Below are 72,089 nucleotides of genomic sequence, written 5' to 3'. Positions count from 1 at the left end.
ATTATCATTATTAGATACAGTATGCCTAGCAATCTCATTTTCTCAAGTTCAAGAGAAGTTCATTTGTAAAATAATTTAAAATACATTATTGATAGCTGATAACAATATATTAAAATTGCTTAATCTTCCTAAAGGAGTGAGTGATATGAAATTTTGACACCCTCTCACAAGTGAAAGAAAAGGACCTCTGAGAAGCAACAGACACTTCGCACCATAAACATCAGGAAATAGCCTTCTCTGGACCGTCATGTACTCAGTCCTGCCACTTAAACATCTCAATCCTCAGCCCATAATGATTTCTCCCTATCTCTCTCTCTTTTTAAAAGATTTTATTTGTGTATTTGTCAGAGAGAGAGCACAAGTGGGGGGAGCAGCAGGCAGAGGGAAAAGCCAGTTCCTTGCTGAGCAAGGGGGTCTGATGAGGGATTTGATCCCAGAACCCTGGAATCATGACCTGAGCTAAAGGCAGGCACTTAACTGACTGAGCCACCCATGCATCCCTCCCTGTCTCTCCTTTAAGAAAAAAGTATTTTTCAACTTTTCACGTTGATGAAAAGCATTCATCAACATGTTTCTTCACTGGAGTTTTGTTCTTTTTAAGAAAGATCAAATCAATTTTAAAGACTCTATTATCAGATAGCATCTATTAATGTTCCATAATTTTTTTTACAAACACTGAAACATTTCAATCAAAAGTATAACCCCTAAAGCAACTGTAGAGGAATATGTTGCTCTTACATTATGGAAAGAATGAGGGATTCAGATTGAAATATGGTATTTTATCACATAACACATAAGATCGCAGCATTAACTTTTGGTCCAAGTGGCCCTTGTCCAATGTGTGTGTTTATATTGGCATTTCTTTTTGAAATTTTTAATAAACAATTGACTTCTCACCATCACTTTTCTCTTAACATCTTTAAAAAGAACTATGAGCCATATTAACATAGCTTATAATATATATAAAAAACATTCTTTTTCCTGTAATTTGGTAAGAGTATTGGATTTACAAAAAATCTTCTAGTTTCAAGAATATAAACTGTACATATGATATAAGGTAAAAGCTACACCAGACATTCAAATACTTGTATTTTCTCTCTTGAAAAAGGATACATTTTTTAAAATGTTCTTAGAATGCCTTAAGTATCATGGCCCTTTAGATTTAAATTTATGCAACAAGCTACTCAGTTTCCACTTTCTATTTTACTTTGTTCTGGGTGTGTCACTGAAAAGGATAGTTTGGTACTTAACAGTAATGGGAATGCCAAAAGCTTGGTCAAACAATTTCAGGCTTTCTGATAGCAATTTCCAGTGATAGCACAGTCATGCATGAAATCATTCAGGGCACAGAAACTGAGAAACTAATTTATGTACCACAGCAACTGTTTATTATGCAGATCAGACCAGGTTAGACACATTGTTGTCTCTAATCTTCATAACAATTCTGAAGGGTAGGAATTCTTGCTTTGATTTTACAGAGGAAGGAAAAAACAGAGAAGTAAAGCAACTGATTTAAGGATCTAGAGTTCCCAAGTTTCAGATCAGGGATTTCAAGTTTAGTCTACTGGCTTCCAAATCCATGTTCTTGCAACTAAGCCAACTTGCCTCCTGAGGAGTAAGAAAAATGTGGCCCTGATGTAGTTTTTGGTTCTTCAAAAAATGGGATCTTCTTTAATTTTTATATGACATAATTTCTGGAATAAATGAAAAAATAATGGTATCTGGGATAATGTTCCAGAATCCCAGCAAAACATTTTTAAGTCTTTTCTTGGTGAAAGATATTAAAGTCCATAATAACTCAAATAATGATTCATCCACTTCTTTCCCCTTTTTCATATAGATTAATTTGTTTTCTCATCCATTTTGTGAGAATACAATACTAAAGTCTTCTGCGATTTCAGTAATAAAAAAAATCTGGGAGGAGAAGCACTTCTAGAGTGACATCAGGAGGAGCTCTGCTGACCCTCTCTTCAGTGAAACAACCATACCTGGTGAAAATCATAAAAAAGTCATTTAAAGTCTCTGGAATTTTTTCTAAGGGTACACAGCAAGTGGAGAAATACGCAGGAAAATATATTAACTCAGAAAAGTGAGAGTCTGTCATTTTATTCATGACCAACTCCCCTTCCACCCCCCAGCTCAGTGTGAAGGTAGCTCTATTCTGGGTTTGTGTAACCAAGAAGATGGGGACTCCCTCTTCCCCCAGCTTGTAGTCTATGATTACATTTCCTCTCAGTGAGGAATAGCTCACCAGTATTTCTTATCCTCCCTGGTTCTGTGTTGTAGATACTTTATTCAGGCAATGTAAAATAAGAGGTAGAGGGAATATAGCATTTATAGAAGTCATATTTTTATCTCTCACTGGAACTAAGTAGTATAAATCTAAGGTATATTCTGATAAATTAAAATTTATATTATGTCTTAGAATAATCACTAGAAAAGTAACTCAAAAATATAATGAACAAATATTACAGGAATTAAAATAAATACTTTTTTCTTTTCTCAACTTCTTAAAAGACATACAATTATATAAAGTAATAATTAAAATGGTGTATTATTGGGTAACATAGCCATACTATGTATAACAGAGCATGGAAAGAGGGAAATAGTACCGCAAAGGAGTACATTTCTGTATCTCACTAGAATTGTTAGTATACATCTGACATAGATTCTGTTGTCAGTATGTCTACTATAAGCCTAGAAAGCCACGAAGAAAGTAACTTAAAAATATGGTGAAATAACAAAAGATTTAAAATGATCCATCAAAATTATTAATGAAATATTAGTAAAATTAATGAAAAAATAAAGAAAGAACAGAAGAACAAAAAAGACATGAAACATATATAATGAAAAGTAAATTAGCAAATGTAAATTCAAGCATCAATACTAACATTAAGTGTGAAAAGATTAAACAATTCATTCAAGGTTCAAATATTGTGAGGCTGAATTTTTTTTTTTAATTTTTTAAAAATTTTTATTTAAATTTTAGTTAACATACAGTGCAATATTGGTTTCAGGAGTAGAAATCAGTGACTGTATTTATATATGACACCCAGTGCTCACATAACAAGTGCTCTGTGAGGCTGGATTTTAAAAGAAAGATCCAATTATATGTTGTCTACAAGAGGCACATTTAAGATTTAAAGATTTAATAATAGCTTTAAACCATTTGAAAGTAAAAGTTTGAAAAAAAATACTGTACAAAGACCAATAATAAGAGAGCTGGAGTAGCCATGTTGTTATTGGGCAAACAGACTTAAATACACACACACACACACACACACACACACACACACGTTACTAGAGATAAAAGACATTTTACAATGACAGAATTGTCAATCTGTCAGGTATTATATAATAATTACAACTTTTATATATATACTTAAAACAGTACCCTACAACATATGACATAAAATCTGGTAGAATTAAAGAGAGAAATAGAATATTGAATAGTAATAACTTGAGACTCTGATAATGGATAGAATAACTAGGCAGAAGATCCACAAAGATATAGAAGACTTACACAGCACTATAAATCAACTAGAGCTAATAGAAGTCTCTGGAAACAGCAGAATAAACATTCTTCTCAAACACACATGAAAATTTCCTAGGACAGATCATAGACTAGGTCACAAAGTGAGACTCAATACATTTAGAAGGATTATAATCATATAAAGTATGTTTCCAATGAAAATGGAATAAAATTACAAACCAATAATAGAAGTCAATTTGGAAAATTTACAATTGTGTTGAAGTTAAACGATATACTCCTAAATTACCAATGGGTCAAAGAAGAAATCAGAAGAGACATTAGAAAATACTGTAAAATGAATGAAAATGAAAACACAAACCTTTGGGATGCAGCTAAAGCAGGGTTTAGGGGGAAATTTGTAACTATAAATGCCTATGTTAGATAACAAAGATCTCAAATCAAGATCTAACTTCTACTTTAAGACACTGGAAAAGAAAGCAAACTAAACCTAATGCCAGCCAAAGGTGAGAAATAATAAATATTAGAGCAGAAATTAATTAAAGAATTAAAATAGAATAGAAAAAATACTAGTGAAACAAAACATTGTGCATTTTGCTGATCTTTTTAAAGAACCAAATCTTTAGGTAGACTGACCAAGAAAAAAAGAGAAATTAAAATTACCAAACTCAAGAATGAAAGAGGGCACATCCTTACTGACTTTACAGAAATAAAATATATTATAAGGGAATACTGTAAAGGACTGTACATCAATAAATTAGACAACTTAGATGAAATAGAAAAATTTTTAGAAAGACACAAACTGTTAATATGACTCAAGAAGAAATAGAAAACCTGAACAACTTATAACAAAGAGATTGGACTAGTAATTTTAAAACTTCCCACAAAGAAAAGCACAGACTGGGATGGCTTTATTGGTGAATTCCACTAAACATTTAAAGAAACAAAACTTATTCTTCATAAACTTTTCCAAAAAATAGAAGAGGAGGGAATATTTTCCAACTCCTTTGACATGGCCAGAATTTTTGTGATATATCTGATAAGGGATTTTTCATTCAGAATATATTTTAAAAACCCATACAATTTAATAATATATAAATAACCCAAATAAAAAATGAGAATGATCTGAATAGGCATTTCTGCCAAGAAAATATACCAATGACCCATTAGTGCATGAACAGGCATTCAACATCATTAGCCTTTATGCAAATCAAAATCTCAACAAGATACCACCTTACATCCACTATGATGACTAAAATAAAAAGGACCGTTTAAAGATGGTAGCAAGGGTGTTGAGAAATTGAAACTCTCATATATTGCTGGTGGAAATGTACAATGGTACAGGCTGCTTTGGAAAATATGCTTTGGAAAACAGTCTAGAACCCTCTCAAGGGTTAAATACAAAGTTAACATATGACTCAGCGTTTTCATTCCTAGGTGTATCCTCAAGAGAAATGAAAAAGATGTCCACACAAAATCTTCTACATGAATGTTCATAGAATCTTTGCTCATAATAGCCAATTAAAAAATTCATTCAGTTGATGAATGGATAATGTGGTTTGTTCACACAGTAGAATTATTATTTTCTAAAGAAATGTACTGAAGATATAACATGGATGAACATTATGCTCAGTGAAAGAAGTTAGTCACAAAAGACCACATATAGTATGATTCCACTTATATAAAACATCCAGAATTGACAAATCTGTAGAAACAGAAAATAATAGCTTGGTAGTTGCCTAAGCCTAGGGGAGGCAGGAGAAAATGGAACTGGGAGATTACTAATTGTACAGGAATTTTAGGAGAGGAGTGGTGAAATTTTCTGAAATTGATTATGATGATGTGGCATATGAAAAAGTGTTGAAATGTATATTTGAAATAGTTGAATTGTATAGTACGTGAATTATATCTCAAAACGGTTTTAAAAATCCTAAGCTAAAGCATAGCTTATATTTTGAAAAAGTGCATGACTATTTTCTGTTGAGCATACATTGCTAGAAATTCATCTTATGACTTATGTGCTGGACTAAAGTAGAAATGAGAAAAAACAGGGATCAAAAGAACCACATTTATGCTTCTTAGCTGGTAGTTTACATGATGAATTGTGGAATGTTGATGGTTTCTTTCTCTTATAGATTATGCAGACAGTAAAATGCTTGTGATTCAGAGGATCTTAACGATCATTGAGTGTAGCTCTGCCCCCACCCCCACCTTTTAAAGTAGTTATGGAAAAATACAAGGCATTCCTAGATAAAGTGGCTTATCTAAAATGCTCTGGTGTTTGAGTCTGAACTATAACCCAGGTCTTTTGCTTCCTAGATTGGGATTTTGTTAGTCCCAATTGTGATAACTCGTATTTAACTCCTCACTATTTGTTTGTGCTTGGCTCATCGACATTCAAAATACGTATGTCTAAGAATTATAGCTTCACTCCTAGCAACAAGATTTGGTCTTCACTCCTTTATTTTCTTATGCAAGATTTCCTATTTGTCAATGAAACCACAGCATTCATTCACATACATTCATTTTATTTATAAAGCATTGTTGAGCCCATACTATGTACTAATTTCTGTGCCCTGAAATTGCTATCTTTGCATGGGACAACAAATATGAATAAAATAGATACTTTGCATATAACCTGCACTACTAAGGTAAAAAAAAAAATACACAATAACAAATAATAAAAAATAGTAAAGTGGGAACATAGAAAGGAAGCAACATTGTTTAAAAGTAAGACTGTGGGGCTATAGGGTGGAAGAAGGCAGAAAATATGTTCTAAGGAAAGGAAACAGCACATCCTAAAGGACACAATCATGTTAGAAATATAGCCAAAAAGCAGTATGGGGAGAATGAGGAAGTACTTGCCTAGTTGGCTCAGTGGGTTAGGCTTCTGACTCTTGATTTGGGCTCAGGTCATGATCTCAGGATTCTGGGATTAAGTCCAGTGTTGGGCTCAGTGGGGAGTCTGTTTAAGATTTTCTCCTTCCCCCTTTGCCCCTCCCCTGCTCTCTTTTTCCTCCCTCTTTCAAAAGAAATCTTAAAAAAAAAAAAAAAAAAAAAAAAGATAAAATATAACATACAAAAAGTCACATAACTAAAGGAAATCCTTGGTGCATTTTCACAAAGAGGGCAGGCTTATATAGCAACAGACAGAATAAGAAACAATGTTTTCAACAGCCCAGAAATCCCCCTCCACCTCTCTACATACTACATTCCTACAATAGTAGCCACAATCAAATTAAAAGCCTTAAAAAGAGAATGAGACAATTAGTGTAGAAGATCAACCAAAATAGAAAGGGATTAATGGAGTAGAGAAAAAAAAAATTAGCAAGCTATTTGAATAGTCTAGGTAGGAGATAAGAATTACAAGTAATTCCAATAGGGATGAAGAGACCAAAAGAAATCAGAAATTTTTAGGACATGTTTCTCAAACCTGACTATACAAGAATTATCTGGGAGCTTTAAACAGAGTATAAATCTAATACCCACAAGTCTCTGGGTTTGGGTACCAGGAATAAGCATTTTCAGAGTCCTCTTCATATGATTTCTCATGTGCAAGAAATTTAAGAACTTCTAACTTCAGAGACAGAACTCACAGGCTATGGAGATTAATTAGCTGTAGGAAATGAGAAAGAGGGATAAGCCCATGGGACCATGGAATTTCTGTTTTGAGCAGCTGAGAGAACAAAAACAAGAAATTTGTGGAGTTTGGGGTGTCTTTGCAACATCAGAAGTTGCTAGGTAAAGCTACTGAAATTGTTACTCTCCAATTAAGAATGGACTGTGATTTGAAATGTATGTATGCATGTATGTGCTAGTTGATGCAGTTTCATTAGAGTGGATAATGGGAAAGTGACTACACTTTATCTTGAACTAAGGGTCTATTCCTGTTTTCCAAATGGGGTGTTAGGTGACTTAGACTAATTTAGAAAATGTGGATTTCTATGACGTCTTTGATCCTAATTAAGAACCATGGGTAATCTGAATTGATTTCCTCCTGCTGTAGCTGTCCCTAGTATTTTGTAATGAAGGGAGAGGTAATTGGAGAAAAATATCAATGTCACAGCAATATTATACACACAGATACATTTTAGCTTGAACAATTGGTGACCCTACATAATTAAGCAGTAGAATAAAACAGACAACAGGTGTAACTACTGCTCCTCCACATGCTGTGGATGGATAGTGACAACTCAATTTAAGGAAAAAATTTAAAGGGCAGTTGATTTCCTCAAAATATGAAAGACAGGAATTTCTTAGTCTCTTTGCTATATGACTTGGAAGGTCCTTTCAAATTTGCAAATGTGCTTTGTTTAACCACTTAGAATTAAACTAACTGAAATGAATACAATCACAAGAAAAAAATTGCAGTCCACTTCCAAATAATTTTTTTTATAGTTAAGATATGTGAAGAAGCTTGTAGGCCTAGTTCTAGAGTTCTGCATTTGTTGATTTATAACAAAAAATGCCCTAAACATTGGAGAACCCAATCGTGACTCCTATTTATTGCTAACCCAATAAAAACTCAAAAATCAGAAGACCTGCTCTACCAGGGAATCATAAATCAGATAAGGTGGGTCTGTGCTTTGTCTACAGAGAGTGGATTCTCCAATTTATGGTGTCCTTAGGTACTAAAGGGCGCAAAGGGCACCTATCTTTTTTTTTTTTCCCCACTCTTTCCCCCTCCCTTGATATTTACTGAGACGAAGAATAAATAAATAAAGGAATAATTTATGAACTGAGTGGAAATAGCTAGACTCTGACCAGTGGATATTAATCCTTCTCCCTTCTTGAGTCTGTTGAGTTCTGTTAATCTCAGCTGTTGGAATTCAAACTGCTATCACTCTCTTCAACTTTTAGTGAGTTTTCTTCCCACTTTAGCATGATGTAATAGTTTGTCTGTGGTCAAAGGGTTTTCAACTAAGAACAATCCCCTGAAATTACAATACAATGTCTATGAAAGTATAATTTGAATTTTTTCAAGAATTTTCTTTAAACAAAAATTTGTGGTTTTATTACTTGATAGAGATTTCCCATGTGTGTTAAACATAGATACAAAATGTGTGTTTAGTAATAATTTAATTAAGCCCAGCTGTGTTATATATATTAGGATAAATGTCACCATTCCTAAACTACATTATCAATATCCGTGTATTTCTCTGGGCTCATTAATTCCCTCTGTCCTATTAATGAAAGTAAAAAGCTCCAGGTAAAATCCATCATTTTCTGTCTCTCCTCTGTACTTCTCCAACACTCTGTGCTTATTCCTAGCCTGGTGCTTATCCCCAGGGCCTCTTTGCTGCCCAACTTAATGAGGCATTCACACTGAGGCCTTTTGAATAGCCTTGTGTTCAACTCTAGAAGGCATCATTCCCATAGGTCTCAATGCCATTGTACCTCTGGAGTTGTACAACATGGTGGCCCTACCTATGTCATTAAACTGTGACTATTAGCCTAGGTATCTGTTTGCCCCACTAGACAGAAAGTGATTTGAGGACAAGAATCATGTCATGTTCAATATTGCATCCCTGTCTCTAGCCAGCTGCCTGGCAAGTGGGTACGGCTGAATCAGTGTTTCTTGTGCAAGTGAATAGACAAATGCTTTTGATTCATGAAATAGTTCTCTAGATAGTCATCACGTTGTAAGTGTAGCATGTGATTCACATGATCCAATTGTCTTTTGTTGTTAGACTAAGAGTGAGTGGGTGAAAAGAAGAATGGTTTTATCATATCATGCAATTTTCCTGAGCTAGGAATTCAGGCAGGGTTCAGCTGGATGGTTTTTTAATTCTGCATGGCAGCCTCTGGGGCCTGGCTTTGCTGGTCTGGACGGGAACATCCCAGAAAACTTCACTGAGAGGCTTGGCTCCAGTGCGGAGGTGGCTGGAGTAGCTGGTGGCCAGGATTGCTTTCTTGTTCCTCATGGCTGACTTGGGCTTCCTCACAGCAGGGTGGTCTCAGCACAGTGGGATTTCTTCCTACACGGCAGTGCAGGGCTTTAAAAGCAAGTGCTACAAAAGATCAGAACAGAAGATGCAAGGCTCACTCTACTGCCTTTTTTGGTCGAGCAAGGAGCTAACGTTGGCTGACATTCCAGGGGAAGGGGATTAGACTTTAACTATCAGACTTCTCCTTGGAGGAAAAGCAAAGAATTTTTGACCATCTTTAATGTGCCAACATCTGTTTTTCAAGAAAGAAGTTAGGTAAATTGATAAGTAATTGATACTAACAAGGGGTATGTGTTTCATGATTTCGAAGAGTGTCACTCTTTCACCCAGTGTCCTAAATCATCTGCATCTATAGCTGTGCATTTGTAAATAAGGAAACAGAATCTTAAAATACAAATAAGGGAAGGAATCTGAGTAATTTTTGAGGTCATTTTCACCATTATAAATTTTCTTTACAAGTTTCCTAAAAATTAACTTAAAAGTTTAAAATATGTTTTATGTATTCTGTTGAATAATGCTGGAGACAGCACATTTCATAAGTATTTTCATTAAAATTCAAGAAGAAATGTCAAAGTTAATCTTCCACTGTCTGTACATAGGAATTTTAAGGTGTACTTTTAGGAATATCTGATTTTTTTCATATTTCCTGGCTAAAAGTATTATGGCCAGTACTTTATGGAGTTGTGTGTGCTCTTGTTAGTTCATTTGTCTCTGTTTGAAGGGTTCAAATATGACTTTCTGAGGTTAATCTTGCCCTGCATATTTATTCCTCTAACTCACTATAAAGTGGTCCTGTGGTGGTCTTCTAGGCAGGGGCTTAGGCTTGTTTGTTTTCTTAGTCTTCAGGGGAGAATATCAATCCTAGCCACAGCTCAGTTGCTAAAGCCTGAACTCTGCTGGCAATAGAATACAGCTGTTTCAGCTACTTGGAAGGAAGTGTAGATAATCCCTTACCACTGAATACCTTTAAGAGCTCAACTGAAAGAAATATTTGTGGATGACATCCTGGAACACATGTCCTATCATCTAGAAACTCACTGCTCTTCCCCTTGGTTAAGTCAAACAAGTTAGAATTACCTGTGTTAGAATAAATCATATTAAATCTGATAGATTTGCCTATCACAACAGACAATTTTATAAATTCCCTGCAACAAAATAAGAATGTTGAGTGCATTATACAAAGTTCTCACCACACATATCAAATGAAAAACTACTTTAGTTTCCCTATCAAGATTAGTTGTTTCCTCCTAACTGACTGGCTTGTTTTTGTATTGTGGACACCATGCATTATATCCTTGGTCAGATTTCTTTCTTCTGCTAGCTGACTGCAAGTTTAGAGTGGCTCGACTCTACCAATTGTAAGTGACTTCACGACATTAGGTGATCTGATCAGCTTTCAGGTCACTCCAGGTCTCACTAAACTCTTCTAACTTTATTTTTTTCCATTTGCCTTTTTTTTTTCTTAATTTTAAAAACATGGATTATCTTGCTGTGTTTTTTTTAAAAAAAGATTTTATTTATTTATTTTGCATGTGCACACATGCACACAATAGAGAGAGAAAGAGCACACAAGTGGGGGAGGAAGGAGCAGAGGGAGAAGCAGGCTCCTTGCTGAACAGGGAGCCCAATGCAGGACTTGATCCCAGAACCCTGAGATCATGACCTGAGCCAAAGGCAGACACTTAACGGATTGAGTGACCCAGGCGCCTCTATCTTGCTGTGTTTTAAATGAATCCATGACTTGATTTAAGCCATTTTGAGAAAACTAATGGGTTACAAATTAATAAAAATTAACTGGATGATGAGCACTAAGGAGGGCACATGATGTAATGAGAACTGGGTGTTATATGCAACAGATGAATCACTGACCTCTACCTCTGAAACTAGTAATATGCTGTATGTCAATTCATTGAATTTAAATAAAACAAAATTTAAAAACAAATTTTTAAAAATTAAAAAAAAAATAAATGAATAGGTCCTGGAGACTTGTTGGTCTATTTTTTACCTATACTAGGATAAGGTAGCTGCTTCTGGATTTGAATTTAAAACCTCTTGTAGAATAGCATTATTATTATTGTTACTATTTTTTTTAGATTTATTTATTTATTTATTTGACAGAGATCACAAGTAGGCAGAGAGAGAGGGGGAAGCAGGCTCCCTGCTGAGCAGAGAGCGTGATGCGGGGCTTGATCTCAGAACCTGAGATCATGACCTGAGATGAAGGCAGAGGCTTAACCCACTGAGCCACCCAGGTGCCCCTTGTTACTATTTTTTACTTATTGTAAATAGATACACTACTCCTATGGAGGACTCATGGAAAGAGATACCTAGTTCTATTACACAATTATGTAGTCACAGTGAGTTAACAACTTGGACAGTAGGGAAGACACCTCATCCCATTCTCCAACCACAAACCTTACTATGCTACTGCTGATCTAGCAGAGGGAGTGTCTAATGCTGCTGCCTGGGCCTGGGGGAAGGGATTCCTGGCACCCCAGCCTGGCACAAGGACTTTAACTCCCACAAAGACAATGTTCTAACTTGTAGTTGTATGTGGTAAAAATATTACTACCATTATATATAGTATATGCACACATAGAAATATCTATTTTAGACGCAGAAGTAAAATTTTTGAACTTATGTGAATATCTAGTCATAATCTTGCAACATTATTTCTACAAAAAATGTACTCCAAGTTTTAAATAGCCTTATTAGTAAATTTTCTGAGCAAAATTTATTTGTGAGCTGAGGACTTCTGTTGCTACATTTGTGCTTCTAATGAACAAATGTAGGTTAGAAAATGGGGAGGTTAGAAAATGAATTTAGGCCACAACTTCATTTAACAGATAGAGGAAAAATAATATTAAAAAAGGGTGCTTTTCAATGGAATTTCATTCAGCCATCAAAAACAATGAATACTCACCATTTGCATCAAGGTGGAAGGACCTGGAGGGGATTATGCTTAGTGAAGTAAGTCAAGCAGAGAAAGACAATATAATTAGACATACACTAATTGTATGGTTTCACTTACCTGTGGAACATAAGCAATAGCATGGATGACCATAGGGGAAGGAAGGGAAGTCCAGAGGGGGAGAAATCTGAGAGGGAGATGAACCATGAGAGACTATGGACCCTGAGAAACAATCTGGAGGTTTTGGAGGGGAGGGGGTAATAGGGTGATGAGTATTGAGGAAGGCACCAGCTCTGATGAGCTCTGGGTGTTATACTTAACTAATGAATCACTGAACACTGCATCAAGGACTAATTATGTACTATACGTATAATGGCTAACTGAACATAAAAAATGGGGTGCTTTTTATAATTAGTAAAGGACTTTTCCTCCTTGGTATTTTTCATGTGTGTTTCTTTACAAAACTATAAAATCTAAATCTTTATTTGTAAAGATTTTATTTATTTATTTTAGAAAAAGAAAGAGAGAGAGAGCACATGTGGGGGGGTAGGGGTAGAGGGAGATGAAACTCTTAAGCAGACTCCACGCTGAGCACAGACCCCAACCTAGGCTCAGTCCTTGGACTCTGAGATCACAACCTGAACTGAAACCAAGAGTCAGACACCTAACCCACCTGCGCCATCCAGGTGCCCCCTCTAAATCTTTACTTGTAATTTTCTTTGTACAGTATACCAAATAAATATATAGTAACTGAATTAGAGGGGAATTGAAAACATATTTAAATATCACTCATTTAACAAGTGTTCACAGAAACTGCTTAATAGTGAAGTTAATACTACATAAAATTACATTGGGGACTGTATTTAACCAAGTAAAAAAAGTAAGAAAATAAGAATGATTTTAAAAATTAAGATTCAAGGGAAAAGTAGAAATTTCCAGAGAAATGGCTCCCAGCTGTGTCTATTTTGAATATAGAATGAAATCAAATTAGCTTTTCTTCTTCATATGCCAACCCTACTTACCTTGTGACAACTTCTTTGACGCTCAAGGAATGAGAGTGGGTGTTCAGAAAGGTCCTTAATAGCCCCCCAAATGTAAGGATCTGAAGAAAAGAGGCAGCAGGGCATTGCAGTGAGCTTCTGGATATACTTGAGGAAGGAGTGTGTGTGTATGCCTGTGTGTGTGTGTGTGTGTGTGTGAGAGAGAGAGAGAGAGAGAGAGAGAGAGAGGAGAGAGGAGGCAGGGAGGTGAACAAACATTTATCTATTAATCCTATCCTGGCAAGGCATTATTCCAAGAAATCCAGAGTGAGAAAAAAGGCCAAGTGAGACAGAGAAGAAGGAGGGAAAATAAAAACCAGGAGGTCCATTACCAGTCTGACCACAGCGTCCCAAAAGGCACAGCTGATTGCTTTGTCTGATGAGACATCTGAGAGGCCATATGCTGCATCTCAAAACAATGCATTATAGGAGGACTAGGGGTAAACCATTTAACTGCGCGTACTTTCCAATTTCATATCTCTCATTGGTCAGCTCCATGGAGCACTATCACCCCTGAAACTTAGCCTTGTGTTACTGGGCAGCTCTTGGCATGTGACAGCTGCATGTGAAGAGCTTCTCAGTGGTGCCTGGGTGGGTCAGTGGGTTAAGCCTCTGTCTTCGGCTCAGGTCATGATCCCAGAGTCCTGCGATTGAGCCAAATGTCTTCCTTTTGATGATTTCATTGCAATGTAGTATCTCCTTCAGAAGAAAAAAAGGAAAAGAAAAGAAATTCAGTGGTCCTTCATGCAATATCAGATCCCCCAAAATGACTGAATGTAAAGAAGTGGTCTAAAGAAAATCCTCAGGAAATCTAGAGGTTTTTATTTAGTGACCATCTTCTATTGCCACAAATAATTTAGCATTGATGGCATAAAAGAGTACTTTAGTAGGATGAGCTTGAAATACTGAATGGAAAATCACTGCACTCTTATCATTCATTAGTGACTTTTCAAAGAATGGGCTACTGCGGATAACTTAGCAGCCAACTGAAAAAAAAAAATGCCATAAGCCAAGCTGATTATTTTACTGTCATTAGCTGATGAATAAAGTGGATGTGGGCTTGGTGTTATGATTAATAATAAGTCACTTGGTTACGTGTTATGTGCACAAAGAAAATTCCACATCTTGACCTTGGGAGAAAATAGGCTTGTAATTTGGGGGGTAGTCTTAATGTAATTATTACCATCTGGGCCTTTCACTGAATTTCCCCCCCATTTCTAACACTGTTAGCAGGAATATCCTTGATTCTGTTATTGAGGATCCCTTGGCCTAATAGTGACCTCACAGGAATGATTAATGACTCTTAATCAGAGAATGGGGGACAGGATTCCAAGCACCAGTTGAACACTGAATATAATTAGCATATTCACTTTTCAAGAAGACAGTCACTTTTTTGTTAGTTTGTGCTCTAGTGCTTTGACTGAAACGGGTAAGTAATGATTTCACATCCCTTTATTTATTGTAGTGACCTCTAATACGAAGCATGCTTTTAATTTTGGGAGAAGACTGCCTGTTGCGTGACTTCTTAGGGTCTACGCTTTTGATGTTGGATAGTTTGTCCTCGGTAATAGTCTACTTATCCTTCTGGAGGAGATGTTTTGTTTTCAAAGGGGATTTTTCATGGCTTAAATCGGATACCCCAAAGCTGCCAAGTAATAAAAGAGATGGTTAAAATTCTAAATCTTCTTGCCTAACTACTAACTAAAAGCCAAAAGTGTTGGTGTCATTTTGGTGACCACAGTATTGCATTCTTCTTGCAAAACTGCATAATTGAAGGGGTGGGGTCTGGTTTTCCTTCCATTGAAACTGACTTTTATAGCCCTTAGAAAGCTGGAAATCTGCTTCATGTTTAACATCTCTTTCCACAAAAGGTTTATCCTTTTTTCATGTTAAGTCATTGAAAAAAACATCGATGTTCAGGATTTTTCAAATCAAAGTGATGAATACCCTTAATATCTTTTTGTACTGGAATACGTTCCAATAGTATCTTCTGTTGTGGATCTGTTACTTTTTTGTTCAGTCTTCATGTGCCAAATAATTTAGTTCCGACTTTATCTCTTAATAAGTAATAAATAACATTTCATTGGTGAGCAAATGCATGTCTAACATCTGTTTTGAGGAGCTGGAGATTTCCCACCTTGTGGGAAGCATTTCAGAGCATTTATTTCTCCTCCCTATGTTGCACTTAGCCTGGAAGGAAGTTCTTAATGCCTGGATACAGTTTCTGTCCCTGCTCCCTTTCCCCCCACCTAGAATTGACAGAAGATGGAATCCAAAGAAAAAAAATCAAACAATGAATCTCAAAGGAAGACCCAGAAGTAAATATCTGAGCCAAAAAAAATTTGAGTCGGAGATAGCACAAAATAGTTACAGTTATGGAATGAGGAATTAAAGAGAAATGGCAAACATGACAAAGTCCCCTAGACTCTGCCATAGCCCTGTGACTGACAGTCCTGCCAGTTTCCAACTCTCTTCCCTAAACCATTCCATATGGATGTCTAGCTTGTGCTGGAAGGAGGCAGATTTTTGTACCTGCTTTAATAACATACCTGGGCCTCCCTTATCTCCCTGTTCATCCAAACTCAGAGCCCACTGCCACCACAGCAATTTCGTTAGTCTTCTTTTCCTCCAGGTGAAATAAACAGTAATCACTATTTATGAGAGAATAGTTCTTTACTATCCAGGTTAGTGACTTAATTATCCCTCAAATACTTTCCAGTCAGGGTCTACTAACTTGCAGATATAATATTGCTGGGCCATATGGGCTGGGTCTCTGTACAGCCAACGTAACTGTCATTGTGTGGCAAATTATAATGTAAAATTAATGTGACTTCCAGTTTTAGTCAAATACAGATAAAGATCCTTCAGGCTTTATGCCACCTTCCCCATTAGCAGTATCTTTTCATTTTTCCCCTTTATTCCTAAATGCAGGAAAATTCTTTCTTGCAGTTGTATGTCAAATGGCTCAGATATCCCTGCCCAAGTGAATAACTCTAGACTTATTTTCATTCCAAATTACCCCTCTTTAGTGCCCATTTGTTTCATTTTTTGCCTTGTTTCAGCTCATTTTTCATTGCCTTTTTTCCCTAAAACTATTTTTAAAAACTTGAATTTTTCTGCCCTTTTATGTCTTATTAAAGTCTAAACTGACTATAATCCCTTTCATGCCACTAAGCAGGGAATATTCCCTGAATTCTAAAAACAAAATCATTTTCCACTTCTAAATTCATATTTCATTCAAATTTTGGAAATATTTCTTTACCTTCTATTTATAAGTAGATAATTATCAATTCTTGGCTAAAAAGATAGGAAATTTTGTCTACATTAAAAAAATCTTCTATAGAATATAATTACTCTTTTAGTCTTACAAGTTATAGTGAAATTAACCAGTTCCCACCCAATTTATTGCCTCATACTGGAAAATGTCACAAATCAGGCATCTGACTTTTAAGAAGTGGTTACTGCCCAAATTCTGTGCCCAAGAGTGAGTATGGCTTTAAGAACAGTTGGCATGGGGATTCACAGACATGTACCCCTGGGGATAAAAATACATTATATGTTTTTTAAAAATTAAAAAATTAATAATAATAAAAAAAAACAGCTGGCAGATTTGGCTCTGTTCATGATCCCAGGGTCCTGGAATCAAGCCCCATGTAGGGCTCTCTGCTCAGCGGGGAGCCTGCTTCCTCCTCTCTCTCTCTCTCTCTCTGCCTGCCTCTCTGCCTACTTATGATCTCCATCTGTCAAATAAATAAATAAATAAATAAATAAGAACAGTTGGAAGAGCCTTGAGAATGAACAGGACAGACATAAATGCTTGTCTCTTAAGAGTTAACTCAAGGTCCACGTGTCCTATCACCTACCCATTATATGAAGTTACTTTGTGAATAACAGAATTATATAAGTACAAATTCTTTTCCTTTTTGGTAGTCTTTTTTAATGATAGTTATAATTGCTACAGTTACTGTTAACATTTCAGTGTAACAGAAGTAGTTTTGGAGCCAAACAGACTTGGGTTTGAACTCCAATTCCACCATTGTGTGGTCTTAGACAAGTGAGTTGGCTTCTGTAAGTCCTAGTGGCCTTATCTGTGAAACAGCACATAAGAAAACCTACTTAACTGTGTGGATATAATTATATATTTAAAGTACTTTTCTACTATTTGACACATAGTATTTCCAAGTTCTTTAATAAAATTATCATCAATACTTCATCTACTTCAAAAAGTGTTTTAAGACATAAAAGAAAGAAGTGATTTAGCAATATCAAATCAGAGTTCAAGCACGAGAAGAATATTGAAACCACTGATTATAAAGATTTCTTCAGTTTTATGAGCAACAGGAATTAACTTTGATGTCTTCAGAACCTTCAGATTACCAGGAAGACAAGATATCTGAGACATTTCTATAAGCCCAGAAACTGTGTAGAAGGTACCTCTCAGGGAGGGTTATGAGTGCTCTACAAGATGAATATCAGTCTCATTGGAAAGTCCTACCCACCCAATCTCCTTACTTTAGAGATATGAGGAATCTGGATTTCAGAGAGTTTATGACAGCCAACTGGTTGTATTGCTGAGAACGAAAAACTAGTTTGCTTCCCAAACTAGTTTGCATTGAATGATCTTTCCATATGTAGTTATTTTGAGTCAACTAGAAAATCTGCAAGAACATGAAAATAATGTTCTTTCTTCCTCTGGCCTCAGTAATGACTGGTTAAGAATGCTTTGGAGCAAATATCAAAGCAGTTGCAGATCCTCAGTGTTCCAGAATAGCTATTTTAAGTTCTCCAAGGAAAAATTCCTGATAAAGACCTTTTTTCACAGTAACTAAAAAGGCTTCTGGCTCTCTTGTTAGAAAGTGGCTATTGAGACCTCAAATACAAGATGATCTCCTTTGAAGTAGCAGGAGGGAATGAACAGAACTCTAGAATGGACATCAAAAAACTCCTTGATCCTAGTAATAACTCAAGTCTACCTTTTATGTGGCATAAAGTGAACTTTATATATCTCTGAATTTCAAGTTATTTTTGACTCTTCTTTTTTTCTCACACATACCATACTTGGTCAAGCAACAAAACGTGAGGGTGCTATCTTTAAAATATCTCCAGAATCTGACCACTACTCATCATTTCCACTGCTACCTCCTTCTTCTAAGCTGCTATCATTTCTTCTCTGGACAGTTAAAGAAATCTTCTAATGACTCTGTCTGCTTCTACCCTTTTCTGCTCAACACATTAATTAGTAAGGGTAACCTCAGAGTTTGTTAGCCAAACTTCCATAATGGATCTGTCCCTTGTTTAACAACCTTAATTTGTCCCTAAAAACCCTGCTACTAAGTGAAACCCTGGTCTTTTATAAAAGTATTTTCTTTAATTTAAATTTCTTTAATTATGATTAATTCCATTGCAGCCCCAAATACACAAAAACTATATACAGATAGGAACCTATTTTAATTGAACAATAAAAATATTGTTCAATTGTCATAACATTGTATAAGCAATTAACATCAAATTGAAGATAAATTGTGCATAAAATATAATGACATGAAGGTTTATTTTACTCAGCAAAGAGGAAAAGACTTCGTGGGTTCTCCTTGGTGGACATGTGTTGAAGGTCGTTGTTCTTTGTAGGCTATATTCTTCCTTCTGAGCAATTTTCTTTAGTAATGTTTTCAACAATTTGAAGGATCATGGTTATTTTATACTCAAAGTACACTTAAAGTTATGGTATAGAAGCATACCATAAAGTTGTGGTATAGAAGCATAGAAATATACCTTTAGTCAAAATAATAGCTAAAGATGAAAGCACTTGGAAAGATTAAATAGTCTATGTAGGACATATAGAATGAAAAGTGATAAAAATGTTATCTCTTCATCTTTCTGACTAAGCATACTTAGGCAAAATAAAACATCTTTAGTTTATCTGAACATGGTGCACAGTTCAAAATTTGTTCTGCTGTTTGATGACTAATAGCTGTTGAGTCACATAGAATAAATAGCATGTTTTCTTCAAAAATGGAAATGTCAAAATATATTTCTTATGCTTATTTGCTTTCTGTGCTTTAGGAAATAAAGATCACTATATCAATAGAAGAAAGAGTTGTTTAGAAAGTGGGACAGCTTTTCAAGAGTCATTATGGCAAAGAGTGGTTAACTGAATGGGCACTGTGTATGGTAAATCTGGGTTTACTGGTCTTTTACTAAGGTCCTCAGTACTTTGTATGGCACTGTAGAACAGTGGTGGCTCATTTATAACCCAAGAATCAGAATACAGGGAAGGGTGTTCACCTAACATATTTCACAAGTAATTAATTCAACATGTATTTTTAAAGTACCTGTTATATAACAGGTACCCTGATCGAACAGGTAAGCCAAAAAAGAAGAGGGTTATCCTTATTCTCAAGGATTCCTCAGACTTGGGGAAGGGGAGGGCAGATGTATAACCTCTGCTATAATAGTACAAGCACTATAATATGGAGCACTCTACACATCCTTGCCCGCACTTGTTGTTATGTCTTGTCTTTTTTTTTTTAAGCCATTCGAACAGGTGTGAGGTGATATCTCAAAACAGTTGTGATTTTCGTTTCCCTCTTGATGAGTGATGAGCATCTTTTCATGAGTTTCTTGGTCATTTGTAAGTCTTCTTCGGAAAAATGTCCATTCAGGTCCTCTGCCCATTTTTTAGATAAGATTTTATTCTCTTGTTTGAGAGAAAGAGAGATAGAGCATGGGGGGAGGGGAAAGGAGGAAAAGGGAGAAACAGATATCCTGCTGAGCAAGGAGCCCAACATGGGGCTTGATCCCCGGACCCTGTGACTAAGGCCTGAGCTAAAGGCAGATGCTTCACTGACTGAACCACACAGGTTCCCTGGTCCTCTACCCATTTTTAAGTGAGTTGGGTTTTTGTTTTTGTTTTTTTTGGTGTTGAGTTGTATTAATTCTTTATATATTTATTCCTAATCCCTTATCAGATATATCATTTATAAATATCTTCTTGCATTCAGGAGGTTATCTTATTGTTTTGTTTGTAGTTTATTTCACGGTGCAAAAGCTTTTTATTTTGGTGTAGTCCTAATAGTTTAATTTTGCTTTTGTTTCCCTTGCTTAAGGAGACATGTCTAGAAAAATGTTGTTATGGCTTATGTTAAAGAAATTACTGCTTATGTTTTCTTCTAGGGGTTATATGGTTTCAGGTCTTTAATCCATTTTGAGTTTATTTTTGTGTATGGTGTGAGAAAGTGGTCCAGTTTCATTCTTTTGCATGCAGCTGTCCAGTTTTTCTAGCATATTTGTTGAAGAGATTGTTTTTTTCCCATCGTATGTTCTTGTCTCCTTTGTCATAGATTAATTAACTGATATACATGGGTTTGTTTCTGGGCTCTCTGTTTTTTTCCATTGGTCTATGTGTCTGTTTTTGTGTCAGTGTCATACTACAGCTTTGTAGTACATCTTGAAATCTAGTATTGTGATACCTCCAGGTTTGTTCTTTCTCAAGATTGCTTTGGCTATTCAGGGTCTTTTATGGTTATATACAATTGTGGTATTATTTGTCCTAATTCTTTGAAAAACGGTTGGTGTTTGGATGGTTATTGCATTATATCTGTAGATTGCTTTGGGTTGTTCAGACACTTTAATAATATTGGTTCTTCCAGTCCCTGAGCATAGAATATCTTTGTATTTGTTAGTGTCATCTTCAATGTCTTTACTCAGCATTTTATAGTTTTTGGAGCACGGGTTTCTTTTTTGTTTTTGTTTTTGTTTTTTACCTCCTTGGTTAAGTTTATTCTTGTGTATTTTATTCTTGTTTGTACAATTGTAAAGGGGATTGTTTTCTTAATTTCTCTTTCTGTTACTTCATTATTAGCATAAATAAATATAACTGATTTCTGTATATTAATTTTATATCTATGACTTTATTGAGCTCACTTATTAGTTTTAGTAGTTTTTTGGTGGAATCATTAGGGTTTTCTACACATAATATTATGCCATCTGCAAATAGTAAAAGTTTTTTTCTTTGTTACCAATTTTAATGCCTTTTACTTCTTTTTCTTGTCTGATTACTGTAGCTAGGACTTCCAATACTATGTTGAATAGAAGTGATGAAAATGGACATCTTGTTTTTTTCCTGATTTTTGAAGAAAAGCTCTCTGTTTTTTTTGCCACTGAATATGATGTCAGCTGTGGGTTTTTTATATATGGCCTTTATTATGTTGAGGTATGTTCCCTGTAAACCTACCTTTTGAGTCTTGATCATGAATGGATGTTGTACTTTATCAGATGCTTTTTCTGCGTCTATTGAGTTGATCCTGTGATTTTTTATCCTTTCTTTTGTTAATGTAATGTAACACATTGTTGTTCTGTGAATATTGCACCACCCTTGCCTTCTTGAAATATAAATCCCACTTGATCATGGTGAATATTTTGTTAATGAGTTGTTGGATTCAGTTTGCTTATACTTTGTTGAGGATTTTTTATCTATGTTCATCAAAGATACTAGCCTGTAATTATCTTTTTGTTGTTGTTGTTAATTTGGCAGTATCTTTATTTGGTTTTGGTATCAGGAGAATGCTGGTCTCAATAAATTTGGAAGCTTTCCTTCCTCTTCTGTTTTTTGTAACAGTTTCCAATCGTTTTGGAAAAGGAATTCTTTTGCACTGTTAGCAGGGATACAAATGGGTGCAGTCACTGTGGAAAACAGTCTGGAAGTTCCTTGAGAAATTGAAAAATATAATTACCACATGATCCAGTAATTCTGCTACTGGATATTTACCTTAAGAAAAAAAAAAAAAAAACCAGTAACTTGAAAAGATATATGCACTATGTTTATTGCAGCATTATTTATAATAGCTAAGATATGAAGGAAACCAAGCATCCATCCATAAATTAATGGATAGAGATATGGCATGTGTACACACACACACATGCATGCACACACTGGAATATTACTCAACCATGAAAAAGAATGGGCTCTTGCCATTTGAAACAAGATGGATAGACTTAGAGGGTGTAAGGATAAATGAATTAAGTCAAAGAAAAATACCATATTATTTCACTCATATATGGAATTTAGGAAACAAAATGCATGAACAAACAAAAAAAAAGAGACCAGAAAAACAAACAAAAAAACAAAGCCAGACTCATAGAGAGAACAAACTGGTGGTTGCCAGAGTGAGATAGGTAAAGGGATGGGTGAAATAGATAAAGGGGATTAAGAGTACACATATGGTGATAAGCACCAACTAATGGATAGAATTGTTGCATTATTATATTATACTCCTGGAACTAATAACACTGTATGTTAGTTATACCTTAACAACAGCCAAAAAAAAAAAAAAAAAAAAAAAAAATACAGAGTGCTCTGGGAGCAGATAGGAGGGAGCCTCTAATTTTCCTGGAGTAGGGTGAAATTTTTAAGGAGCAACACAGAAAAAGAAAAACTTAAGATGAACTTTGAAAGGGCAAATAATCTGAAAATAGAGGTGAAATCGGGAACCTGGGTCATCCAGGTAGAAGGAGAGTATCTGAAATGGTATAGAGTCATTAAAAAAGAGTTTTTTCCTTGGAGTGCCAGGGAGTCTCAGTTGGTTAAGCGTCTGCCTTTGGCTCGGGTCATGATCCCAAGGGTCCTGGAATCAATCCCCATGTTGGGCTTCCTGCTTCTCATGTTAGGAGCCTGCTTCTCAGAACTTCTCCTTCCTGCTTGTGCTCTCTCTCTATCTCTGTCACTATCTGCCACTGTCTCTCAAATAAATAAATAAATAAATAAATAAATAAAATAAAATCTTTAAAAAAATGTTTTTTCCTTAAGGTGGCACCTTCCATTTATGAGCTTTCATCAGTGTTGATTGTGCTTTGTACGTATTTAGACAATGAAATCTACTGAAAGGCTAAATAAGGGGAAAAATGATCATGATTTCTACCTGTAAGGATGTTGTCGAAGTATCACTTACTGCTTGAGTTATCTATGGCAACAAAACAGTTCACCCAAAACTTGATGGCATAAAGCAATAGCCATTTGATTATGCTTATGAGTTATATAGGGCAGAAATTTGAAGAATAGCAAGGAGGGCTTGACTCAGCTTCATGATATCCCAGTACTCAACTGGGAATATTGGAAAGCTGGGCTAATTTAAATGGCTGGGAGTTGGAATCATCTGAAGTCTCCTTCACTCAGATGGGTAGCACCAAAGCTGAGATGATTTGAAAGATGTGTTCAATGCAGAACACCTATACATGAATTCTCTAGATTGCCTAGGCTTCTCCCAGCATAGATACTTGGTACAAAATTGGAGTGTCCTTAGAGGAAGCATCCCTAAAATCAGCATCCCAAAGAATCAAATGGAAGGTGTGTGGTTTTCACTGAAAGAGCCTCAAATGTCGCAGAATATCACTTTCTCTGTCTTTTATTGGTTGATGTATTCTCAACTGAAATAAAATGGTCATATACCCCATCTTTCCATGACAGGGGCATTAAGGAACTTGTAACCATTTACTTAAATCCCCACATTTGACACATTATAAAATGTTTAATAATTACACAGTGGTATTTTCTCTATAGATTATAATGGGAGAAATTTCTTTCTGGTTTAATTGTCAGGTAAAATCTTTCCTCTTTTGAGCAATTGGTAAATATTTTTTTAATTTTTCATTTTTTAAATTTCTTTTCAGTGTACAAGAATTCATTGTTTATGCACCACACCCAGTGCTCCATGCAATACGTGCCCTCAATAATAGCCACAACCAGGCTCACCCTACTTCCCACCCCCCACCCCTTCAAAACAATTGGTATATTTTTACTTTCTGATCACTTGAATCATATAATTGCATTTCCCTCTGAAGTTTGGTGACTTGGAATATTTTCGTGTTGTTATTTAAAATATTTCTAAAGAAGACACAGAGAAAACTGAAATCTGTTTGTAGGTGACTATAATTTGAGTTTTATATGCATATGGACTAGGGGCAGGGGATGAAGATGGGAAGATAGGGGCCAGGTCAGAAGGGGCATATATCTCCTGCTGAGGACTGATCTACTTTATGTTATCTCATTTAACCTTTATATTTATCCTGTGGTAGAGACATTGACATTTAAATTTTATAAAGAGAATTATCAGGATAAATTACCTTTTGACTTTTGACCTTTAAAGTTCAAGAGCAGCATGATGGAATTATAACTACAAATTTTGATTTTTCATTTCATTAAAACATTGTAATTTAAACACTAGCTTTTACAGAAGTTCCTACTGAAGTAAATTAGACCAGTGTGTCTAGAACTATATAAAGAACCCATTTTATTTTTTCACTTTTGATTTGCCTATCACTGACATTCCATAAAAAGAAATTTTAAGAAAAATAAGAAAAGAGCTATAAATTTAAGCCCCCCCCCTTTTTTTGGTTATTAGATTCAATAGGTATAAAATTGCTTTGTCAAATTGCTGTGAAGTTTCTAAACTCTTACCTTCAATTTCTGTACTTTACTTGGCAACAGTTTTTGGACCACCACCTATCTACAGACAACTTCGAGTAATATTGACCTAGAAGATTAGATTTATGCAGAAAGAACATTTTTTATGCCTTGATCTCTCACCCAAAACTTAGTTACTAGTCTGCGCTGAGTGGCCATCTCAGTCAGCTTTTTTAGCTTGGGTTGTTGTTTTTTTTTAAGAGTTGAATACAACTGTCTTTCAGTGATTTATGCAGAAGGGTCAGCTTACTCCCAACGCCTGGGGAATTGTCAGTGCCTTGCCCATTGTTTAGCCGCAGCCAGTGTTCAAAGACCAGAGTGATTAAGCAATGGCATATGCATGACATGCTTGTAATTTACAGGCAGCAGGGCCCTTCCCCCAGAGCTCTTGCTTGTGTTGAATGGTAAAGAGACACTGGATCTATTTGAATGCTGTCTGCATATGGGAAGTAGAAGGTGGCTCTATCTTGATGCTGTATTTGTGTTTGCCAAAAAAGTACTTTAAAAATATCATGTGTCTATAGAAAATGTGTGTGGATTAAGAATTTTTCTTTGCATAGCCTGGCTGAAATTTTGTTAGGATTTTGTGGTAGACTGTATGCTACATGAGTACTTTCTAAGCTTCTTTTCCAAGAAAGAGAAAGGAATGCAGTTTCAATTTAATATCAGAAGAATTTGCCAGTTTTGGATGCCTCATGAGGTTTGGCAACATCAGATTGGCATAACATTTTCCAAAGTGAATTTAAAGGGATTAGAGTTTGCTTGTCCTGATTCTTATCCTTCAGTAGATGATTTCTCAGAATAAGGCATTGTAAAGAAAACTATGGTAGACCAGCCCAGCTAACACAAGTAGACTGTCAACTTGTTTAATATATTAGTATCCCTAAGTGTAGTTGTCAACATTTATTGTACATTGAAAGCACTGGAGGAGCTTTTTTAAAAATGCTGATTCCTGGACCTCATCTAGATCTAAATTCATTATTCTGGATTAGCACCTACGCATGGATGCTTTTTAAAAGTTCACATAATAATTCTACTGGTCATCAAGTTTGGGAACCACTGCCCTCAACTAAAGGATACCATGATGGCTGAGTCAATATTACTGGGGTCAAATTCTGTTCTTATTATGTTACAGAAAAATTTTGCTTCAATAATTGATGAAAGTAATATATGTGCTTACTACCTTTATTGTTGTATGTAAAAACCCAATCAATTTGAGAAATAAATACATGACAAATAAATAACTAAAAATAATTTGTTGAGCACTGATATGGACTAATTATACAATCCCAGTTTATCCTCACAGTGTTAAAGAAGTTAGCTTATTATTTTGATTTTAGAATTACAAACAATTACAGAGGTACACATAGCTTATGAAAATTATCTACGGTCCTAACTGAAAAAAAAAAAAAAAAGATCCCTGGGCGTTTTGGTTTGAGATCTAGTATCGTTTTATTTATTGACCTCTTAGCATTTTAAAGTCAATATCTTCTCCCCACTGATACTTTTTTGGCCCAGTATATTTCTCCACTCTTCCACAGGCTACCTTTCCCCCAGTACCTCTAGATTCTAAATTAAAATTTAAGCTCAATTCCCTGCCAGGTTTTGGATTGTCCATAATCTGTTCCTGCTGTATTCTCTAACATTAGCTCTTTTTCCCACTATTTCCCATTTCAATTTGTCATCTTTGAGTTATCCTTGACTTAGAAATGCTACCAATTTCTGGATATTTATTTTGTATCCTACCCTTTACTAAATTCACATATTACTTCTAGTTTTTGGTTGAATTTTTAGGATTTTCTATGTATAGTATTATGCTATCTGCAAATAGTGAGTGTTTAACTTTTTCTGGTCTGATTGCTGTGACTAGGACTTCTGGTACTATATTGAGTGAAAGTGGTAAATAGACATCCTAGTCTTGTTTCTGACCTTAGAGGGAAAGCTCTCCATTTTTCACCATTCAGTATGATGTTGTTATCTGTGGTTGTTTTCTATATGGCCTTTATGATGTTGAGGGTCTGTGTGTGTGTGTGTGTGTAATATTAATGAGATATTTTCTGAAAGAAAATATTAAATAACAGAAGTTAAGTGCAAAAAACAACTTTCCCAAACCCCTATGTAGCTATTTAAGGCTGTTTCTAAAATGATGATTTGTTTGTTTTTTTTTTTTTTTTTTTGGTAGTTTAGTGACACTTTAAAGGTAATGCACACATAATAATTTTTAAAGTCTCAAACAATACCTAAAAAAATGAATGTATATTGTAAAGAGTCTTCCAACTCTGTCAGGTTCCCAGTACCCCAACCCAGTGGCAACCAAGCTTACCAATTTTTGCATTTTCTTTAAGACATATTTTTAAAATTAACATATAATGTATTATTTGTTTCAGGGGTACAGGTCTGTGATTCACCAGTCTTCCACACAACTCACAGCACTCACCATAGCACATACCCTCCTCAATGTCCAACACCTAGCCACCCCATCTCTCCCACCCTGCTCCCCTTCAGAAACCCTGTTTGTTTCCTATGATTAAGAGTCTCAAAAAAAAAAAAAAAATTTCTTATGGTTTGTCTTTCAAACCATTTAGTCTCTTTTTAATTGATGTTGAGCATTTTTTCATGTGTCTATTGGCCATCTGGATGTCTTCTTTGGAGAAAGAAAGACATTTCTCTTCTTTGGAGAAATGTCTGTTCATGTCTTCTGCCCATTTCTTTTCTGGATTATTTGTTCTTTGGGTGTTGAGTTGGAAGTTCTTTATAGATTGGATACTAACCCTTTATCTGGAAAAAACATTTGCAAATATCTTCTCCCATTCTGTACATTGTCTTGGTTTTGTTGACTGTTTCCTTTGATGTGCAAAAGCTTTTTATCTTGATGAAGTCCCGATAGTTCATTTTGCCTTTGTTTCCCTTGCCTTTGGAAACATGGCTAGCAAGAAGTTGCTGTAGCCAAGGTGAAAGAAGTTGCTGCCTATGTTCTTCTCTAGGATTTTGATGGATTCCTGTCTCACATTTAGGTCTTTCATCCATTTTGAGTCTATTTTGTATATGGTGTAAGGAAGTGGTCCAGTTTCATTCATCTGCATGTGGCTGCCCAACTATCTGTTGAGGAGACTCCTTTTTCCATTGGATATTCTTTCCTGTTGTGTCAAAGTTTAGTTGGCTATAGAGTTGAGAGTTCCATTGATTTATATCTGGTTTTGGGCCAGTATTACACTGTCTTGATGATTACAGTTTTGTAATAGAGCTTGAAGTCCGGAATTATGATGCTGCCTGCTTTGGTTTTCTTTTCAACATTCCTTTGGCTCTTCAGGGTCTTTTCTGATTCCATACAAATTTTAGAATCATTTGTTCCAGCTCTATGAAAAACTTGATGGTATTTTTATAGGTATTGCATTGAATATATAGATTGCTCTAGGTAGCATAGACATTTTAATGATATTTGTTCTTCCAATCCATGAGCATGGAATGTTTTGCCATTTCTTTGTATCTTCCTCATTTTCTTTTATGAGTGTTCCAGAGTTTTCCGAGTACAGATCCTTTGCCTCTTTGGTTAGGCTTATTCCTAGGTATGTGTACTGTTTTGGGTGCAATTGTAAAGGAGATTGACTCTTTAATTTCTCTTTTCTTCTGTCTCATTGTTAGTGTACAGAAATGTTGAGGTTTTGATGTGAGAATATATATCTTGCAAGTTGAACTTAAAATCTTCCATTAGTAATAATTTTGCAAGTCACAATTATTGTATTTTTTTAAATTATGTGTATTACTCTGAAGTCAGGTCTTTATGATGTCAATTGTGTGGTTATCTGAAAATATTTTCAATTACTTGATCAATACATACAAATAACCTGGACCAGAGAGAAAGCATAGATTTGAGAGTTTCAGCAATCTTCTACAAGTTCAAAATTAAAAAAAAAATAATTTCATACTTACACATTACATGGTGTCACAAGTTTTGTAGACAATGTGAAAAAACACTTCCCTAGAACTGTGATACTATTTAGACATTCATATCATTTCAATCCCAATTGTTATGAAAAGAACAGTTTCTATAGTTTGTGAAGTTTGAGCAAAAGTATAAAATAGGATGTAAAGATTTCACTAGGTTTTGTTGTTACTAACAAAATCAGATCTGAGTCTTGTAGGTAGTTAATACAACATATTGATGCAGCAGAAGGAGCCAGTATCATTTTTTAGCTAACCATTTTGGTCAATTTGTTAATAAATCGAACTCGTGAGTGTTTGTGAAACAGAAGAGATTGTCTTTTCATTTTCAACCAGATGATACTGACGGGATTAAACACAGGTGTGAATCAATTCAGACAAAAAAAAAATCAAGCAGATAAAATTAGAGAAAAATTCTATGAAGTTAATACCCTATTTAGAGAAGGACTAACTTGATATCTTTATAAGATATATATAGATATATATATATCTATATATATCTTTATAAGATATATATATATTCTTAGGAAGGAATATTTTTAATTTTAATAGATTATATGATGTAGTAACAAAATTAATTTCAAAGTCATTAGAAATACATATTTTTTATTTTGCATTTCCTAATTCATGTTCCCATATTCCCATCATAAAATATTTTTTCCCAAAATTGGTTTATTTGTGAAGATTTTTAAAACTATTCTTCATCTCCAAGGTTCATCCTGCGACTTATCATTCATTGTACCAGATAATGTTTAGTTTAAAGAACACATATTTCTTTACTAATATTCCATAATATATTTCTCAGGCTCATTGTTCAATAAATACTGTTTATTATATAGTATAGTACTTAGTGGTTTGTTAGTAATATTTGAGTTCAAATACTGCCTCAATTTCTTTTCCTAGCATTCACTTAAAACTAGACAGACTTCAATTTTTTATACCTATTCATCACAAAACTGCCTATTTTAGGTTTACCACAAGACAGATAATAATAATATTTTAAAAACAGAGAAGTACAACCAGGAATACAGAGGCCTCAAAATGTCTCTAATAGAAGATGCTGGCAGGATAGAAAATTAAGTTAACCAGATGCTTAGCTTTCCTCCACAAACAAATAAAAAAACGTAAGTAGAAGATTGAAATTAAAAACATTTTAATTACATAGGTTAACTCAAAAGAAAGAAACCAAATTAAAAAATCTAAGCCAAAAATGTAAGTACATTTATATTTTACCTCCTTCAGATCTTCCTCTAGGTCTTGGGCACTGGAGTTTTAGTATTCAAAGGGACATAGGAAATGGCTCTCAGAGCATGTGGAGGCAGAAGCTGGCACTGAGTCCCCTACAGAAAACCTATAGCCTTCCCCAGCTGTCCTGGCCCTAATAGGAGAGTAGGAAAATGTCACACAGCAATCTGGATACGAAGAAATACAGCTCATCTCTGTCAAAAGCTTTTTGCAAAAAGAGAAAAAACAAGACTCCTAGGAGAAATAAAAATTTCAGTTAAGGTGTGAGTGTAGGATTGTCTTAATCCAAAGCTCTTGTTCTTTGCTTTGGTTTATGCTGACTTTCCTTTCTTTGAATTGTCTTGATATTTATCTAGACTAGAGTTTTTCTTTTGAATCCAGAGCCAAAACTTTGGATCCTCTATGTACAGACTGTTCTTATAACATATTTATGCATGTCACCCTACCAGCCTTGTTGGTAAAATAGGCTATATCTCCTATTTTTTTCCTGCAATTATTTTCTAGCATAGATCTCAAGGTTCTACAAACTAGTGAACATCATACTAAAGCAGTGACAATTTCAGCCTCCTGCCTCAAAGCTAAATTAAGCCAGAAACTGAATCTCATCAGGTCACAGTGTATGCTCCAGAGGAGAATTTCATTGATTCTCCCTAGAACTGCACTTGGGCTGAAAGGTATCATTGTAACCACAAAGCTTCCTGGCCTGGAGAAAGCCACAATTTGAGAAAGGATGTAGGTAGATATGAATATTGGATTTTGGTTACAAACTTAAGAATAATCTAGATGTTACCCTTGTGTTTTTAAAAAATGGGAAGTTGGAGACCAACTTGTTGCTCATGGAACCCTGAAATACTTCTTGATTGACCAATACTGTACCACATAAGGAGAGTCACCTCCAGAACTGTGCATTCAAACATGTATTAAAAGTAACAAGATTATTTATTCTTCTGTTGTGCAAACATTTTCATGAACTGCAAAGATAAGAATGTGATGAATGCCATAATACAACCACCAAATTTGTGGTTGAAGAGGTAAAGTTTGTGGAAGATGGGCACTGGAAATGATCTTTTTTATTATTATTATTACTGTGTCATGTTAGTCACCATACAGTACAACATTAGTTTTTGATGTAGTGTTCCGTGATTCATTGTTTGTGTATAACACCCAGTGCTCCATGCAATATGTGCCCTCCTTAATACCCATCACCAGGTTCACCCATACCCCCACGCCCTTCCCCTCTAAAACCCTCAGTTTGTCTCTAGGCTAAAATCTGTAAGTAGATGTAAGCATTATAGACATCTTTTTATTTCATCTCTAGTAACCAGCCCCTTACCACCAAGCATTATCATGAAGTTGATGATTGAAATATGTATCCCCAAGTATAACATAAATATTAAATTTATCTGATAGATTGAGATATAACAGAGTTAATGGGTAATTTATAAGCTAAGGAACCTTAATGTAGCAATCCTGATCAGAAAGAAGTATGGAATAGAATAGTGTATTCTAATTGTAGTCATTAGAGTCATATTTTCATGATTTTCCATATTTAAATAAATCCTGAGCAATTGTTTCTTTAATATTTTCCTTTAAATCTACTCATTTAAGAGATATAATCAATGTCTTTTTCTCCTCAAAATTTTTATTGAAAAGCAAAAAAAAAAAAAAAAAGGAAAAAGGAAACAAAATACTGGAAACTTAATGGTTCTAGTAGGAAGAAGGGAGTGGAGCATGGAGCTAAGGCTCCAAGTCTCTCCAGAGACAGTCCTTATTCTTGAAGTGTCCTCTTTGAGGAGGAGAGTCGAGCCAGGGACAGTCCCTCAGCCCCAATGCCCAGCCTCCAGCTGGAGAATATAAATATTCTCCATATATATTCTTTCTATATATTCAGACCACCACAGTGGTCTGAGGGCCAGAGGAGCTGGAGGAGCCAGAGGATCACTAGAAGTAGTTGGCTACAAGCTTCTTGGAGAGGACTCCCCATGTCTCTTGTGAGACCGCCTAGAAGATGATGTAATCTTTCTAGAGATGCTCATCTAGCTCCCAGATGGCTGCCACATTCCCACAATGATAGAAAAAGCACAGGGAGCACAGTTTCATTGACGTACCACCTGTAACTTCCCCTCACCAGTTAGTGGGCATACCAGATCATGCCAGTGTTGTTGGCTGCATGTTACTGCCAAATAGGCAGTCAGTCCTATGGGCTGTCTTCAGGATTAGACTAGAGCAGATCACACAGGGCCCTGTCGTGAGGCACTCCTTGCTTTTAATCAAATCATCGGAATCTGGTCTAGGATCTGGATGGAGGAGAGAGCACACATGTATGCAAAAGACCGACAGGCTAAGCTCGTCAAAGATCTCAGGTCAGCAGCATCACATGGTCACCAAACCATATTTGTGCAGGCACTCATCATAGAAGCCATATGCCCAGGGGATCTGGTGGCTCTAGTGTTTCTCCAGGATCTTGGTGACGTGGTCAGCCTATTGAACATTAAGTACCAGCAGCAGGAGGAATGTTTCAATGTCCAGAAACTATAAATCATAAATCTCCTATGAAAAGGTCATTGGTCTCAGGGACTCACCACCCACACTGAACAGCTCCTTGAAGTCACAGAATTGTCCAGGGATATCACCACATACTGTGACTGGTGACTCCACCCCCTGCACATTGCCCTCTTCCACCACAGTCTCTCATGCCTGAGTGCACAGGCTCTTGACTTCACTCCCCTGGATGATTTTAGGGATGTGCCCATCAGAGTCCAGTGATCTTCACCCTGGTTCCAGAACTAGGACCCTTACCCCTACGCAGGTTAGAGCCACCACACCCCATCACAGGCAACTTGGACTCTGGCTCTCGGGCTCTCTGCCTTCCTTCCTAGCTTCCTTGCCAAGTTGCTTAACCTTCCATCCTGTATCTTTTTGTAGTTTTTCTTCCTTCTTACCTCTAGTCATCCTCACGCTGCTTCTCTTGATTTCTGTTCATCTCTTCTTCAGATTTTGTTTAACTGTTTTTTCTTGCTTCTTTTTTTAGGTGGGTTTTGTTATTAGTCCACATTCAATGTCCTACATTCTATCTCTTGTTCATCAATTCATTTCCCCTTAAAAGCCAGTTAACGCTCTAAAAACTATTCACAGATGTCTACCTACATGCGAATATTATATTTAATGAAAATATAAGTGATACATAATATAGTAATTTAGTAGAAGTGATAGGAACATATATTATGCATTCTATCAAAGCCATTACAATGGGGAATTATATTCCTTGGAAAATGGTTTCCTGTAAGAAAAAGGAAAACAAAAAAATGTGTAGACAATCCTAAGTGGGTAATTAGGCAATAAATTAACAAATATGAATATAAAGGATGAAACTTTGTTTTACTTTATTGTCTTTTGAATTTAAATGAGTTCTTCTGAAAATAAACAACAGCATGGAACAATTTTCCTTTCAATTGAATTAATGAGTTTGGCCATATTTTTCAATGAATGTTAAAAATAGAAAGTATGATACATTGTATATACATTCTTCTTTTCCTTAATTACTAATTTGCAGAGGAAGAGGGTTTAATAGGTAATTCAGAATTTCAGAGAATTGAAATTAATACTGGAAAGTAATTTTGTATTGTTATGATTAACTTTTTCAATAGGGTCTGTATGTGTATGTGTGCGTGTCTATCATTTGTAATCCTCTGGACCAGAAAGGGGCACCTACCGTTTGTCTAGGATGGTCTACACTCAGTATCAATAACTGTTGACAAAATTTACGGTAGTCAAATGCAGACAAAACAACTCTAAATTCTGATAGTAACATGTTTCATGCAATTTGACTCGCAAATTGGATAGACAGGTTCCTGAAGGAGTATTTTTAAAATGACAAAATCATCTATGCAGCCTCTAGAAAAGGTGTTAAAAAGCTGAGTTAAGGGAGGGAAAAGGTGAGAACAATTATCCATCTTTAGAACATAACAAATAATCATGATGTAAATTAGGTTCTTTACATAGGGAATAAATTAGCACTCAACTTTACAAAAGAGCAAGCTACCCTCATAACATCAGAAGTAAGAGAAGATGACCGCATCTCTTTGCTTTGCTGTCTTGGCCAGATCAGAGTGTACAATGATGAAAAAGATTGGTGGTGGTTATACCCCCAGTTTGTTTTTCCATCTTCCTTTTGTGTACTGTCTTCATGGGAGAGTGTCAATATGTATTGATCTATCTTCATTACTGTGTTTTCTCCTTACCGCTCTGCCGTGAGAGGCGGAATTCAATACGTTAGCCCACTCCAACAAAAGAACAGCCTAACCAAAGTCTAATAATTCTGCAGTGTGTTGGAAAGTATGTTTGTTTTAAGGGATTCTTCCTAATCTGCCAGAAAACATTTCTCACACAAGACAGTGTTGTTTCTATCAGAGCGAGCGTATGAGTTTTTGTCTTACTTTTCTAGACACTTAATACAAATTTAAGGAACTTTTTGGAGTTTGGAAGTCCCTGAATATGTGTGATTCAGGCACATAAACAAGATTTGTCTGGTTCTGATGTGGATATGTGATTAATTTCAGAGACTTGGTGACATTTTCAATATGCACATCAAGGATTAGGAGATATATGAGATAGAAAGCAAATGCCAAGGAGAGAACAATTATGGTTTACTAAACACTGAATAAAAACATAGGTTTTTATGCTGTTTATATATCTCTAACTGCTAGGGTTTGGGATCATATGAAGTCATAAAATGTCCCGAGCTGTATTAGTAAGTGTTTTGTGTGGGTTGAAGAACGTCCTTTGAAAAGTATCATCTTGCAAGAGACTTAAGATTTTAATTATCAGTGATGAGAAAGTATAGTGACAAAATTACTCACTTGCCATTAGGGAAGACTGCATTTTAACAAATTTGAAATATTTGCATTTGACATCTAAAGCCAGACTAGATGGCAGACATCTATGTACGGGGATTAGAGTCAAAGGCAGAGACATCTGTATTTTCAGCACTGGAATGTTAAAGTACCCAAATTTAAGCTGATTTTATAATACTGAATATGTATTACATGCCTGGCAGTGAACACTGAGTAATTTAATAAAGTGTCATTTCATTATAGAAACCCCATTACTGGAGTTAAACTTCCCACAGAATTCTGCACAAACACCTTTCTTCTTGCCTTGCTTTAGAGGATTAAATATACTGTAATATATAATCTGATTCTGTCAGAGTATATGAGCCTACTCTCATTTGTTTCAAACTTTGGTATAGTTTAAGTATTTTTTACTGTAATTTGATGTTCATAGCAAATTCACAGTTGAATTTCTATGAAGCAGAAATTTCCATTATTATGTGATTCTAGATTTCTGCTCAGTATTCTAGCTAATAATTCATAATACTTTATTTTTTTACAGTTTTTTCTTTGTTAATGGCTGTGTGATCCGCCAGTACATGAATATATCACGTATTATTTATCTCTTTGGCTTTTATCTCTTTGGCTTTCCTATTGCTTCCCAGCTTTACTGAGATATAACTGACATGTTGTATTATATAAGTTTAAGGCACACAATATATTGATTTGATACATTTATATATTGTAAAGCAATTACCGGCATAGCACTAGCTAACAACTCCATCATGTCTCCTAATTATCATTTCTTTTCTGCGGTGAGTACATTTAAGATGGACTCTCTTAAGTACATAATACAGTATTGTGAATTATAGTTCCCATGCTGTATGTTAGATCCCCAGGACTTATTCATCCTATAACCAAAAGTTTGTAACCTTTGACCAGCATCTGCCCATTCTCCCCATCCTCCCATAATCACCTTTCTACTTACTCTGTATTTCTAGGAGTTCGTTTTTTTAGATTCCACATGTAAGTGATATCCTACAGTATTTGTCTTAATCTGACTCATTTTACTTAGCATAAAGCCCTCAAGGTCCATCCATGTTGTCACACCTGATCTTTCTCATGGGCTGAATAATAGTCCATTAGATGTGTATTTGTATATACACATATATCTTTATCCATCTGTTGAAGGTCAATGGTAGGGAAGGGTAAGAATAAAATATAAAAAGTACAGCTAGGCCCTCCCATGTCTGAACATTTAAAAGTACACTAGAAGTTTAGGGGGTTGTAAATATTTCCATTCTCAATTAAGAAATCTTCATTTAGATTCAGGATTTATAAGCTTTGTTTCACAATGTGTTTTCTTAAAAAATACTTTTTATCTCTATACCTAATGTGGGGCTTGAACTCATACCCCCAAGATCAAGAGTCACATGATCTACCATCTGAACCAGCCAGGTACCTCTCATTGTGCATTTTAGAAATTTTAAGGGGCTCACAGTTAAAATTTCTTTAGGAACCTAGAATTCTATTTAGGACTTCCTACATAATTAGTGGGCTGCCTATTACTGAGACAGGTAGTAGCTTCAGAATTTTATAAAAAGTGAGTATGAAAGTATGGGTTTCGAGGACAAATGATATAATTAAATATTTAGGAATTCTAGAGATATTGCCATGTTGATTGATGAATTTCAGGATTCATCTAAAATGTGATTGAAACTATACCTATTGTCTAATTTTACCACCAAATAAGTAATGCCAATCTTTTTTTTTTTTTTTTTTTTTTTTTTTTTTTTTTTTTTTTTTTTTTTTGGTTAATGGGGAAGATGGTAGTAAAAAGGATGGGATGAATGTAGCAAGCATAGACATTTAGGTGTGTAGCAAGCATAGACATTTAGGTAAGGATAAATTTGGGACTGAAAAACTAAGAATGCCTGGCACATACTACTTCATACTAAACAGTATATAAATATGAATAATTCTTCTTCATAAGGAGACAAACCACAGTTAAATACTTTCCTTCCTTCCACCTTTTTTTTAAATCTCCATCTCTCTCTTTCTCCTCCCCACTATAGCCAAACACTTAAAAATGGTTAATATATACCCCTTTGTTTTGTAGATATTTTATAATAGGCATATTACTTTTAAAATTTTAACTAAACCCATATGTGTTACCAGTATCCAGATCAAGAAATACAATATAATCACCCTGAGTGCCCCCAATTCTCCCTCCCAGTCACTTCCTCCCATTAAGGAACCATCATCCTGACTTCTATCACCTAAATTAAGTTGTGCCTATTTTTAAAACTTTATGTAGTTGGGATCATTTAATATATATAAGCCTTCGTTACTGCGAAACATTATGTCTCTGTCATCCAGACAGTTATATTTAGAAGTCTTGCCTTTGCTTTCTGTACAGTTTTCTATATTATGCACATGCCACACTTTACCTGCTCTATTTTTGTTGGACTTTAAGATTTTCCAGGGCTGGGGGCCGATTATGAGTAGGCCTACTCATGCACATGTAGTTCGGTAAACACATGCACTCATTCCTCCTGGCTATACACCTGGTAGTATCATTGTTGGTGGATAGTGTATGCTACAAGTTCAGCTATAGGATACACTGTCAAAGGATTTTCCAAAGTGGTTTATCTTATTTTGTTTTAATTAATTTATCTATTTTTGAGAGAGAGCAGGGGGAGAGGGAGAAAGAGAAAATCTTAAGCAGACTCCACACTCAGCGCACGGAGCCCACCAAGGGTCTCGACAATCCTGAGATCATGACCTGAGAGCAAAATCAAGAGTCAGATGCTTAACCGACTGAGCCACCCCGGCTCTGCCAACATGGTTATTGATTAGGCTTTTATAACTGTGGGTGAGAATTTCACTTCTGCTAATACCTGGTAGTGTTTTTTTTATTTTATCTATTTTAGTGGCTATGTAGTAGTTTCTCATTATGAAGTTATTAATAGTCTTCTTGACATATAAGTGATATACAATAAGCTGCACATATTTAAAAGGTACAGTTTTATAAGTTTTGACATGTATACACCTGTGAAGCCATCATCACAATCAAAGCAATGGAGATGTTTATCACCCCTAAAAGTTTCCTTAATGTCCCTCTGTAATTATTCCATCCTGTCCCTCCTTTCCTCCCTCCCCCAGGGCGATCACTGATATTTCTGTCTCTGTATACAAAATGTTGCCATTTTTTTTCTTTGTGTGGCTATTAAATTTTTTCTGGTTGTAAGTCATTTGATTGTGATGTGTCTTGGTGTCAATTTCTTTATATTTCTTGTGGTAGCTTTGTTGTACTTCTATGAAGTATAAGTCTATTATTTTTATCTAATTTGAAAAAAATTTTAACCATTGTTTAAAAAAAACTTTTTTTCTGGCTTCCCTCTCTTTCTCCTTTAGGGACTTCAACTACAAATAGGTTAAGCTGTCTGAAGTTGTCCCATGGCTTTTTTTTTAACCATATTTTTTTCTTTGTTGAATATTATTGCAAAGTTTATTATTAGGTCTTCAAGTCTACTATTTTTTTCTGCAGCGTTCTAAACTCTATTAATCACATCGAGTTTATTTTTCTTTACTGAATTTTTTTCTCTCTAAATTTTAAAATTTACATTTTACTCAGTTTTATCTTCGTTTCTCATTAACATACTCATGTTTTCCTTTACCTTCTTAGACATATGAAATATGGTTTTAAAAGTTGTTTCAGGAGCGCCTGAGTAGCTTAGCTGGGTTAAGCATCTGACTCTTGGGGTGTCTGCTTGAGATTCTCTTCCTCTACCCCTCCTTACTTTCTCTCTCTTTTAAAAGAAAAGAGAAAAGGAAAGGAAAGGAAAGAAAAGGCTATTTCAATATTATTCTTTACTATCACTTGAACAATTTAATTTCTGGGTCTATTTCTACTGATTGAGTTTTCTCTGCATTCTGGATCTTTTCTGTTTCTTTGCACACTTGACAATTTTTGATTGAATGCTAGATAGTGTGAATTTTAACTTGTCAAGTGCTGGCTATTTTTGTATTTCTATAATTATTTTGGAGGTTTATTCTGGGACTCAGCAATTGACTTGGGAACATGTTTAATCTTTTTAAGGTTCCTATTAAGCTGTGATAGACATGACCAGAATACGCCTGTGTTGTAAATGTCTATTCAAGCCAGTTGCCTATTTTTCTGTTCGGTTATTGCTCTTTCCTTAAATATTTTTGCTATATTCATTCTACCTGTGAGCCATTTATGGAATATATATATAGGACATATCCTTTCCCACTCTGGCATGCTTTTGTACTTTCCCTCAATCAAAATGTTTCCTGAAAAAGAACATAATAAATATTTCCCTCCCAGAACTGGGCTGTCTTCATTGTAACAGGGAGTCAAAAGGATATATAGGTCTAATGGTAGGATCATTATTATCAGTTCATTATGCCCAGAAGTTCACTGGAGCCCTACGTATTATCTCTCCAATCATAGCACAATAATGCCGACTTCTTTGCTTGTTGCTGGGATTGATTGGTTCCGTGTATAGAAAGTAAAGACAAGTTTTCCCTGTGACACATGTTTGCCTAGAGACCTACAGACCTTAAAAAAAAAAAAAAAATCTCTGGAACTTGTTCACCAAGAAACGTCTTAAAATAAATGCACCAGTCTTTTTATTAAAAACATACTTTTGAAGATGAATGTTTACTCAGAGATGAAAACGCCTATAGGAATATTTTCCTAGAAATATGAATCATCCAGTGCTTTGGCTTTTCATTAAAAAAAAAGAAAATGAATATTTCTGCTTAAATGCATCTAAATGAGAGCTTGTTATATCAGCAATCTGTGTTTCAAAGGGCAAAGGGTCAATGAAATAGCTTCAATTTAATCACTGTAAATTAAGTAATTTTCATTTCTTTGTCCAAATAATTTCCAAATATTCATTATCCCCAAATCTTAGTGGCTGGGGAACTGACCTCCTTATTTTTCCCTACTTTCCATCCCAGATAACATTCATTTATTCTTTTAGACATAATTGCCTACTGTGTTGCAAGACACACTGAACTAGACACAAACTCTCCTCTGAAGGAGATTAGAATTTAGTGGGAAGAGATATGAGTAAGTAGACAACAGAGACCAGTATAGCCTTTGGACACCAGGTGCTGGTGGTCTGGCTTATTAGGGACCCATGCCTAGAGGAAGAGATACCTAAGTTGACTACTGTAAGATATTTAAATATTACATCTTAGCATGTAGGGAAGTCAGTGAAATCTCTCTAAGCCAAGACATAGTTGTCTTTCCCAAAGAAATGAATGTTGCAGGTATTTAAGTACGGTTCTATCTGATGTGCTTGTAAAGGGAAAGATGGGAGAAAGGAGTAAGAAAGGAAGAAATCTGTAGACAATTAACTAGGTTGTTTTGGAGAAAATTATGTAAAACAAAGGAGTTTATGAACACTTGCATTGTCATTGTCATTATCATCACCATCATCATCAAAATTACACCATTTATTGAGCCTCCGCTCCAGCCTAGGTGACATATATGCATTGAAATTTAGTGTCCATAATGGTTCTGTTTAAAGTCTTGCTGCTGGTATCCAGCAGAGCAAGGACTGGATTCAACATCTTTCTCCTTAAAGACATGATCTTTGTACTTCACTTGGGTTTCTCAGAGATCAGCCTGTGTAGTACATTCTAATCCAGTAAACTGGGAGTAAGGGAACTTGTTTGATCACAGAATTTGAGGCCATTAAGTCCATAAGAGATACACAAAAGGGTGTGCCTGGGTGGCTCAGTGGGTTAAGGCCTCTGCCTTCGGCTCGTGTCATGATCCCAGGATCCTGGGATCGAGCCCCAGGTCGGGCTTTCTGTTCTGCAGGGAGCCTGCTTCCTCCCCCGCCTCTCTGCCTGCCTCTCTGTCTACTTGTGATTTCTCTCTCTCTGTCAAATAAATAAAATCTTTAAAAAAAAAAAAAGAGAGATACACAAAAGGCTCAGATAAGTAGAATCTTTTCCATCTAGAAACTGAAAGAATTAAAAATATTCCATAATTTTGAGGTGCCTGGGTGGCTCAGTCCGTTAATATCTGCCTTGAGCTCATGACCCGCATCGGGCTTCCTGCTCAGTGAGGGGTCTGCTTCTCCCTCTCCTTCTGCTCTTCCCTCCACTCATGCTCTCTCTCTCTCTCTAATAAATAAATAAATAATCTTTAAAAATTATTAGATAATTTAAAGATGACAAGTAAAGCTGTCATGTGGAAATTTCAAGTGGCAGGACCTAGAAAGTATACCCAGAGATTAAATGGGGTGGAGGGAACTGATGGGCAGATGGCTGGTGATTGTGCCTGGAAGGATTGTTTAGTAAGTTCACAGTTTAAGCTAAGAAACATGAAACCATACTGGTTATATACCCTCACTATTTATAGCTTAAAGAGGATCAGACTATGCTACCCCAAAATGCCACTTTGGCATAATAATTACTTTAGGTTGAAGGCAACTGAGAATTAACAGATGCAAGAAGAGTTCTCTGCCCTCCCTTATCTGTCTAAAATGGATAAGGGATTCTGCTTTGACAAAAGTGCCCAGGAAGAAGAGTCCAGTTCTTACAACCAGAGACAGGGAGTCACACTGAGATTAATCTGTATAAACCAAACTTACTAAAATAACCTTATCTTCCATTATGTTTAGTGTCCGTATATTTCCTAATCACTTTCCCACAGTTTATCACCACTAGAAGCCCGAATCCCCTTTTTACTTTCTAGTCACTTTTCCACAATTTACTGCCCTTTGTTAAAATGGTATATGATCTCCTTGGCTAACCAGTTCTCACTTCTTTCCTGTTACTTCTGTGCACACATAAAAAAATATTAGTATCGATAAAAACTGCAGCTTTTCCCCCCTGTGAATCTGTTCCATGTCAGTTTAATTTGCAGGCCCTAGCTACTCAGGATAAAGAGGGTAGAGGAAAGCTGGATTTCCTCCCCATCAGTCTGGACCCTCGACTTTTTTCAACCAGGAGGTAACATAATGCAGTTGGGAAATATCTGACTGGCAGCTGAGATATTTATTAGTCTTATCCTGGACGCTCCTTACCTCTGTCACTAGGTCAAAGAGTTCTACTACAAGTCTTTGTGCCTTAATTTCCTTATGAGCATAATAAAAGATTTAGAAGAGGATGGCAAATAGGGTTCACTTCCTGACTGGAGGGCTTTGTCAAAGAAGATTGAGAAGCCACCTGTACCATGATTATTAATGTCTACAGTAGGCTGTGTTGGAGCAAAGCAATTCCAGCATATGTGCAGAACATATATCCTCTCTGGAAGAAAAGATGCATAAAATTTCTTCCACTTCCGGCCTTTGGTGAATCTCTTTGTACCCTTTTATGGGTTGTTGATATAGACTGGGAAAAAGTTAGCATGCTTCAGATTCCGCCTGAGGAAGAAGTGGGCAGATGCCTGATGTAATGATACAAAGTTTAGGGGAGAATGAAATCCCTTTTGAGTTTTAGCTGGTAAAGCAGCAATCCAAGGTCTACCAAGAAGGCAATATCCCATTCATCCCATGTTGTCCAAAAATGGTGTAGGTGTTTCAGATGCCTATAATAATGTATAATTAACATATAGAGGTAGACCCTCCCACTCCAGTTTTTTTTTTTTAAAGATTTTATTTATTTATTTGACAGAGAGAGATCACAAGTAGGTAGATAGGCAGAGAGAGAGAGGAGAAAACAGGCTCCCCGCCAAGCAGAGAGCCCGATGCGGGACTCGATCCCAGGACCCTGAGATCATGACCTGAGCCGAAGGCAGAGGCTCAACTCACTCAGCTATCCAGGTGCCCCTCCCACTCCAGTTTTAATGTTCAGATTAACTGGCTGACCTACGAGCAAAATCGGTATAACTATGAAGAATGTATTTAATATTATCAAAGACTCAGTTCCAACGAACTGATAATGGACATTTAAGTTTCTTCCAGTGCGCAACAGGTTGTATTTATTTAAATATGATCATCTCTGTAACATGTTGCCTTCAAAGTTTCAGAAATTTGTTCCCACATAATTTCACTCCCACCTCTTTCTCCCAGATGCAGATGTAATTTATGTAGAAGCAGACATTAAAATAAGTCACTCAGGGCAGACTTGCTTTCATTTACATAATGTTCTTTGGGGGGAAAGTATTAAATCAATTTTAACCTGTTTGGGCCTGCATCCAAATAGTGTGCAGGCCTGTTTAAGGAGAATCAGTTTTGAAATTTGTAAAAGAGATCATATGAAATGCATTACTCAATTAAGTAAAGGAATTTAGATTTTATTATAGAATATTGTACCATCTGCCGGATGAATATAACTAATTAAATTTGACTTGGTATGCGATTTTAACAAACAGTTGAAAAATGAAAATTCTAGAATGAATTCTTCAGCAGCACCTGAAATGATAGATACCCACTGGGAAAGATTGCGTCCAGCCCTGCTCAGGTTGCAAACAGACTTTCCATTGTCTGGTTGCAGTCTGCATAATGTTTGCATTAAAAAGCAGGTCAGATTCAGTAACTACTCACAAAGCAACAGGGAAAGCCCAAGTGCAGTATCTGTCTGCTAGTGTCAAAGAACTAGCGAGGTAATTCGATGAAAGCAAAATGGTTGCAAAGCTTCCCTGGCCACGGAAAAGAAATGACAACTTTGCTCTAAAGTACACTGCCAATTCCCCGCCCAAAAGAGGATGCCCAAACAACGCTGTTCAGTACCCATTGTTGGCAATAAATGCCGTGACAAGTTGAAACGCTCCAGGGACAGATCAGGCTAGAGCCATCCTACTCCTTGGATAGGAGGCAGTCAAACCTAACTGGCACTAGAGCCATCAGTGGCATCTGTCAAATGCAGATATTATTATGTCCGGTTGTCAGGAGAGCTGTTAGGGGAACCGGACTGTTTAGGAAAGTGCTTTAGACCAAATGCAGTTAGCTTATTACTATAGATGCTAAGATAACAAGATGATTTTTTCAAAGAGAAACATTACTGTCTGAAGTGTGACGACTTGGTATCAGCTACTGAAACATCATGAAATTTGGCTTTTTCGCTTTGTACCCAGAGGCTCTCGTTGACACAGCCTTGCTACCCTGGGTGGCTTTATTAATTGAGCACCGCCAAGAGTGCTGATGTTACAGCTTTCATGGGAACTCAGACTTTTGAAGATTTAGTCATCATTTCTCTGGTAAAATCAATACATTTTCCTTTTTAAATGATGCTATGACTTTTTTTAAGAAATAAAATTACTGTATATCATTTTCTTAAAGAAAGGGGCATCTCAGAGCATTCCATTTGTTTAAACAGTTGAACGGTAGTCCTTAATAAGAAGCAGGAGATGAATGAGTGTGGCTGGTCTGGGATCCATCAACGTGAGAGGATAGTGTCAAGAAGCTGATCTATATAATTGGGTGATAAAGGCTTCTGAGTAGCATATGCTTCCGTTCGAGGCCGGTGGTATTTACGAAGCACCCAGCATCATCACTTTTCCGAAGAGAGCTGGGGTTGAACAGGAAAGAAAACAGAAGATTTGTCTGAGAAACAGAAGGAGTTGATACCATTAGGGCCTGTATGGGGAGAAAAGTTTCTCAAGTTTCATCTGTGCAGAAATTAAGGCTCCACGGGAAATGAACACTTTGGGATTCACTAGCTCATTCGAATACTGAAGTGATCTTTCTGTAACTATTTTCGCTGGTATGAAAATCATGGTTATCTTGGGGGCCTATAGAAGATAGCTGAATTTAAAGTAACCTGTTGACATATGGAAATGATAGGAGCAAATGCCAAATTGTGAAAGAAGCACAAGGAACATATGAAATAAATCACTGGAAAGCTGAACACATGTAGGTAGAGCTGGCCCAATTAGACTTCAGAAAATCAAGAAAAAACCGAATGAGATAAATGCTTGTGGTAGCAGTTGGGAAATATAATGATTCTCCTGAGGTCAGAAGAAGCTTCAACAAACAAACCCGGGCTCTCGGATTTGAAGGTAGCTATAATAAAATTCCATCTAGAAAAGCCATCAAGCCCAATTCCTTAATTGTATATTTATTAAAGACATTTTACAGGATATCCCTGTTAAGCTGACCTGCCTGTTTACAATATGTGTCCACTTAAGCATGGCTTTATAAACATACATCATTTGCCAAGGTTCAAAATCTCCAACATCTTTTATAAATACATTATCCAGGCATTAGTCACAAACTGAACTGTTGTCCTGGTGCGATGATTTCGGGCAGGTCTCTGTGGGATTTCCTGTTCTGATGTTGTCTGAGGAGGTGCTGACCACACTGCAGTCAGGAAGAATGGTGACATGCACCTGTACTCATTGACATGCACCTGTATCAACCCGGGCCACTGGGTCTTCCTTTCCGTAGCCCATCTGAGGTGGTGCTGACCTGAGATGAATTTTGTCTTAACTTTAGAAGTTTCGCTTGAAAATTGTTTTGCACCAGTCTGTCAACAGGCGTTTGCTTTCACTGCCAGAGGGCAGCAGTGAAGATAGGAACTGCTATCTCCTCGACTAGAGAGGGGCAACGGGAGGCCAAGATGGACTTGCTGAGCGCCGTTTAGGTTAGAGGCAGCATCCGGGTTGCTGGAAGAAACTGGTTTTATCCAGTTTCACAGTTGATCTGAAGGAGAGACTGGCGTCAAGTGACATTTTCAGGTCACAAGACGGTAATGTGGAACAGAACCTCAGAAAGGACTGTCATTAAGATCACTTTTCCCACCATGACTGGATATAACCACTCTTGTCTCTGCTAGAGAAGGGGTTTTGAATTTAAATATTAGAGACACCCTTCTGATTTTTATTGGATTTTAAAAACTAGTTTCTCAGAACTTTGACGTGCATATTTTAGAAAAATATACACTTTTGTGGAGTTGATATAATTTTGCTTTTTCATTTCTTAATTTGATGTGATCTACCCATTGACATTTCAGGAAGCACTATTAGCTAGTAACCCCTCCCCCCCCATTCCTACTGCTTGGTTCCTTTAAACCAGGAACTGAAATGATAACATTATTAATTCTACTTATGACTATATTTAAGTGCCTACTATGTGCTTGACCCTGTTCTAGGCACTTTAACTGTGTTAACTCATTTAATCTTCCCCCAAAATACTGTGAGAAAGGTACTATTATTGTTCCCATCACATAGCTAAGCTGAGGAACAGAGAGTTGATTTTAGAGTACTCCTGTTCATGTTTCTAACTCCAGATAATGGATTTCTTAGTGCACAATTGTTAGGTGGCAGGATTATGTTGTAATCTCCCTCTGGAGTCCTACTTTCAGTCCCTGCCATGGGTCCTAGCCTATCAATTTCAAAACCTATGCTGAATCAATTGTTTTAAGACTCAACACTGCCTTTAACCCCTGGCAGCCATAACATTTATTACTCAAATTTAATAAAAAGGTAGGATATTAGCATATTTCTTAACAGTCACTCACAAAATTAATCAAGTGTGTTTCACTTCAAACAGCACTGATTGATCGCTTCCCTCATTGTTCATCAACACAACTATTCATTGAGTGGTAAAACCCAGAATGTGGGAGTCAAGATCTCACTTTAAATCAGGTTTCTGCCATTTACCGGTTATGTGATCTGAGCCAGGCTCCTCTAGCCCAAAGAGTCTTTGGAATCAGACAGACCCCAGTTCTTAAAATTAATTGCAGGGCCTTGGATAAAGGACTTGAACTTCTCTGAGTTCAGTTTCTTTATCTTAAAAAAAAAATCGCTGGAGAAGAAGCTGAGTACTTGGCATTGGGCCGAGCACAGAATGTACACATTACATTGCACATATTAATATATAATTTTCAGGGAGAAAGTTGTGTGTCAAGAGAGCTTTCAGGGAGAAAGCTGTTGTGTCAGGGTAGATGCAAGCTGGTTTCCAGGGAAAGGCAGAGGTGGTGTGACCGGGATTCCACGATCCATTCCACGCCCTGCCTGCCACGTACTCTTTTGAAGGGTCATGGCGGGGAATGAGTGAGCACTGGGGAAGACATGGATGAGAAGGAAACTGCTCAGTGCTGCTCCTGGCGGGCCTACCTTCTCACCCCTTTTCAGCTACAAAATAGCACATATTTCTTCCTCCCAAGCAGCTGTGTGGGACATTCTGGATTGTGCAATCCAACTCAAATGTAAAGCAGCCCCCAAATCCTCAAAGATCATTCACAGGGATTTGGCTGATTGTGAGGTTTATCATCAGCTTGTACAGATGTGGCAATTATTGGGGCTGCTTATCTGAAGAGAGCCAGGTGTGTGGAAAGCCAGCCACAGACAGTCATGTGTACAAATATAGAATGAGAAGTTTTGAGGGAAAAAAAGAAAGAAATGAGATAATGCTTCTTTCCCTCCCTTTCTTATTGCTCTTTGCTTTGGAAGACATTTAACTGATCAAAAAGTAAGCTTTCTGTCTCACTTTATAAATACACTGTATTCTGTATATGTACATTCTACACAATAGTTTCTTCTTAGTATTCAGTATTCTCTAGAAGAGATGTGTTTGTTTTTCCTTTTGTTTCTTCTGGACCTTGGGTAGAGAGGCTTGAGGTGACACATTCCTTGGTTTATGAGTTTCACTATCAGTTGACAAAGGCTCTGACGTAATGGACTGATTGCCTTCTGTTTTCTTTTCCCACATGCACTTGCTTCCCTCCATCCACCGGCTATCATTCCAATATCATTCAGAGAAATTCTTTTAGTTAGATACGTTCTTATAAAACATGGGCCTGCATTATTCATTTAATGAATATTCCTCCACTTATTATCTTTTATGTTACATGATAGAATTACTGTCACATGATAGAAATTATATGATGGAAGTTTCTGTGTTCTTCATTACATTAATGCCTAGATATTTTATATCTTTCTATTTTTATGTAGGAATATAGTTTTTGATTGTTAGGAAGTATGGAATCTCATTTTTTATTATATTTTTAGCTTGTTGCTGGCTGTTTCATTTAGCTATTGCTACAGTGACACTAGTAACAATCTAAGTAACAACGAGCTCAGTGACTAGAATATGGATTTTTTATTTTTGATTATAGTTCAAATCACATTTTGCTGGTTTTTTAGCTCTTACTCCAGTAATGTGGTAACAAGCCAATCCAAAACCCCATGTTTCACGAAAGTAAGCGTGTCTGTTTCTCTCTCAAGTGTCCCAGGTTGGTTGGTTAGGGCTCTGCAGCTCAGGACTAAGAGCATCTGGCCTTGGCTCTGGGCTACAGGTTGGCTACAGGTCTACTCTACATGGCTTTTCCTTCTCTTTGGAACAGGAGCTACCCAAGGAATATTCTTTTGATAACTAGCTGGAGTGCAAGGAACCAAACTGAACCATTCAAGCAGGTTGAAAACGTTTGTTCTCATTCAGTCCACTAACAGGCTTTCAGCAAAGCAAGTCACATAGCCAAAGCCAACATCATTTTGGAAGGAAGTACCCTGTGCCATAAAGGGGCTGGAGGATGGCAGTCCCTCGTTATATGATAGAGGGTGTGGATATATAATTCTGATATATAATCCCTCTTGATGTAGATAAATTCTTTTGATTTTTGTGAGTTTTTTTTGTTTTTTGTTTTTTGTTTTTTTTTTTTAAATCCTTACTAAATTCTCCTACCATTATTAGTTGTGGAAACTTGTGGGTTTTCAAAGGCAGGTAATCATATGGTTTGTATGTAATAAAAGTTTAATGTCCTCCCTTTCAGTGCTTTTAACTCTTCTTTCTTTCTTTTCCTATCCTGTTCTCCGGATCTACTCTGTTGAAGAGCGGTGGTGATAGTGGGCAACTCTGTCATATTCCATATCTTAGAAGGAATAAATGATTCTCTATCAAGTATAATGTTTACTGTAAGTTTTTTATATTTAATCTCATCAACTTAAGGAAGACCCTCTCCATTTTTAGTTTTCTGAGTTTTATTCATAGTTCTTGAATTTTAGCAGTATTTCCTATGCATTGATTGACATGGGATTGTTCTCACATGGTTGTTAATACAGTGAATTACATTGGTAGTATTTCTGATGATCTTCATTTAATTCCTATTGGAAATGTATCGATTTTTAAATAACCTGAAAGATTGAGCTAATATTTTAATGATTGTTTCGTGTATATTTTTAATTGAGTATAATTGATACACAATGTTATATTAAGTTTCAGGTGAGCAACTTAGCATTTTGACAAGTTGATATGTTATGCTATGTTCACCACATAGCTACCATCTGTCTCATTACGTTGCCATTAGAATATTATTGACTGTATTCCTTATGCTCTGCTTTCTATTCCCATGATTTATTCCATAACTAGAGGCCTGTATCTCTCTCTCCTCATCTCCTATTTCCCCCAAGTCCCTCCCCTCTGGCAACCATCACTTCTCTGTATTTATAGTTCTGATTCTGTCCTTTTTCATTTTTTTTTTCAGATTCCACTTAAGAGTGAAACTGTATGGTATTTGTCTCTGATTTATTTCACTTAGCATAATACTAGATCCATCCATGTTGTCTCAAATGACATGCTCTCATACTTTTTATGTCTGTGTAATATTCCTGTGTGTGTGTGTGTGTGTGTGTGTGTGTGTGTTTACATCACATTTTCCTTATCCATTTGTCTATTAAAGGTCATTTAGGTTGCTTTCATGTCTTCACTACTGTAAATAATACTGCAATAAACATAGGGGTGCATATATATTTTTGAGTTAGTGTTTTCATTTTCCCTAGGTAAATACCCAATAGTAGAGTTTTTGGATCATGTGTTATTTCTATGTTTAATTTTTTGAGGAACCTCCATACTGTTTTCCACAGTGGCTGCTCTAGTGTACCTTCCCACCAACAGTGCAAGGGGGTTTGTTTTTCTCCACATCTTCACTAATACTTCTTGTTTCTTTTTTTTCTTTTAGCCATCTAACAGGTGTGAGGTGATAACCCATTGTGGCTTTGATTTGCATTTCCTTGATGATGAGTGATGTCGAGCATCTTTTCATGTATCTGTTGGTCACCTGTATGTCTTCTCGGGAAAAATGTCTAATTCAGGTCCTTTACCCATTTTTTAATGATTTTTGGCTGGTGCTGAGTTATAGAAGTTCTTTATATATGGATATTAATCCTTTATCAGGTATACCCTTTGCAAATATCTTCTTCCATTCAGAAGGTTGTCTATTTTGTTGATGGTTTCCTTTGCTGGGCAAAAGCTTTTTATTTTGATGTAGTCCCAATAGGTTGATTTTTGTCTTTGTTTCCTTTGCCTTAGGAGACATATTTAGAAAAATGTTGCTATGTTTGACGTCAGAGAAATTACTGCCTATGTTCTCTTCTAAAATTTTTATGTTTTCAGATTTCATGTTTTTTATGTTTTCAGATCCCATATTTAGCTCTTTAATCCATTTTGAGTTTATTTTTGTGTACGGTGTAAGAAAGTGGACCAGTTTCATTCTTTTACATGTAAGTGGTCCAGTTTTCACAGCACCATTTGCTGAAAAGTCCGTCTTTTCCTATTATCTATTCTTGTTTCCTTTGTCATAGATTATATGACCATATAAACATGAGTTTATTTCTAGGGACTTTATTCTATTTTCTTGATATATGTGTCTATTTTTGTGTCAGTATCACATACTACTTACTACCGCTTTGTAGTATATCTTGAAATCTGGAATGGTGACACCTCCAGCTTTGTTCTTCTTTATCAGGACTGCTTTGGCTAGTTGGGGTCTTCTGTGGGTCCATAGAAATTTTAGTATTATTTGGTCTAGATCTGTGGAAAATGCTCTTGGTATTTTGATAGGGATTACATTGAATCTATAGATTGCTTTGAGTGATATGGACATTTTGTTAATTTCAATTCTTCCAGTCCATGAGCATGGAATATCTTGCCATTTGTTGGTATTGTCTTCAATTTCTTCCATCAGTGTTTTTACAGTTTTCAGAGTATAGGTCTTTCACCTCTTTGGGTAAGACTATTCCTAAGTCATCAATATTCATAAGTGAAATTAACCTTTATCTTCTGTTACTTTTATTGTTTTTATCCCATTGTATAAGTTATGCTAGTCTGATAAAATGAGCTACATAGGCTTTCACTCTTACTTTTTTTCTGAAATAACTTTTTACAAAATAGGACTAAGTCTTCCTTACAAGTTTGATAGAAAGTACCTACAAAACCATCTGGGACTGAAGCTTCTTGGGAGCAGAGATTTTTTATTACCATTTCAGTGTCTTTGGACTTTGCTCTTTCCTCTTCCTTCTCCTGTTTTTGCTATAATCTCATGCCAGCTTTACTTAAATTATAAAGACCAATTCTTTATAGCAATGTTTACTATTTTTTTTTTAAGAGAGGGAACAGGGAGGGGGCAGATGGAGAGAGAGAATCTTAAGCAGGCTTCACACTCAGTGAAAAGAGCCCAATGCTGGGCTTGATCTCCTAACCCTGAGATCATGAGTGGAACTGAAATCAAGAGCTGAATGCTTAACCGACTGAGCCAACCAGGTGCCCCAACTTTTACTAATTCTTCTGACCAGCAAATAAACTTCCTAGAGAAATATGCTCTACACTTGCCTTTGCTAATGTTAATTAGCTACTGGAGAACCTCTTATGCCATTTTTGGCATTTTGATAATTTTCTACATATTGACCCATTTCATTTAACTTTGAAATGTATCCATTTCATCTGATTATCACATTTATTAGGTAGTTATTCATAATACTCTCACCATTTTTAGTTTGTATTGTGTCTGTGGTTGTTTCTGTCTTTTCATTCTGTATTTTATCTTATTGTTTTCTTAATTAGTTTTGCCAAAGGTCGATCTTAATAAACTTTTTAGTGAGTCAGCATTTGTTTATATTATCATGTTTTTATTTTAGCCTATGTATTCATTTTCTTTGTTTCCTTATGTTTGTACTGCCTCTTCACAACTTCTTGAGTTGATTTACTTGTTTTAACTTTTATTTCCTGATATATTTAAATGCTGTAGTGTATTTAAATGTAGATAGAGTTTTAATTTGAATCCAACATACTTAGGAAGGTATGACGGATACTGTCATTTGATTTTATGTATTTTGTAATTTTCCTTATGTTCTTTTTGAACTCAGGAGGTACTTAGTATTATTAAACAATTTTGTATATTGCATGGTTTATTAATCCTATATTACTTTGACATTCAAACTTATTAAATAAAGAAATGAGGGTGTAAGGTGCATACAGGGCAGATGAAAATGTGATAGAAAAATGGATTGTAGTTCCTTGTAGGGTTGATGAGTTGAAGAAACTTGGAAATTAGGCTGAGCTGGAAAGAGTGAAATTTATGGCTTTGTTTGGAAATAGGATGCTTATAACTGAAATTAGAGTGGTTGCAGTTATCAATGATGACAAGATCCAGAGAATACTGCCAGCAGTGAGCATAGAGGTGGAGGGAGGACACCCTCCTCATCCGAAGAGAAGCAGTCTTGGTTCTGGAAGGCCAACTGTTATAAATATCCTCCAGGTACATATTGCAGCGGTAATGTTGGATAAAAGGGCAGGATCCAGGAGCTAAAGCTTTAAGGCATGACGGGGTGGGAGAGGACTACAGCAAAAAGAGATAAAGGGTTGACCTGAGAGTCGACGCTGAAAGTATTTGAGGAAGGGAAAGGGACTGGTAACTAGAAGCAACAATGAAATGTTAGGAAGACGGCTACATTATCTCTACATACAGAAGTAAGAGGGGTATGAGAAAGAAGAGAACCACCAGTGAAAAAGCTTTGGGACAGTGTCCTCAAAGGAGACCCAGGTTTTAATTAAAGCCTAAAAGTGAAGGAAAGGTACAGCAAAAAGGTCAAGGATAAGAATGATTGCTGATGACTGATTGTGACATCTTCAGGGTCCAGGGGAAGGGCTTCAGGACTTTAGGAAATAGTAGGAAATGGGTCAGAGCTTAAGGAGATATAAACTATGAGAGATATGGAATAAACTGGGAGTCCTAGGATTCTTATAGTGACCAACATAAACAAGATACATGGCATAAGGATATCAGTCTCTAATTTCTTCAGACAAAGTATCTTTAGACAAGATATAGTGGGGGAAGGCTTAGAAAAAGGAGGATAGCCTTATAAAAGTGGGGAAGTCTGTAAAAAACATTAACAGTTGTATTCAAGGGTTCCTTCAGATTGCTAATGTCCTTTTCATGCATACTTAAAGTTTTTGTTCTTTTTCAATAATTTTGTTTCAGGCATCACATAGTGTTCAATTACTGTTGTTTACATATGAGTTGTTTGTATTAGACAAGGGCCAAAGCTCATGTCCCTCCTGGTGTGTTTTGGGAGAAGAGTTCAGGCTGTGAGTCCCAGGCCCAGGGCAATTCAACCTGTCACACCCCAAGCAGAAATTTCCTTGTCATGGATTCAGCCTTAAACCTTAAATAGAAGCAACAGCATTGGCAAAGCACTCTCCTTTGGCTGTAATCCACTAGCCCTCCGGATCTGGAGGGGGAAAAGTAGAAGAATGGCTTTGGGCTTCCTCTGGTTACATGGTCCTTATGCACTGTTTCCTCTGTCTGGAATGCTCCCCCTTCCTTCTCCCAGTTACCTCCAGCTCAAGGGTCACTTTCCAGAGAAACCCTCCTTTCCTCGCCAGTCTACACCTCCTTGTTTTATGTTCTCCTAGAATCTTGTTCCTTTCCTTCAGAGCATTTACCTCCGTTTGTAATTACATACTCATTACCCTGATTATTTGATTTATGATGGTGTTCCCACAAGTCTGTAAACTTCATGAGAGCAGAAATGGTTTCTCTCTATCATATTATCTCTAGCATTGGTGTCGGTATACAGTAAATGAATGAATGAATAAATTACTCAAAAGAAGAAGAGATGATGTGGAGGACAGTTTATATTGGAGACAAGCAGTTGAAAATCTTTTAAAAAAGGAGGGGGTGGTCTTGATAATTTATTAGAATTACCACTGCCCGTGCTGGGTGGCAATCTAAGATAAAGCACTCAAAATTTTCTTTCAGTTGCTATCTATAATTTTTACTTTTATATCAACTTTCTAATCTGATACTTCAGAGTAGAAAACTCCAAACAAATATGTTAAAAACTGTTATAGATAAATTGAGATATAACATATATATACATGTATATGTATATATATATGTGTGTATATATATATATATATATATATGTGTGTGTGTGTGTGTGTGTGTATCTAATTTCAAACTTTCATATGGAAAAATCACAGGGTTTTAAACTCAGCAAAAATATTTTGGGAACTGCTGAATTAACTCATTGATATGATTGATTACAGATGGTGACATGGACAAATGCAAGGTATAGTATTTCAAGGTTAAGTACTTCTGTGTTTCAATTAAATTGTGGATCAAAAGAGCAGAACATCTTCCTTTGAATTCTCTGAACTATCAAGTCTCATCTACACTAAACAGCTTCTTCTATGAGGCAGTCTTTTTTTTTTTTTTTAAGATTTTATTTATTTATTTGACAGACAGAGATCACAAATAGGCAGAGAGGCAGGCAGAGAGAGAGAGGAGGAAGCAGGCTCCCCGCTAAGCAGAGAGCCCAATGCGGGGCTTGATCCCAGGACCCTGGTATCACGACCCGAGCCGAAGGCAGAGGCTTTAACCCACTGAGCCACCCAGGTGCCCCGAGGCAGTCTTGCTAAAAGAATGCTTTCAGGGGTCAAGGTAAATGGTTTATGATGAGATAGAAGTGAAAACATGAAATACATTGATTAGTCTGTAGTGTATCATGACTAATTCTACTTAAACTGATTCCTTGACTGGGTCAGTGCTACAGTTTGCATACAAACCCACTTTGGCTTTACACACAAACCTTTCCCATCCCCTTTCACTCTCCCAATCTGACATTCTGGAATACCTTTTTTTTAGTTTGTTGATAATGTTGTATTGCTAACTAAATGTCACTTTGTCCATTTTGTCAGGGTCCAATCAACACGGTTAGCCTGATATTTAGGGATCATAACAGTATGTTAAGCGTGAATAATTTTAACATATTAATTGTTTATTCCTCCAGTTGTGAGCCCCTGAAAATTTGGGCTTGAAAAAGTAGCTTTGGTTGATTTGCATTTCTTTTAGTTGAGATCATTAGTACACTGAAATGTTGAAATGTCACTTCTGACATTTTCTTTTGCAATCAAAGTCACCTTATTGTACATTTGTAATTTTTTTTCAAGAGAAAATAATTATGAAGTGAACACTCTTGTCATTGTTTCCCCATTAGGAAATATTCATTATTATATAGCAACTTCAGCAAAATCAACTGGCATATCAAATGAATGTATATATACATATATATACACACACATACATACACACATATATATATATACACATATATATCATGTAATATAGTAACATAAACCCTTAATGTTATCATACCCTCTTAATACCTTCTCAGAGAAAGTTTAAATGAAAATCTTATGTAGTTCAGTTTATAGAACTCTAAAGTCCTTTCAAAACAGTCTGTAGCCTGAGGAAAGGAGTTCATCCATTTCTAGACATTTTCCACAGTCAGTAGTAAAGTATACACATATACATATATAATCACACACACACATATGCAAAGAAAGAATAAAATACAAATCAAAAAGTACAGAGTACAATTAAAGACATAATTAAGCAAATATCTAGGGAAAATAATCATTCAAATATGATAAAGGATTAATATGTTTATATTAACTCATGAGAAAAATACCAAGATGTTAATAAAAAAATACAGTGAGGAGATGGGACAAAGAACCTGAGCAGAAGTTCAAGAAAGTGATACATACAAGAAAGAAAAGATTCACCTTCACTAATAACCAAGGAAATGCAAATTATGTTACCAAGAAAGCATTTCTCTACCAACAATAAAGATGTACAATTTTTTTTAAAGGTAAGTTCAGGTTAAAATGATCCACTCAGTTTAAACTTGAAGGTACTGTTCCAAAGCCAGAGCAGTGTTAGATTAAATCTAAGAAGAGGAAGACATACCAGGATTCAAAAAGAAGAGAAACCCTTGTAATTCTGGAAACAATACAAAAATTTTAAATAGTCCTAACAAACCACTATAAACTTTATGCTAATATATCCTTCAAAAAGATAGACAATTTTCCAATAAAATTAAAAGGCACAAAATTAATGTGGGAAGAAATAAAAAACCTGGAACAATAACCATTAAATACATTTAGTCATCAATTGAAAGCCCATCTCTAATAAAAATTTACATATATATGAAAACTTACATGGCCAAATGAGGAAATGATGAACTATTCAATGACTGGGGCTTGGTAATTGGTTATTTATATGGAAAGATAATGTTCTTACCTTATTTCATACATGGAAGTCAGTTCCAGTTGGAATGAGGACCAACTTGAAGAAAAAAAATATTAAATATTTTTAGGACAACATATATAAAAATTTCTTTATAAACTTATGTCAGGAAATTATGTTTTAATCATGATCCAAAAGCTTGAATAATTAAAAATAAAACTGTATACAATTATTATAAACAAAGCAAATGGCAATCTTGGAGAGAAGTTAGATACTTAAACTGACCAATATATTGTATCTGAAATATGGAAAGTATTCTTCAGTTTAGACTTCTATTACTGGCAGTATGGCAAACCAGAGACACTGAAAGCCTCCTGCTGTAAACACATAAAAGTGTTTGAAAAATCCATACTTTCATGTGAATAAACAACACTGTGAGATAAGAAAAAATGTGCCAGTGCCAGGATCAAAACAAGAATACAACTGCAAAAAGATAAGAAGGCTCTAAAACTTTTGGATATATTGGTCTAGAGCAAAGCATTCTGGGGACAAAACTTTAAATTATTCTTAGTGCCTGGATAAATTAATGGAGCCTAGAGACTGATCTCCAGGAGCCTTACTGGAAACATCCTGCATGTAGTTGGGCCAAGAGACACTCCATCTTCAATGAAGTAGTGAGCTAAAATAGAAAACTACAAGAAAAAATTGCCTCTCTCATCCTTCACTCTAGGTAGCAATAAAGAAAAGTCTTCAGGGGCACCTGGGTGGCTCAATCAGTTAAGTGTCTGCCCTTGGCTCAGGTCATGATCCAAGGGTCCTAGGATAGAGCCCTGAATCAGGCTCCTTGCTCAGCGGGAAGCCTGCTTTTCCCTCTCCCTCTGCTGCTCCCCTTGCTTGTGCTCTCTCTGTCCCTCTCTCCCTCTCCATCAAATAAATAAATTTTTAAAAAAATTGAAAGTCTTCCAATCAATTAATTACAGGACCACTGGCTTGCTTTATATGGGTTTAATAACTGAATCAATATAATCTGCATAATTTAAATACATGAATCAAAAAAATATCAAGCATATCTAGCTCTTTAGTACATAGTAAAAACAAATGTAGTTTGTGGAGGAAGTGTTATTCAATTCACCTTTCAAAAAATTCTTGCAAAATACCAACTTCCAAAGTACTTCTTCCATTGTTGAAATTATCAGTTATAATATGCAAAATAATTATGCTTTATACATTTAACAAAAGATGGAAATAAAAATATGAGCAAGAAAAGTTTACAAAAATAAGCAAAATTTATAAAAAGAACCTAACAAATGTCCTAAAAATAAAAATATATAAAGCCATATATATAGATGATGGGTTAAGTATAACCACAGTATAACAAAATTAGTGAACCATACCATCTCACGAAATTTGTCAGAATACAGCAAAGTTAAAATAAGGGAAATATGAAGGAAAGATTTATGAACATGGAAGAGAAAGGAAGAGTTGAAAGAGGAAATATGTAAAAGGAAAATGGTGGAAATTTTATTCATAATTGATAAAGGCAAGGATCCTTAGAAGCCCTAAAAATTTGAACAGGAGGTATAAATAAAAATCCACATCTGGAAATATCATAGTGAAAGTACAATACATCAAAAATAGTGTCACTCTAAAGAAGACAGAAAAGGTGTTTTTTTTTTTTTTCCTTTTTTTATTTATTTAAGAGAGAGCACACAGAGAGAAAGGGAGAAGCAGACTCCCTGCTGAGCAAGTAGCCCAATGGGGAACTTGATGCAGGGCTTGATCCTAGGACCCCAGGATCATGACCTAAGCCAAAGGCAGATGCTTAACGGACTGAGCCACCCAGACACCCTCAGAAAAGAGTTATCTTAAATAAATAAATAAATAAATAAATAAATAAATAAATAAAAATTAAAATTAAAAAAATCCCAATTAGATTGGCAGCTGATTTCCCAGTAGCAAAGATGGAAACCAGAAAGCACTAGAATGATATGTTTAAACTGAAAACCCAGAATTCAAAGCTTAACAACTCTATATTTTAATAGTAAGTAAAATATTAAAACATTTTCAAGGATATGAAAAACATAACCTGTTAATGATCAAAATATAGACCTAAATGATTTCTTCTATTTCAGAAGAAATTTCTGAGAACAAAGAAAATATTAAACACATGGATAAATCTAAACAAATAAAAATGAATATATAAGGCAACAATAGTAACATTGAATTAATCATACCATTAAAAATAAACAAAAATATTAGATATTCTATTAAATCAGGAAGGAAGTAATTGCACTAAAGTATTCTAGGTAAATAGAATAACATTTTAGTCTTTGTCAACTATAAATGTCAACATTTCTACTGCGAGATTAAAAGAAAAAAAGAGGCAATACCTTTAAATGAGTGGAAGCTAGCAGGACGAGAGAAATAAAAATATCCTCTATTTAAATAAGAATTAAATATCTATTAAAGCCCCTGAGTTGATGGTATTTCTTTTTTAAATAAAAGGAGCTTGAGCTGAGACAACTGATGATAATTTCTGAGGACTTAGAGCATCTGGAAACTCATATTGCTAGTGGCATATGCAAGAGTGCAACCACCTTGGAATCCCGTTTAACAGTTTCTTGTAAAGTTAAATAAGATAACCTGGGAATTCCACATCTAGGTATTGATCCAATGGGAATCAAGAATATTCACAGAAGCCCTATTCACAGTAACCTAAAACTTGTAACAGTTTAAATATTGATCAACAGGAGAATGGATAATTATAACAACTCAGTCATTATAAATAGAATTTTTAAAACTACAGCTACGCCCAACTAAATGGATGAATGTCAAAAACATTCAGAAGCCTATTCAGATTATTTATCTCTCTAGAAATAGCTACATATGTGTAACACGGTACAGAGTACAGACCTATAGGTACAGACCTATTATGTCTGATGAATGTAAGTACTGACCTCCATGTAATTCCAACACATGCAGATTCTTAATTCACATGATTTGAGAGAATGAGTTCTGTCAAATGTTGAGTTCACACACAAAGTACCCACTGCATTATTTCTGCCTATTATTGCTAGGCAGTAATTAAGATCCTATCTCCTTCTGATGCTTACTAATTTTTCATAATAAATTCCAAACTTTGGGGGTGAAGTTGACAGTGAAATCACCAAACTATTGTTTTTGGAGGAGGACATTTGCCTATTTCCAATGCTCTGGCATCTCTCCCATTCTTTATTTGAAGTAACAAGAGCTTGGACTAAGATGGTAACTATGAACCTGGAAAGGAAGAAATGGCCATGAACAGTCCTTCCTCCTGCTCATGCAGGAGGAAGAAGAAAAGGCAAGAAGGACACACAGATGGTTGCAAAGCATGGAGCCTGACAGCTTTCTGGGATCGGGAGACTGATCTATTTATTTGACAGAAACCTGCTGATAGCTTTGGCCTAGGCAGACAAAGGGATGTTATTCCAAGCAGAAGCCAGAGGAGTAGTGTGAACATCAGTGACTTAGCCCTGAAAGAACTGGCCAGGAAACACTGAGGCCTTAGAGCTGAGATTGGCCACGTCCCTCTCTTTTATGTGTTGCCCAGACTCTCCTTCGCTTCTCCAAAGCTTTCATCTAGCTGACTGCTACTCAACCTTTCTGGGTCAGCCAAATATTTGTGGAGAGCTTTACGGTCTATGAAGTCCTTTTACATACATTGTCTTATCAACCCTATGCAATGGAGAAGCATTCCCATTTTATCGTCAAGGAACCTGACTGGTAGTGAGGGGCAGAATTAGGAAGTGGGTAGGGGGACTATGACCCTGTATTTACTCAGTGTCTACTATTCAACACTGTATCAGGTTCTCTAAGAGATAGAAGCAGAAGACATGGCCTTTTGACCCCAGGGGCCTGTCATCTTTGGAGGTAAACAAACAGAAAATACATCAGATGAGTAGAGAATAAGTGTGTGCATCCCATAGCTAAATATTAGTAAGTACATAACAATATGTCAATATAGAGAATCATGTAAAAATCTGACACATTAATTCCATTTGCAAGAAGAATCTTTTAAATATTTATTCTGGTTTAATGGCCAAGGACACAGAATAATAGAGAACTAGAGCATTTGTGGAGATTTTATAGGACCTCTAGACTATTTATTTGACTATATAGGACCTCTATCTTGAGAAACTGAATTTCTTCACTAAAAAAATATAGGGAATTTTTTGGCTTATTGTCAAATAAAATAAAGCATATACATAAAAGGAAAGCTCCATAAATTCAACATGGTTGTAAAAAAAGAAATAAGCATATAATAAAAATAATACATCTATTTTATACATTTTAGACTGTAATAGGAAGACAGAGTGTGTATGGCAGAAATATAATATAGGAGCTTCCTGTTATTGATGTTTTTTTGTTTTAAAAATGAACTACTTAATAAAGCAGATGAAAATAAAAAGTGATTTCAAAAGGAGTAATGTAGTTCTCCAAGGGGAAATCACTTTGACCCCGATTTAAAATAATTTACAGAATGTGGATCCTCTATAAGGATCATGTTTTGCTTTTTAAGGATTAGTTTTTTCCAAGCAGGAGGTGATTGGAATTTTTAGAGTCTAGTGTGTGGCAATAAAAGGAGGTGAGGTTTGAGATTCTTCTCAAATTTGTACTCTATCCCCACCTCAGTCCTCAACAAAGCTACAGTAAAAAAGGCTTTAGTTTTAAACACTTTTTAGGCAAATTCCATGGTGTTTACAAACAAAACAATTTTTTTTCTATTTTGTCCTCAAAAAAATGAAAAACAACTTCCTAGGTTATTCCTACATCTTCCTTCAGCTTTTTGCCAGCCGGGAGATGAGTACTCTATTTCTGTTGACTAGCAGACTGAATCGAAAGAGCTCTAGTACAAACAAGAATAAAGGAGGTAAGGTTCTATTCAAAACGGGCTCATGTTTGCAGATAATTCGATTTCATTTGTTAAATGAAGCTATTATTTTCTTCTTCCCCAAAAGCTGAATGCAGAGTATAGGAAACACACATGTCTAAGAAGCCTATCTCTGAGAAGAGAAGACAGAGTCTTCAAAGACACCCAGTTGTGTGTGGGAGTCATCACTGGGGGTTGAATTATCAGGCCAAAAACAACTGGGTATGGCTCAGTTTTTGGAGCTGTTTCATGTCAGGGTTAACTCCCACTTCAAAGAAACCCAGCAGACGGGAAATGAAAGTTCAGGACATCTTCCTTTGAATCTGTTTTCAAAATGGCTCATGCAGTTTGTTGGCTGGTATCTTGGAAAGGCGTATTTCAAGGTTCATCATTACTATTTGCCTTTTATCAAGAGCCAATAATATGCACTGAAGATGCTCATGTATGTATAAATTAATGTTCTTCACTTATGAGGTTGGTGTTGATACCACAGTGATCCTTCGGGGAGAATATAGCTAGAAAACTTGATGAGTGACTCCCACACACCCTCAATAAGACCAGGTCCAAGTCAAAATTATTAGTAAGAGATGAGAAGTCTTTCAAGGGAAGACAGAACACCAGGATCTGGATACAAGTTTCACAGAAGGGAGCAAATGAGCATTTGAAGGAAAAAAGGAGAAAAACAAAGATACCCCCCTCCTCCTTTCTGCTCCTGTTTAGTTGAATAGAAATAAGCAGATTGTCCCAACCAAATCATCTGTGCTTTCTTGGTAAAATAGATCTTCATCTTGCAAAGGAAAGGAATTCTTTCTGAGCTATATATAAGCATATAGGTGGATTCCAGGCTTTACAGTTATTGCAGACAATAACACAGTTATTGCATTATTTTGTCATTGTTTAAGTACATTAATAGCCCAAATATTCAAATAGAACTTTGGAGCTAAAGAATATATGCATTTTTAATGTCTATTAATATTGTCAAATTGTCCTTCATTGGAATTGAGCTAATTTATTTACACTTTCTTCAGAAGTACAACAGGCCTCTTTCCCCACCATCTTATTATCAGAGTTTGAGGTTGACTTTTGGATTTTGGTCTAGATAAAAATTAATATATACTTCATTACAATTTTACTTCCCATCCTCTTATGAGTGATATTGGATCTCTTTTCACCAATCTTAAAGCCATCTGTTTTGGATGTCCATATTTTCTGTCTTTTGGGGGCAGGAGTTAGTATTTTTCTTCATAGATTTTTAGAGTTCTTCAAATATGGAAACTAGCTTTTTTTCAGTAATATGGGTTGCAAGTATTATTTCTCAGGTTATTGTTTGTTTCTGGTGTTTCCTCCCCTACACATTTTTATTTTTATGTATTTGAATTTGACAGTCTCTTCTTTTCTGACATTTGGATTTTGAATCAGAGGTAGGAAGCCTGTCTCCATTATAGAGTTATAAAGGAATTCTCAGATATTTCTAATACTCTTATTATGATGCCATTTGCAGTTATTCCTACTGTGTATTGTGATATATAGATCCAACTTAATTTTGTTCCATTTCTGGATCCACTGTGATATGCTAAATTCTCGTATAAATATCAGCTTATTTTTGGACTTTCCATTTTTTTCATTGTCTTTCAGTCATATTTTATTACTATATTTTAATATCTGGTATAGCTCATTCACATTCATTGCTCCTTCTTAAAAATACTCCTGGCTATTTATTTTATCTTTCCAACAAGTCAGATTGTATCATTCCAAACATTCCAAACAAAACAAAAGAAATCAATAAGTCTTTTGTATATGGATATACAGTTTTCCCAATAGCATTTATCTTACTGGTTTTAAATGAAGTATATTTGACATACAATGTTATATTAGTTTTAGATTTACCATAGTGATTCAGCAGTTCAATACATTATACTATGTTCACCACAATTGTAGCTACCATTTGTCAATGTACAATGTTATTACAATACTCCTGACTATATTCCTTATGCTGTACCTTTCATCCTTGTGACTTATTCATCCCATAACTGGAAGTCAATACCTCCCATTCCCCTTCACCTTTGCCCCAACCACCTTTCCCTCTGGTAACCACTAATTTGTTTTCTGTATTTATGGGTCTGTTTCTTTGTTCATTTTTTGTTTTTAGATTTCACTGGTAAGAGAACTCATGTCATATTTCTTTATCTGTCTGACTTCTTTCACTTAGCATCATAACATCCAAGTTCATCCATGTTGTTGCAAATCTCAAGATCTCATTCTTTTTTATAGTTAATATTCCACTGTACATTCCCTATACCATTTAATTGAAGAGACCATCCTTTTCCCAGTTGGTGCCTTTACCAAAGATTAGTTCACCATATATGTGTGAGCTTATTTCTGGATTATAAATTCTGTTCCATTGGTCTGTGTGTCTTTTTTTTATGCCAGTACCATACTGTTTTGATTACTGTGGCTTTGTAACATGATCTGAACTCAGAAAGCACGATGTCATTGACTGTGTTCTTTCTTTTCAAGATTGCTTTGGCTATTGTAGGTCTTTTGTGGTTCCATGTGAATTTTAGGATTGCTTTCACTATTTCTATGAAAAATACCCTTGACTCTGTATATATCTTTTGGTAGTACAGACATTTTAACAATATTAATTCTTCTAATCTATATACATACAGGATATTTTTCCATTTATTTGTTCCATCTTCAATTTCTTTCATCAACATTTTATAGTTTTCAGTGTACAGGTCTTCCATTTCCTTGGTTAAATTTATTCCTAGGTACACTATAATTGACAGTATTATAAATGCGATGGTTTTCTCAATTTCTCTTTCTGATAGTTTATTTTAAGTGCAAGGACACAACTAATTTTTTGTATGATTTTGTATCATGCAACTTTTCTAAACGTATTAGTTTTAACATTTTTTGGTGGAGTCTTAGGGTTTTCTCTTCTATATATAAGATCATGTCATCTCCAAACAGAGACAGTTTTCTTTTCCAATTAGGATACCTTTTATATCTTGTCTTACACAAGTGCTCTGATTAGAACCATCAGTGCTATATTGAACAGAAGTGGCTAGAATGTATGTTGTCATCTTCTTCCTGATCTTAGAGGAAAACTTTCAATGTTTCACCAAGGAATACGATGTTAGCTATAGACTTTCCACATATAACTTTTATTATGTTGAGGGGCATTCCTTTTACACCTAATATGTTAAGAGTTTTTCTCATAAAATGATGTTGATTCTTGTCAAATGCTTTTATTCTATTGAAAGGCTCAAGTGATTGGTATCCTTTATTCTGTTAATATGTTGTATCCCATTAAGTGATTTCATATGTTCAACCATCTTGCATCCCATTTTATCATGGTATATGACTGTTTTAAGGTACTGCTGAGAACAATGAAATTGAATCCTGATTTTTCATCACTGATAAAGAAACTCAGATTGGATTAAAGACTTAAATGTAAGATCTGAAAGTATAAAACTTCTAAAGTAAAATAAGAACAAAGCTCCTTGACACTGGTCATGGCAATACTTTTTTTGAATGTGACCTCAATACACTGACAACAAATATGAAAATAAATGGGACTATACCAAACGAAAAAGATTCTGTGCAACCATGGAAACAATGAAACGAAAAGGCAACCTATGACATGTGAGAAAATATTTCCAAACCATATATATGATAAGTGGTTAATATCTAAAATGTGTAAGGAAATCCTACAACTCAATAGCTGTTCCCTCCCCCAAATCTGACTACAAATGAGCAAGGGACTGAATAGATATTTTCCAAAGGATACATTCAAATGGCCAACAAGTATATGAAAAGGTACTCAATTTCACTAATGATCAAGAAAATGCAAATCAAAACCACAATGAGATATCCCCTTATACCAGTTAAGATGGTTTTTATCAAAGAGACAAATGCTGATGAGAATGTGGAGAAAAGGGCATTCTTTTACAGTTTTGATGGTATTGTAAGTTGGTGAAGGCTTTATTTAAAACAGTATGAAAAATCCTCAAAAATTTAAAAGTAAAACTAGCACAGGAGCTAGCAATCCCACTCCTGGGTATAAAGCAAAAGGAAATAGAATTAGTACCTTAAAGAGATACCTGTGCTCCCATGTTTTTACAGCATTATTCACAATAGCTAAGATATGGAAACCTAAGTGTCAACAATGAATGGATTAAGAAAATATGGTGTATATGTCTGAATATACAATGGAATATTATTCAGCCACAAAGAAGAAGGAAATCGTGACATCTGCAACACCATGGATGCATCTGGACATCATGCTAAGTGAAATAAGTCTGACATACTGTATGATCTTACTCATATATGGAATCTAAAAAAAAGCTCAGTCGGTCATAGAAACAGAGTAGGATGGTGGTTGGCAGGGGCTGGGAAATGGGGAAATGTTGGTCAAAGGGTATAAATGTTTAGTTTTAAGATGAATACATTTTGAGGATCTAATGTACAGCATGGTGACTATAGTTAATACTGTATTTCATACTTGAAATTTGCTAAGAGTAGACCTTTAGTTCTTACCACAAAAAAATGGTAACTATGTAAGGTACTGGAGGTGTTAATTAAATTGTGGCTAATCGTTTCACAATGTAGATCAAATCACAATGTATACTTTTAATATATATACAATTTGTTAATTATACCTCAATAAACCTGGGAAAAATCAATACAGTAATTACTTAAATGTATAAAGTAATATAGAGAGAAATGACAAGTATAGGATATCCAAACATGCTCTTTCCATTTTCCCAAATCTTCTATATCCTTAAATAGCATTTTGTAGTTATTTTCATATATATGTACAATATTTTTCCAAGGATTGCTTTTACAAACATATTACACTTCCATTTGAAATATATATATATCTCTCAAATATACAAATATAGTGTTAAGTATATTCACATTGTTCTGCAATACATGTCTAGAACATTTTCACCTTGCAAAACTGGAATGCTATACCCACTATCTTCCATTTTGGTTGGATTTTATATTGTATATATGAACAGTTAATATCTGCATTTCATTTTATTTTCCATTTCACGAGCTTTCTAAATTCGACCACCTTTGACTTCTGTATATATCACATCTGCAAATAATGAGAGTTTTATCTCTTCCATGAAAATTTGTTTACTTCTAATTTTTTTCTCTTGTCTTTATCTTGGCTATTATCTCCAGTAAAATCTTAAATAATAGAGGTGATGGTGGACATCCTTATCTTGTTCCTGACTTTAGTGAAAAGTTCACGAAGATATATTTTGTCATGTTTACTCTATTTAGTTTAGTCTTATTCTACTGGGGTTTTTAAAAAAAATTCTATCATGTAAGATGTTGATTTTTTAGTATTACAAGTAATTTCTTCTTAGATATATTAATTTGATGGATTATATTAATAGGTTTCTCATCACTAAGCCATCCTTACTTTCCTGTAATAATTCCTCATGTTCCTGGTATGTTATTCTCTTAATATGCTTAGGGAGTCTGTGCTTTTTGGATATTAGTATCTATATTCAAAAATGATATTGACTTGTAAATTTGTTTTATACAGTCTGTATCAAACTTGGAGTCATTTTCCTTCTTTATGTTCTAAAAGAGTTAAAATAGCATTGAATTATCTGCCTTTTAAAGGTTTAGTTGAGGGGTGCCTGGGTGGCTCAGTGGGTTAAAGCCCCTGCCTTCGGCTCAGGTCATGATCTCAGAGTCCTGGGATTGAGCCCCGCGTTGGGCTCTCTGCTCAGCAGGGAGTCTGCTTCCTCATCTCTCTCTGTCTGCCTCTCTGCCTACTTGTGATCTCTGTCTGTCAAATAAATAAATAAAATAAAAAAAAAAGTTTAGTTGAATTACCCTATAAAACCTATAAAGTCATCTGAATCTGATGCTTTGGGTGGGTTGCCCCATGAAAACTCCCCCCACCTTTTCCCCCTTGTTAAAATGAGTTTTTCAATTCTATTCCTTTCCTAGAGTCAGCTTTAGTAATATATTGTCTTAGAAAATTTTCCACTTTACCCAACTTTTATTTCCATGATTCCAATGAAGAAACTAAAGTTAAGGGACATGCACTGATACAGTCAGGACTTCAGGCCAGATCTCTCCTCCTCCCGTGCATTGTTTATATTACCAATGTTGTTTTAAAACATAGCATGATGTTTGACCTATTTGGTGCATGGGAGAGGGACAGGTTAGAGGATGGTGAGAAAAGAAGCCATCCTGGTAAGGCAGTTAGAAGGAGCACAAACAATACTGACAGTGAGCAGGGAAGGACACAGCATTAACTGTGGTATACATACATTCAGTGAGTAACAGAAGTAGAAACAGCTGGAAACAGATTCCTGAGGTCAAAAAGTATGGGCATGTTTGGAAACAGCATTACAGATTAGAAAAGGAATTAATTAAAATTAATTTTGGTTTAAGTATATTCATTAATAATAGGAAAATGAAAAGCTGGAAACGGTCTTTTCTACTTACAATTTCAACCATTTTTTCCTTTTTTGAAAACTAAAAAAAATTTAGAAATGAAAATTTAATTTGCAGGTTTCTTCAGTCATTTATATTTCTTCTTTTTTTTTTTTTTTAAGATTTTATTTATGTATTTGACAGAGAGCAGGAGAGAGAGCAAGAGAAAGCCAAAGCACAGGGAACGGCAGATGCAGGGCTCGATCCCAGGAGCCTGGGATCAGGACATCAGGTGAAGGCAGATGCTTAACCAACTGAGCCACATAGACGCTCCCGTCACTTATATTTCTAATGAAGAGAGAGAAATAGGTACACTCAATAACAAACTTATAAACCTTAGGAAGTCCTAATAGGGAAATGTACTTAGAGTAAGCCAAGCAATAAGTTCTTCACTAGCCACATGTATTTTTGGAGAATACCTAAAGTCTGTACATAGCATAAATCTCAGAATTGAAGAAAAGTTCTCAAATCTACAGAATGACTTGACAGATACAGGAAGGGACAGAGTTTCCTTAAAGAAAAAGCTGCTCAACACCAGAATCAAAACCACCACAACAGAAGGACAAATACGCTCCCAGGAGAAACAATTTAGGAATTCTTCAACATAAATCATATAATGAAAAAATAACTATTCAAAAGAATGAGAAAATCAGATCCATATAAGTCCAGAATAATTAAAATCTACATGAATAAGGCTTTTAAAAGAGAAGAATTAGTAAGTAACCAAAGTAAAACAATTTCAAAATCTTATTCTCATTTCTAATACTTCAGTGCATTTATGAAGCCCGATTTCCTTTGCTAATTTTCCTTTTGCTTCATCACATTTCTTTTTCTTTAAAGCACACAATATTCTTTACTTTATAAGATTCAAACTCTAAAAGAACCAATAATGTTTTCCCTTTTCAGCTGTAGCTTAAAATAATTTTTAAATAATGAATTTCTAGAATCATGAATGCTTGGAAGAAACTTCTAGAAAGAAGCTCAATAATTGCTTAGCCAATTCAAATACTAAAGCATAAAGCACAAGGTAAAATATATAAAAGGAGTTAATCTTCCACAAAGAAGAAAAATGTGTCATAAAGAATAAAAGGATATAACCAGATATGGACTAAGGACCGAACGTTGAAGTTAAATTAAAAGTTCATATTTCCTTTTCTCCATTTATCAAATCAAGTCAAATCCATGTGTCTGATTCCAGGAAATTAATAAAATTCAAGACAAATTAGAATAATTTCCTTTGGGAGAGAAAATCATCTAGTCAGTATATAGCTAGCAAAGGGCATATTTTCAGTTCTAAGGTCTGGCACTTAGAACTATATACAATTCTACTCACATACATGCTAATAACAAGGAAGGGGTTCAGTCACTCTATTTCTTAATAGAGGTGATATAACTTATTTATCGGTTCCTGATGAAATCTCCTACAATATTTTCCTTTCGCTCCATTGGAAAGGACTGTAAAAACATGGAAATCCATGATAATATATTAAAGATCTCATGTCGCTGCTCTATAGAGCACTTAGAATGGAGTAACATTACGCCACACACAGCAATTAGAATGCAACTAATTAGTGTCACTTACTGGGAGAAGCAACTGATTAATTATGTTTAGACATTGCTGCTGAGAGAAAACTCAGAGCCTACAGCTTCTAAATTGCACTCTCTGCCATTCAGCTAATAGAACACCTCTGCTAGCTCAGTCGTTACTGTGTATTTAATTCAGCCTCATTCTCTGGCTAATACAGGCACCCCCGAAGTTCTGCACTAATGCTATGTTCAGAAAACTACCCTCCATCAGAATTACATTGTACTTTTCCCTCGATCGCATTAGGAGAGTAATTAGTGAGGCAGCTGTGCAGCTACAAACTTTCAGGCTCAACTCTGTGGGCAGTAATATATTTCATCGTTATAGAAACAATATCCTAGCATCTTCAGCACATCAGTTTGGAAAATGAGAATTGCTCAAGGAGTCAAAGGAAGAGATGTGAATACCTTCCTCAGCCTCTGTGAAGCTATTGTATCAAGAAGGCGTTTTTTAAAGAGCCCAATACCTCATGCCCAAATTTTGCCAAATACTCGTTTACTCTCAGACGTCTAGTCCTGCTTCCCGAAATTGAATCTGATAATTGCCTCTCCTCGGTCATCTCCATGTTTATGCCACACCAGGGTGGAAAGTGAGGCCAGATGGATATTTGAAAGTGTCTCAGTCTGGTTTGCAGAGTATCCTTGAAGGAAAAGCTGTTAAACACCAGAATCAAAACAACCACAATAGAAGGACAAATGTGCTCTTAGGAGGAAAAACAAACAAAAAAACCCAGGAAGGAATTCTTCAACATAAATCATACAGTTAAAAATAATTATCCAAAAGAATGGATCTACTCCATTATATTTCTTTTTAAATCTGAAATTTGTTTCTGAGGCTGCTGGGGAGCCAATTCAACTCCTTCTGCTCTGTGTAGGAGCTGCACAAGGTAATGGTTCTCCTTCTTCCAAACCCACTGAGTTCTGTCCACAAAGCATGGGATGAGCCACAGACTGTGGTGTGAAAAAAGATGTCTCTCAGGAACTAAGCCTGACCTGAAGAGGGAGGACCTCACTGGCCTGAATTCTTAGGTTTATTATGTCAACTGGTACATCCCCTCTTCTTTAATTCTTCCTTTCTTCTCCCTCTGCCACTGTCCAGTTCCAGGTTTCTAGTGGTTTCCATCTGCACTATTATTAAAGGCCCATCATCTCATATTTTACCATGTAGCAGATTTATGTGTGACTCTTATTAAAATGGAATGTGACTATTAACAACACTGTGTTGTATACTTGAAACTTGCTAAGAAACTTGCTGTCTTAAGTCTTCGCCTTGGAGGAGGAGGAAGGCAAGAGGAGGAGGAGAAAAAAAAGAGAAAATGGTAGCTATGTGTGTGTGTTAATTAGCTTGATTGTGATGATTATTTCACAATGGTATCAAAACACCAAATTGTATAATCTAAGTATAAACAATTTTTATCTCTCAGTAAATAAATATCAATAAAGCTGAAAAAAATGCAGATTCTGATTGGATAGTTTTGCAGCTGGCCCAGAGCTCTGCATTTCTAAGAAGTGCCCGTGTCCTCTCAATGCAGCTGGCTGGCCAACTGTGCTTTGAGTAGCAAGCTTCTAAGTGGCCTTCTTGTGTCTAATTTCTCCTCTTCCCAAACATCCTTCATGTTGCATTTGGATTAATTTCTCTGAAGTTGTGTTTTATGAAATGTGATCCCAGAGTTTTCTATAGAAGAACCAGATCCTGTTTCAGACCTGATTAGCCATAACTTCTTAGAGTGACATCCCCAAATCTGCATTTTTAACCATCACCTCCGTGGTTCTCAAGTACCCTCAAATTTGAGAATTGCTTCGATAAGGCAAGAGTCCAAATGAGGTAATTTTTCTCTTTCTGAAACCTTTTTAATGATCACTTCTTGCCTATTGAATAAAATTCCAAGTTTCTTACCTGGCATTTAACTTTTTGCATTTTCTATTCCCCATGACTTTGTCATGATGGTTTCACAGATTTAGAAAGAGGAAAACTGACATAATAAAAATGGTAATAATGATCATTACTGAGTACCTCATTTATCTCATTTAACCCACTGAAATCTCATCATTCATGTGTAATAATTTATCTCATTTCCCTCTCTTAACCCTTTGATGTAGGTAATATTTCTTCCACTTACAGAAGACAGATCTGAAGAGCAGAAACGGAGGCAGGTTTATCATTGTGATGGATTCAAAAGCTCATGTTGTTTTCAGTCTCTTGTATTTCTAAACCTGGAAAGTCACCTAAATTTTCTTTATAGATGTTTCACTCTCAAATAATTATTTACATAGCAAAGAATTAGCAAAAAATTATGGCCCTTTCTAGTGCATGCAATGAATGTTGTACACATGGGCTAGACAGAAGAGTTTTACCATACTGATGAACCAAAGTGTTTCTACTTCTCCCTTTTCTTTCTAAAGCTCTATTAAATTTTGCTTGTGATGTTCTGTCTTTCAGAATAACTCTCCAGACCAGTTGTAATAAATAGTCTTGATAAAATACACAAGCCATGAATCCATTGTAAAAATTTAAAACCATCTGTGCATTGTTCATCTAACCCAGGACATATTTATTTGTACACTTCATGTACATTCTGTTGTCAGAGAATATCAGCTAATCATGAAGAGCTGTTGATGAATTTAAAATAATATTTAGTATTGTTTACAAAAGACATTACTGAATAGACATAAGAACTATTTTAATATGAGACATGAGACTGAATTTGGCCAGTTTTTGCATTAGCACTTTGTAAATGGAGTATATAAATCAATCATCAAATAGCATGTATTAAGACTTGCAAGCATATGGTGCTATCTGAGGCATTTCATGAATAAAGCAGACACCCGTGGTGGCCATTCCTAAAACAGAAAATGTGATATGGCAGAGAGAGAACAAGAATAGGTTTGTATCTCTTAATATAATTGTACCCTTTGTCATTGGATAAGGAAAAAAAAAACATTATTTTCTGTGGGATATAGGGGTTGGGAGGTTCAAAGAAAATTTTTATAGTAATCTTAGAAAATATGTATGACCTCCTATTAAGTG

At 35.6% G+C, this 72,089-nt stretch overlaps 1 pseudogene; it reads right to left on the bottom strand.

Moving 5' to 3' along the window:
* Positions 1–31,975: 31,975 nt before the first annotated feature.
* Positions 31,976–69,627, bottom strand: LOC116878777 (annotated as a pseudogene).
* Between the last annotated feature and the right edge of the window lie 2,462 nt (positions 69,628–72,089).

The sequence above is a fragment of the Lontra canadensis genome, unplaced genomic scaffold (genome assembly GCF_010015895.1).
Source record: "Lontra canadensis isolate GAN:19392208 unplaced genomic scaffold, GSC_riverotter_1.0 scaffold59, whole genome shotgun sequence".
Lineage (NCBI taxonomy): Eukaryota > Metazoa > Chordata > Mammalia > Carnivora > Mustelidae > Lontra > Lontra canadensis.
The sequence above is the reverse complement of the archived record's forward strand: the minus strand, read 5'-3'. Positions and strand labels throughout refer to the sequence as shown.